Here is a 53,330-nt window from a genome sequence, read left to right as displayed (position 1 = left end):
CTTTGCCCAAGGAATTTTTTCAAACTGCAACCAACTGATACAAAGAAGTAAATGAGAAAATGACAGAAAAAAGCCAGACCTGCCATTTGATGCATGAATAGAGCAGATATGAACTAAACAGGAAATTCTGAAACAGAGACTCCAATTGTATTTTAAGCATCAACCAAGGCAGTTACATTTTCTATAATATTCAGCTTAAACCATATAATTTGCGACCATGGCCATAACAAATGAAATATCTTTGGCAGCAGGATAGATTTTCAAATCAAGTGAAACTTAAGATGAATAACACAAGAAAGAAGATTAGGTAATAAAAGACAGGGCCACAGAATAGAACACCAGGGATCTGTAACATTGAGGTCCTTTCCTAAAAATATACTCTTCAATTAGGCACAACCATAAGCATCAAGCACATACCAAAAAAAGAAAAATAAACATTATTCAGAACATAGTTGGGTCTCCTCTTCATCATCATTATCAGTCACTTCTCCATTTATTTCTTCCCCATTCATCACTTTATCTTTAGGAATCTCACCTAATTAAAAAAAAACTTGTAAAATAACAAAATAACAAATACTATCAAAATCAAATAAGTGCAGAAGTGAGCTGAATTTGATACCTTTTAATTGAGCCCATATCCAATTCTGAGTACACATTAATGCCTCTACTGTACTCGGATGAAGTCTACTACGATGTGGGCTTAAACATCGACCTCCCGCACTAAAAGCAGATTCGGAAGCAACTGTGGAGACCGGAACAGCCAGCAAATCTCTAGCAATCTCAGACAATATCAGATATCTACTTCTATTCACCTTCCACCACATTAAAATATCAAAGTCTGGAGTAGTCTTATCCTCTTCTTCCAAGTAAGTATCTAACTCCGACTTAACTAGTTTACGAATATGTTGGCTTTTGAATGCATTAAATTTTTGCACATCCCACATACCCATCACAACTGAACTAGAATTAGAATTACAAACAACACTAGACTCACCAAATCCTTCAGCCAAATTCGATCCAACCACACTCTTTTTTTTTTATATTCTGAATATAAGTCAGAACAGAGAGTACGGATTCTATCAATATGAGTTGATGCATCACTACCATAAATCTGAGGAAAGAAATAATCCACTAGAACCATTTTGTATCTAGGATCCAATACAACAGCAACAACCATTACACCATGGATTTCATCCCAATATTTTCCAAACTTTTCTAACATACTTTTCGCCATATTTTTTATCACATCACATGAAGAATTAAGCCAAGCATTCAATGATAATCTAATTTCACAAATTATTGGAAAAAATAAGTTAGCTGTTGGGTATTTAGTGCCAGAAAACATCTCAGTCATAGTATAGAAGGGTTTCAAACTGTTTAAGGAAGCTCATGCATGATTATCATTCTTGCTATTTTCTGTCTAGCAAGTGCTTTATCAAATGCATCTTTTTTCTTGTAGACCTTAGATGCTTGACTAGGGCTAGAAGCTGGAGCTGGAGCTGATTCTTGTATCTGTTTGGGACACCTATCAATATGGTTTAACAAATGTGAAGTTCCACTTGATTGCTGTCCAGTAAAACCTTTGCCACAATGATTACACACTGCCTTCATTTCTCCATTAATTGTTCTCCTTGTGAAATGGTCCCAAGCTCTAGATGTTTGTCTCAATGAGCTTCTAGGTTGTCCTTTCGAGTCTCGTTTTGTACCTCCACTAATTGAATGAGTTTGTGGATTTTCAGCATTAACATTACTTGAGGCTTGAGGGTTTAATTGAACAGCAGTATTAGAATCAAAATCAGACATAATTAACCTGAAAAAAAGACATTACAGAGCAATTATTAACAATCCCTAAACTTCCAGAACTAGCTAGCTCATTTGTTTGGAAGTAGTAGTAGTGCTTAACATGAACCATATAGAGATCAATTAGATGATAATCTAACTTCCAGCATCCATCAATATTTTATTTCACAATGGGAGGGCCACATTTCCACAAATGGCAACACCCAATAGCAAACGGCTTATATTTGCATAATTCATAAACTAAATTAAACCCCATCCAGCAATTAATCAAAATCTAGATTTGTGACTGACAAAAGGTGAAGAAAATATTTGCATAATTTTAGTAAAATTACCAAAAATACAGTGAAAATGCTGGGTACTGTGAAGACATGAATATTGTTTCTGGGCTAAATTTGGTAATAAGATCAATCAAAGCCAAATATATATTAAACGGCTTATAAGCTTCAACAATCAAAACTTACCTTGCGCGGGAGACAACGAACAGGCGGATGGACGACGGTGGTGGCAGCGACGACAGAGACGATGGCAGCTGGAACGAGGCAGAAAAGCGCTCAAGAACAGCTGGAAGCTGCAGTTACGGCTGATCAACCATTGGTACAGCGCCGGCGCACCTAAACGGAACCCCCGGAAAGCGGCGTCGGAGTCGGGGAAGAGCGTCGTTAAGCGAAGACCGGCCGGCGAGCGATGTGATAATCTTAGGTTTTGCTATCCAGACATTTGTTTTTGCTTATTTCATTTTAGTTTTACGATTTTAATTTTTTAATTTCAAATAAGATATTAATTGGATATTGGATATCCATACCCATCCAATTTTTATTTGGATATTTTTTTAAAATATCCATATCCATATCCAAAAAGATTTGGATGGATATTATTCAATCTAATTAGATTGGATACATGGATATCCAATTTAAATGGACTAAATTGTCATCCCTAATTGTAACATGTTAAATCTTATTCACCTGCAACGACCCAAAAAAGAAAAAAGAATAAAAAAAATTGACTTTTCAGTCCTTACTGCTCTCAAGCATTGGATTTGGGTGGTTAATCAGATAAAATCATTTTAAATTCTTGAACAAGGGCTCCTGAGGGCATGTTATTGCAACGACTTTCACGAATGGAGGTTGATATTTTAAATCATTTACGTTTATTTTCAATCAAATGGACTTGCATTCAGCTTCATATGCATTAAATACATGATGGATTTTTAAACTTGATGTCCTAGTGCTCTTGTGTATTGAAAAATCGGAGTAGAAATTATAATCACTTGGACTAGGAGTGAGCATTTGGTTTGATTTTTCCTTGAACCAAACTGAATTCTTGGTTTGGCTTATGTTTGGTCTTTATTTGGTTTAAATTACCAAACCAAATAGTTTACTGATTTGGTTCAGTATGGTTTCGTATGATTATTTTAATGTTTAAAATAGTTTATTAAAAAAACAAGAACAAAAACAATTGAAAGTAAAATCGTTCCCTAACTTATAGCAAAAAAAGTCCAAAAATCAAACTATGAGCAAGTTTGGAATTGTAGTGGTTAGTGAAATATTTGTTGCGTAAATGAAATAAGATAATTAAAAAAATAGTTTGATGATTGGTAAATTATGTTGTTGCGATTATTGTGAGTTTTAAAAATAGAATATAAACTTTTCGTAAATTTCATTACAAATGTGTTGTTCTACTGTCCTTTATTTGTATATTATGGTTTATAGAAAAGTAAGACATGAGGCCGGTTTGGGATTGTGGTGGCTCAAAAAATAAGATACTTCTATTATGCGAATGAAATAAACTGCTAATTAAAAAAATAATTTAGTGTTAAGTAAACTGTATGTTTGCGATTATTGTGAGTTTGAAAAAAGATAGTATATGCATTTGGTAAATTTTATTAATGACAAAAAATAGACAAGTTTAAATTGTCTTTTATTTTTTACAAGTTTAATTAAATTGTTTAGACATGCCCTTTTTTTCATTTTAAAACATGTAAAATTACGTGAAGTGAAAAAATTGAACTAATGCTGCATTTACTAAATTGGAATCAGAATGAGCTGGAATCAGAATGGGCTCAAATGAGAATAGAGAATGGGAATCAGAATAAGTTGTTTATTTGAACTTCAAAAATCAAAATCGGAATGAGTTGGATTGCAATTAATATGTTTACTTTGTCTTGAAATCGGAATCAGAATCGGAATGAGTTATATTATAACAAATTACTAAAAAGTACTTAATAAGCTAGTATCATAATTATTATTTTATTTTTTAATTATAGTGACTATTTATTCAAAAATTATTATTATTATTATTAATTATTTTCAATAATATATTGATATATTAATTAATTTTTAAAATTATTTATTTATTATAATATACTAATTAATTATAATAATTATTTAATAATTATTATAAAAATATATTAATTATTAAAAATAAAATTACTTATTTAATTATAATAATATATTAATTATTGTGATTATTTATTCAAAACTATAATTACTAATATATTGTTGTTAATAATGTACTAATATTTTAATTAATAGTAATAATTATATTAATTAATAATAATATATTAATTAATTATGATAATTATATTAATAATTATTATGATAGTATATTAATTAATTATAATAATAATAATATATTAATTATTGTGATTATTTATTCAAAAACTATAATTATTAATAATAATTATTAATTATAATAATATATTAATTAAGTATAAATGAGGACAAAGTGTGCATTTTTAATTTTAAGGAGAGGCAAAATGATCAATCCTGGGAATGAGAGACTCATTCTCACCCCCTCCCTTAGGAATAAGTCTCTCATTCCTCATTCTCAAATTCTGGTGGGCCCCCCCAATTTCAATTCTTATTCTCGACTCAATTTTGCAAAGTAAACTATGTCAATGATTCTAATTCTGGATTCTGATTCCCTAATCCTAAAAGTAAATGCAACATAAATGAAATCTAACGAACTTTATAATATATTACATAAAATACGATAAAAATTCATACTAATACATACATAAAAAAAAGTAACATATATTACATTCACATTAAACTTGTTGCAAATAATATTTCTCAAAATTTTCATTTCTTGTGTTTCCAGAGCCATAGTATTGTAATACTCTTCTTGAGTGTGGTTGTTTCTTTCTATTTCTTCAATAAATGTTGAATTAGGATCGTTTTCAATGTTATCAACATGAAGATCATATTGTGCATGCCTTTTTATATATTGTGCAATTCCATGGTTGCAATTAAAATTTAAGATATGCAAGTCTTATTGATTTTGATGATAGAAAATAAAAGTAAAATTCAAAAACTATGAACTTACTATATCAAAATCTTGGTACTAGATAAAATATATAATAGTTGTGGCAGTAATATAATTGTGACGGTATATTAGAGTTTATGAAATGAAATAAGATATAATTATCTTTTTGTTGAATAATAAGATTAAAATAAGAACATTAAAAAAGTATGGTAATTTATTTAATAAACTACTTATAAAAAGAAGCCCCTTATCTATTTTTAAAAGTTTCTATCAAAATAGAGATAATTATAAAGTAAACAGCTAATACAATTTTAATGTCAATCTCAAATGGGATAATAATTGCCTTTCATTAAAATATTAAAATTATAATAAAGTGACTTATTAAATAAGTTGCTTATAAAAAGAAATTACTTACCTATTTTAAAAAGTTGGTATCAAAATGGAGAACATATAAAATAGACAGCTTTTAAAAAATTTGTCACAAATACTATTTTTGTCAAAATTTATGAAATAAACTACTTATAATATTTCAACCGAAATCCTCAATGGAACCTAAATCAAGTTTAATATCAAACTGTTGTAGAATTAATTGGAAAGTATCCAAACATGCAGGTAAATCTTAAAAATAACAAAAAGTTAAAGACAAAAATAATATTAGCCAAGAAAATGGAGACAAATCTTTGCAAGAGCTTTAATTGCCATCACGTGCTTCCAAGTTTCATTACTCAATTTCTGAATATATTTAATTACAAAGGTGACAGCTATTTATAGTTAACAAAACATATCAATGGGTACTGCACTTAGCAATATATTTAGAGAATGTCAATTGATTGTGCTAGCATAAGAGCGTTCATGGGCCGGTACGACACTGTCCGCCATGTCAATGGGCCATAAAATGCCGTGCCTAAAATTTTTTACTTAGGACTAGCATGAACTCATGCCTAGTGAGGGAATGTCAATATCTAAAAGTGTAAATGTGTCATACTAAGTTACTACTTATTAACTAGTTAGTTTAATTAACTTAGAGCCTACGATATTAGTTAATACTTAATAATTATTATAATAATTTGAATAATAATCATTATTACATAATAATAGTTAATTTTTTTAAAGGTTAACATCTAATTATTAACTTGGACTAGCATAGAGATAGAGTCATGGTCTCAGACACCACTGTCCATAATAGCATTAATGGTTACAAGTTTCAAATTAAAGTAAAACAATTAACATTATATTAACAAAAGCATTACACTATATTATCTAATTTTGGAACAACCAATTAAAATACTACGATAAATAAATTTAATTCCACATAAGCACGGGCCATGGTAATCATTAACAAAAAATAAAAATTACTATCCCTGAATACCAATTACAACAATTCACAGCTACGAAATATCAATTGTAATAAATCATAACTCACAATTGCGAAGTATTGATTACTATAATTGGTTATTATAAAATCATGATATTTAAATTTTTATTTGTTAATCCTTATCCATTAGATAAATTATAAACTTAAATAAATTATATATATATTTTTAACTAAGACTTAAATGAATTTAAAAAACCTAACTTAATAAAATACATTAAAAGATTCAATTTTAAGTTATTTGTAAAATCATAAAATTTTAAATTTACATTTATTTGTAGTTTGTTGTGAAATAATGGCTCACCACTTTAGTAAACAATCCCATATTGAAAATATAGCACAACTCTCCTGGCTTTCATTGCATACATATAATGCATATGATTGTTTTGTATTTCAATAAAAGTTGGCTACCTTATAAGTTTAATAACAAGGTACCTGAAGTACTTGTTTTAGTCTAAATTTTTTCTTTATTTATAACACGTTATCAGCACAATAGCTCATTTGACGTGACCAATTTAATTTTTACTACTTTTATTTATTTATGCTTATAACTTTTATTTTTTAATATTATTATACTTTTATGTTGTTAGTTTATTATGTTGTTAATTTAATTATTTATAACAATTTTAGTATATATATTTGGCTCTATAATACCACCTATTTTGTTATTATTTTGTTAATATGTTATTATTCTGTTAATATAACTTGTTTAATTTATTTTCTTATTGTTGAGTGTTAGAAAGTATATATTTATAAAAGAGAAAATCGTCATTTTATACTTCAAATCTCATTAACATCCATACTTTTATGTATTTAAGTCTCTTATGATTTAATTATGTGTGTTGTATTATAATTAAGTATTTTATGTATTTTAGGGGTATCATAGTCATTTCACAATGAACGAGAGATCAGACAACAAAACGGACATCACTTTTGAACTCAGGACAGTCGAAAACCTTAGGAGGAGTATAAAAGGAAAAATGGCACTGTTCACATGTACGATACTATTCACATGTATGGTATTGTTCATGTTACTGTTCACATATACGGAACGATGATGTGGTATTGACTGATGAGGTGGCACGATTCTATTGGATTAAAATTCTTATGTACTGTTGATCGGTGACGTGGCAGCATGTTAGTGGGCCAAAAATCGTGCGTACGATACATGCATATGCACAGAAGTATTTACAACCAAACCGCGTGATCAAACCGTGTCACTATTCAAACTGCGTGATCAAACCGCGTACTGTTGACACGTGGCACAATCCTAAGCATCCAAATTATTTTTAACCCGATGGCCATAATTTACTCAGTGTATCTATAAAAAAAGGGCTCCCCCTAATTTGGCATCCCTTAATTCATTTTTTAGCTCCATTTTATGTATCTTGTATTTTCTACATATTTTAATAAATTTCTATTTTACCCCTAGTTCAATTATGAGTAGCTAATTTTCTTTCAAGCTTGGGTTGAAGGTGAAGTCTCAACATATGCCATGGGCTTTATTTGGTAAATTTACTTTCTCTTCCCCTCTAATTATTGTGGATGTTTTGACTTTTCGTTGACAAATAGTAATAATCTTGTCTAGATACCGCACTGGTTTAACCAGCTCCCTAGTACAAGGTTATTATTATTTGGCATGATAAACCCTAAGCACTATATTGATTAGAGTGTGGTTCATGAGGAGTAGAAACACCTCTCATGATTTAATTGGCAATAATAAGGAATATTTAGCTCATGGTGCATGTTGATGCAGATTCATATACCAAAGCGCTTCATTTCAATAGATTTCGCTGTAATTCATTCTCGCTATTCTAATTTAAATTTTAGGATAGTCCAAATCAATTTCACCACAAATCCAACCACTCACATAGAAAATTAATTCTACACAATTAAAATCCATCTCCTCGTGGGATCGACACTCGTCACCATTAATCTATTCTACAATAGATTCGTGCACTTGCGAGTTCAATAAAATTTGCACAACACTTATATAACTGGTTTAACTGCCTATCAAGTTATTTTAATAAATTAAGATTTGTTCTTACGTATATTTATCTTTGAATATTATTGTTGTAACCTAAAGTTTACAACACAAATGAGATGGTGAGAACCTGAAGTTCTAAGTTATGATTTTAAAAGTTAGATCCTGAAGTTCTAAATACGTGCATGAAGTTTCTACATATTTCATAATTTTTGTTTTATATTTAAATTGTGATACTTTTTTTTCTTCTAATTGTTAACACGAGGATTTTGAAAAATGACAAATGTCACGAATCTAGAATCCCCGCTCTTGAAGTTTTTAGAAGAAACAACCTTTCATGGGAATTGGTTGCAAAAATGCACTTACAACCTATAGGCTTGAAAGGCACTATAGTAAAAAGAAACAAAACATCGTTGCAGAGAAAAAAAAATCAAAAGCGATGATTTTCCTTCACCATCATTTATATAAGAGCCTAAAAACCTAATATCTAATGGTGAAGATTCATTAACTTTATGGAATAACCTCAAGGACATATTTGACCATCATAGGGATATTTTCCTTCCAAAAGCTAAACATGAGTGGCTAAACCGAGATTACAAGAGTACGCAAGAGTTTCTGATTATAACTCTACTCTGTTATGCATTACCTTAGAATTGATATTGAATGATGAAAAAATTGCTGATAAAAATATGCTTGAAAATACTCTCTTTACTTTTCATGCAAGATGTTGTCCTACAAAAACAATATCGAGAGTGTTGATACAGTAAATACTCTCAGCTGATAACATCTCTATTAATTGTTGAACAAAATAATGAGCTCATAATGAAAAATGATGAATTACATAACCAATAGTGGACATAATCAAAAAGGGAAGAGAGGTTATAGTTATTACCCTTATGGTGGTCACAAGCACTTAGGATAGTGGAACAACATAAATAGACGCCACAAAAAATGGAATGTCTATGATAGACATAATAAAGAAAATGCTAAAAAAGAAAAAATACTACCTATAATGATGAACAAATTTATTATCAATGCGGAGGAAAAAGGATATTAGTTGTGTGCTATAGTACGAAAAAACATTTAATAAATCTCTACCAAGCATCCAAGAAAGGGAAAAGAAAAATTTAAACTGATTTAGTTGATAATTCATATTCTATTGATTTGACTCATCTTGATATCTTGGATTTCTTCGAGAAGAAGGGAAAATTGATCACTTTTTTTAAAAAGGAATAATAAACTTTATTCATTCAAAGTTGAACAAATACACAACTTCTTATGGATATGAACCTACCCAAACAATAGTTTCACACTTTTCTAAAACTAATCTATCTAAAGAATAAGTAATGGCATTACAAGATCTTGGTGTATGTTGGACTTCAATAGCATTAAAATCCTTCATTTTACTTTGCACGTATGAAATAATCCAATAGATCTCAGTTCTGTTACTCTTTATGTTGTTAACAAAATCAATTGCATCTTGAAAATTTGATTCGATGATGGCAGTGGACAATCCTGCACAAGCTGCTATGTTCACTCCCTAATTCACAACTTCATCTTTTGCAAAAGCTACATCATTGTAGAGCTTGGTAACCTTCATTATAGCTGCTACGAAATTTTTATTGTTGTCCCCTATAACAGCCCCAACCCTGCATAATCTTCCTCTAAATTAATGGCAGCATCCACATTTACTTTAAACTAATTTGTTGGAGAAGGGCCCCAACCTCTTTATGTCTCTCATTCTGACAAGACTTGACGGTTAGGGTTGGTACTTGGATACATTTGAAAGATTCCACTACTGTTTTAGCTTTAGTAGCTATATACACAAATCTTCTTTCTTCCCTTTGAATATAAGATGGTGCCATGCACTCCAAGTTACCTAGAACAGAGCCATCACCTATTCAGTATCAACCTTACCCATTATTCTTACCAATTCATGCAATATGTTGAAAATGTCTTGACCTGTAATAATTCTAATCTCTGCTGCAAACTGAGTGTTTTTCTAAATTTTACGAGTTGACTTACAATCCATTAAAGCATGAAAGATAGTCTCTATATGACTCCCATAAATCTGACAAGAGGGTTGTGCTAATATTTTCCTCCTCCATAGGTCTAAGTAGTCACTCTTTGAAAGAGAACCTAAAATGAAAAGATAGTAGTCCACATGGATATGTGCCACTTATAAATTGGGTGTCTTTTTTTGATCAAGTTGCTTTAGTTGAGTTGGTGAGTTTTAATTACAGAGTGAGTGGTAGGTGATCGAAGAGTTATTACAGTAGATTTTAATACTAGTGACTCATGGACATAGAAGAACTAATTGTAAGTGTAAAGCAATCATACTAAAAGAAGAAAAGAAGAGTAAAGTGGTTATCGGGGACATCATGAAAGACAAAGAGAGAAAGCTAGTTGTTGAATGTCTTTTGGGCAAAGTTTTGCATTCAAGAGGGGTTAACAAAGAGGGTCTTAAATCAGCCTTGCAACAAGTATAGAGAACAGTAGAAGAGGTTAAAATTGAAAGCTTGGGGACTAAGATGTTCATGTTCAAATTTGCCTCTGAATCTGATAAGAGGAGAGTTCTATCAAGAGGATCGTGGCACTTTGAAAGAGCTTTGATAGTTCTCAAAGAACCAAGTGACATCAAAGAGATAACAAAGCAGTCATTCACCTATGCACCCAAGTATAGAATGAAAAAGGTAGCTGGATAAAATGCACAAGGATCTATGGGCATCTTAAAACAGGGCAAAAGAAGCAAACATGCACTTTGCAGAGGCAATTAACAGGTTTGTTTGATACCCCTTGGCTGTGCTTTGGTGACTTCAATGAAGTTTAACATTAAATGAGAGAATATATGGCAATGATAGAAATCTAAATATGATCTCTGAGTTTAGAGAGACTCTGCAAGATTGTAATTTGGTTGATTTGGGTTGCAAAGGCTTCAGGCCTTATTTTGTAGAAGAGAGATTAGATAGGTTTCTATGTAATTAAGATCAGAGAGATAAATATAATGATTATGTTGCCACAAATCTAGACATAGACCTCGGACTATTACCTTGTGTTGATGGAGGTGAAAGATTAAGGTAGGGGATTAAGTCATAGGAGAATAAGTGTTTTAGAGCTCATTATGAAGACATGTGGAGCACTTATGATGCTTACAAAGAAATAATTAGAAATGTGTGGAGACGACATGATAATTGGAAGAATGACAACCCTATTGAGCGAGGGTGGACACCCGCAAAAGGTAAGACAGTCTCGTAAAAAACAACATGACCGAGAGGTATAAACTCGGCAATAACTCAGTTGAAACTCTAGAGTAAAAAATGAGTTTAGAGGGAGACAAAAAGAAATTGGAAAAGCTAGTGGATAAGTTGAAAGAGCTAAAATACAGTGACATCCAATATACCAATGGTGAGGAGATTAAGAGTGTTAAAAGACAAATCACAATATTTTGATTGATGAATAAATCTACTAGAATCAAATATCTCGAGCAGATTGGTTGAAGGAAAGTGATAAAAGCACTAAGTATTTGAGCCTTGAACTCTCAATGAATGTAGCTAAAGACATGATTAGCCTTAATAAAAAAGAAAAATTCAAGCATAATTGACTTCTCTAGATAATTGTGAAGTTTTTGGATCTGTAGTCTAGATCCTTAAAGATGTCAAACCCGCAAGATACAAATGGGCATTTGTGAGAATGAAATCACTAGGTACAAAGTGCAACTAGCTACATAAGGTTTCTCACAAAGACCTAGTATTGATTTTGAGGAAACATATTCTCTACTATGGATACTATTACATTTTGATTTCTAATCAATTTAGCAATCTTTGAAAGACTTGACATGCATCTCATAGATGTAGTGACTGTGTATCTGTATGAATCACTTGACACTAATATTTACATGAAAATCCCTGAAAGATTCAAAATACTTTAAGCATATAAATCAAAGGATCATAATAAGTGTTCAAATTGAAAATTTCAGGAAACATATGGTACAATCATTTGAGTGAATATTTGATTAATGAATTATATAAAACCGATCCTATTTGCCCTTATGTATTCATTAGAAAATCTAAATCTGGATTTACAATTATAACAGTTTATGTTAGTGATATGAACTTAATTAGAACTCTTGAAAAGCTTCTAAAAGATGTTGAATATTTAAAGAGAGAATTTAAAATGAAAGATTTAGGAAGGCAAAATATTATCGTAGCCTGTAGATCGAGCATAAAACAAACAAAATGCTTATCCATCAATCTACTTATGTTGAAAAAATCTTAAAGTGTTCCAATATGGATGATGCTCATCTGTTAAGCACTCCTATGGTTGTTTAGTCTCTTGATCCTAAAAATAATCTATTCCATCACAAGAAGAATGATGAAGAGATATTTGATTCCAAAGTATCATATTTAAATGCAATCGGTGCTTTATTTTACCTAGCTCAATGCTCCAGACCCGATATTGCATTCCTACGAACTTGTTGGCGAGATTCAACTTAGCACCCAACATAACGATATTGGAATGGCATCAAATATATCTTCTGATCTCTTCGCAGAACAACGGATGTGAGGTTATTTTTTTAAGTGAGCCAATAGAAAATTCTTGTTTTTATTGGTTATACAGACGCAAGCTACCTCTCTGCTCCCTACAAACGTTGTCACAAATAGGACATATTTTCACTTACAATGGCATGGCAATTTTGTGGCTATCTACTAAGTAGACTTTCACCGTCACCTACTCTAATCATTTGGAGATCCTTGCGTTACATGAAGCAAGCAGAGAGTGTGTTTGGTTGCAATCTATTATGCATTATATTCAAATCACAAGCAATTTGGCTTCCGTAATAGATATTCCAACAATTATATATGAAAACAATATTGCATGTCTTGCTCAAATTAGAGGAGGATACAACAAAAGAGATAGAACTAAATATATTTCACCAAAGTTTTTTTGTACTCATGAGGTACAACAGGACAAAAAAATTATGTCAAGCAATTATGCTCCACTAATACTTTTACTAATCTTTTTGTTAAATCTTTGCTCACATCAGCATTTGAGAAGTTAGTCCAAAATATTGGCATGCATCGACTTAACAAATTATCAAATTTATATATGACCTTTGAGAATATATTTCATCAAGGAGAGCATATTTTGAAAATAAGAGTTTATGTAGCTATGTTAGAAAAATATGCATTATACTCTTTTTTCTTCTATTATGTTTTGTTCCATTAGGTTTTACTAGCAAGGTTTTAACGAGGCAATATTAAGCACTTTAGGAAATAAAGTTTAATAAAGTAGTAATTCAAGGGGAAGTGTTGTGAAATGATGGCTCACCACTTTGGTGAAGAATCGCACATTCAAAATGTAGCACCCCCCTGGCTTTCATTACCTATATATATGTGATGCATATGATTGTTTTGTGTGTCAATAAAAATTGGCTTCATATAAGTTTAATAATGAGGTACTTGAAGTACTTTGTTTTGACCTAAAATTTTTCTTTATTTATAACATGATTAACAAATTTTAATTTCATATATATTAGCCCACGCGTGCTACTGATGGCCCATTGGCCACATGCTAGCCCACTAATGAAGTGTGCTTATTGTGAGTTATCCTGTCTGCTTTGAGCCATCTCTAATCATGCTTACCTTTTAATGCCTACATGCCTAAAATTCTCAATCATGCTTAGCCTAAGTGTGTGCCATGTCGTGCCGCATGCCCTACCAAAGCATGCTCGTGCTATGTTGTTACATGCTCTACAAACGCATATTGTGCCACGTGTGGCCCAACCTATTGGCCATCTATAAACATACTCTTTGAATTTTAAAATGTTGTATACATAAAACCTTATAAATTAATTAGTATAATGCACAACTCATAATATGTTTCAAGAGGCACGATGCTTATATTATAAGTTATATGGCTATTTTTACAATTCACTTCATTAGTGTGAAATGCACATTACTTTTACCAAGGGTGGATAGACAATTTCAAAATGAAATTATTTTATATTGGTTCAATTTTGGTTTTTAAGTTGGATTGGATGTAGTATAAATCATATCCAATCAAAACTGAAGTGCCCACATGCAGTCCTGGACTACTTGGGAAACATGACTAGCAAGCCTCACGAACTAAAACATAACATTGTAATGTTTTCCAAATTATACTTTTTCTTCTCAATTAAAAGGAAAAACGACACATATACTCCCAAATTGTGGGAAAATAATCATATAAACTCTCAAATTTTCAATAAGGCACGCTAAAGTCCCCTTTTAACTATAATACCCTTTAGCTTTATTAACTTAAAAAAGCTTACTATAAATATTTTATAATAAATAGAAATATGATATTATATACATTTTAAAATAATTTTAATTTTTTTAAAAATATTTTAATACTTTACAATCTTATTTTATATTAAACTAAATTGTATAATAAATAGAAACATAATATTAAAATAATATATAAAAATTTAAAATTATTTTTAATATTAAATAAAATAATTTCAATATTATTAATTCATGAGATATACAATATCAATTGTAAAATCTATTTAAGATTTATTTTAAAATTTTTATAATAAATACAAATGTATTATTAAAATAAATATAATAATTTACATTTTAAAAATTATTATATATTTTTAATATTCTAATATTATTAATCTATTAGAAAAACTAAGCTATTTAAATTGTATTTGTATTTATTAAAAATTAAAATTAATTTTTGGTTACTATTTACTAAAGATATTATAGTTAAAAGGAAGTCTTAATTTCTCTTATTAAAAATTTATGATTTACCTGACTATTTTTTAAAAATTTTGGGGTACAGGTGCCTTTTTATGAATTAAAATGAAAAAGGAAAAAGGAAAATTATCAATGGTATATTATTATCTCACAACGAAACTGTCACAATTCAAATTGTATGTCGTTAAAATTCAATTTAATTTTAATTTTAATTTATAACAATTTATTGACTTAACTCTAAGCCTAACTATCCGTTTTTTATTTAATTATTTTACAAATCGTATCAGTTCCAATTTTCAGAGTAGTTACTACTAGTTAGCAGTTACCGTCGGTAAAAGTTTTTCACATCATGTCAAGGTCCAAAGGCAAAGGAGTTGCCAGCCACCAATTTGTCGCGCTTTAACAAAACTCTCACAATAACAGCTCAGTGAAAGAAAGAGAATGTCACAAACGCAAAGCACCAAAGAACAAACTTGGCGACTCCAGCGAACGGAGCTGGTGGAGCTTTAATAAGGTATAGAGAATAAAATTTAAAAAGATTTTTCGAAAAAAAGCATCATGGATGATTTCAGATCCAGATCATATGGAGGCGGAGGCGGTGATGGACGAATGCAGATTGAGAATTACAGCAACGGCCCAACAACAACGGGACCCTCCTCTTATGGAATCAACAGCATGCAAGATCTGAGGTGTTACAGTGCAAGCTATGCAGCAGCATCAGTGACCGTTCCTCCCCTCAACAATAGCAACGATTTTAAGTTGAAGAAAGGCAAGTCAACAAGTGGATCAACCTCAAAAAGTTGGAGCTTTAATGATCCTGAGCTGCAGAGGAAGAAGAGGGTCGCTAGCTATAAGGTTTACACTGTTGAAGGCAAGGTTAAAGGCTCGTTTAAGAAGAGCTTTAGGTGGATTAAGGACAGGTGTTCTAGAATGGTTCATGGTTGGTGGTGACCTTATTTGTTGCCCTCTTTTCTTCAATTTGTTACATCTTTCAGTATTGGGTGTTAGTTAGCTTAATTGGTAAACCTTTTGGCGGTGATACAAGAGATCTGGGGTTTGAATTTCGCTCACCCAAGTGGGAAGAGAATTGGATTGCTAGAGGGCCAATAACAAGAATATACGATTTATAAAGTTGTTTTGTGAATTGGCTTCTCTTGATCAATAAGAATGATCTTGCTTCTCTTTGTTATCTCTGATATGATTACATGTTGTGGTGGGCATTGTGGTTATGGCGTATGAGTTGGTTTCATTAGATCGTTTAATCTACCCAAACACGAAAACTTATATGTTGTGTGCTCTTTCTGGTTGTGGCATGTTAAGAGACTGTAATTTCCCTTTCTTTGCTCATTCTTTTGAGATTTATTAGTTTTCATTTGTTTTGACTTCAAGGTGTCATATTTCTTTCAGAATTTGGTGGAGATGAGTGCCTGTTAGTCTCGTATTAATTTTGTCTTGAATTTGAGGTAGGTTCTTCAGTTCCTGATTTCCCACAAGTAGTCAAACGCTTTCTTGGGAATGTAGAATAGACCTTGCTTGACCTACAAAATTCAAAAGCCATCCCTGTTGATCAACTTTTGTCTTCCAGGTGATTTTATTTTTATTTTTCTTTAATTCAAGCTTACTTTGGAAAGCATCACAACCCTAGAGCTTTATGTATGGTATTCACATTTCTGGATAAAGAAATATCACAAATCACAATGATCGTTATTGAAATGAAACTAAGCAATAGATGGTCTACCTTATTCAGGAAGTCACCATTGCAAATACTGCATTACATTTTTCTATGTCTTGCTGTTGTTCACTTGATATGAGGATCAATATAGATAATCCAGGTTCAATTGGACTTCCCCATATTTCTAGATGACATATGTTTTTGTTTTATTGATTTTGCAATTATATTTTCTCTGTTTTTCTTAACACCGGAAAGCTTCATTTCCTGTGAGGCTATCAGTTCACTTATGGTATAAGTTCAGGTGTGGGAGCTCTTAGTAACTGGGTCCAAAATGAGGAAATCCTGGGAGATTTGCTTGGTAATGATCACTACTCTTTCACTTAGATCTCTTGGGCTAGTTCTGTATTGTGAATAATCAAATTTGCAGAGGTGCATTTGTGGAGCTCCCCGTTTCAGTAGAGTCATCCTAGGGCCAGTTAGCTTGAGTAGATATGGCATGGTAACTGAATTTCCTTTTTCTTTTTATCTTGATACAGCCCAAGAAACATACTACTTTCTTGTCACATTTCTGGCAGTTCTTGTATACCTCCTCTGCTGCTTTATAGTTTATAGAGATACATTAAAACTTTCCATCGGTGTCTGCTTGAATCATGACATATTTTCCTTATGCTGTCCAAGGGTGCGGTTTCCATCTTGTCCTACATAATATTAGTTTTATGGTTTATCGGTACAGTGGAGATGATCACTGCTGTTTGCATACTAGAGTGAAAATGTTAAAGCCTGGGTGTAACAATTATCAACATAGATACTGGAGGACGGGCACCAAACGGAGCTGCTTGATATCTGTGCCTCATGTTTAGTATTCTTTCTACTCTTTTAATCCAGTCGCAGCATAATATTTGAACTTGACTTCTAGTAAATTAATCTTGTATTTTGTATTGCAATTATGCTTACTGACGATCAGAGAGCACAGGGATTGTCAACCGTGGACGTGGCTGCTCAAATAAGAGCATACGCATGGTATGTGAGTCAGTCACGCAGTGCCTTTTCAGGGAGAAGATTGAATGGGCTCCTTTTTGAATAAGCTTCTTACCTGAGGAAATTATATATTAGTTAATTATGCATCAGTAAGCCTAGATTGTCCTGTTGTTTCTGATCTTTTGCATTTTTGTTTTTCGGCCCATTTAATATTATGTGCAGTGTACTGTGATGAAATCATGAAATAAAATGTATTGATGCTTAAATTCTGGCTGTTTCACGTCCATAGATTGGTTACAAACGCCAACACAAAGTGAGATAAATAAATTGTATCCTAAATGATGTCGAATATGATTTTTCATTCATTAGTAAGTAGTGATAGATATCACAAAATATTATCTATCCCAAAATTATATTAATATACCATTTATTTGATTAATGTTATATCATTTGAGATAAAATTTTAGGACATTACTCTTCATTAAAAAAAGGTACAAATAATCATATTAATGATACACAGCAAAATTCTAATTGGTGATACATTACTTAATATAGAAGCTATGTATGCCAAATATGCCAGTATTATTGGGTTTTAGCACCTCTTGCAGAAAAAAATTGAAAACTCAAACCAAATTCCCATTCATTAGATTCAATCAATATAATGGCATAAACTCAAAGCCAAAAAGTAATATCTAATTCATCTCATTTACTATTAGCATTAAAGTCTGAATATGGTACTCCAAAGTTATTGTACTCCATAATTTGGACACCATTATGTATTTAGAAATAAAGGTGGCAATTTCAGTTGTCAAGTCGTGATCCTATCATATCGTGTAAATTTTGAGCTAACCCAAACTCACTACATTGATTAGTCTTGTCAAAATTCTCAAACCCTAACCTAACCAATTTATTTTCATAAAAGAAAATTTATATTTTAATTTTTTTATTATATTTTCTAGATATGTCGTAATAATACCTTCTTAAAGACTAATCCATTTTGTTTTGAATATAAATAAATGATTATTAGAATTTGGCAAATGTAACACACATCCATTACTTAATTTAAGTAAATATAATGTACTTAATTGAATAATTATTCATATCATAAATGAGCTATTGACCACTTAAATCTATTTATTCGTGTCATGTTCATATCAATTTATTAGATCTTGTCAAAATTTTCTAAATCCTAGAAAACAACAAAAATTAATGAAGTTTGATCATCTGAAGTTGCCTAAACTATGGGGTACAGTACCCTTGGAGTACTATATAGTTTGAGCCTCAAATTAAATAGCAATCCATGAAAGCTTTCATAAATTTTAAGTTGAAATTTTAAATTAAGAGACTCCCACAAGTAATAGCACGAGAATTGAAATCCTAATTAAAAGGTCTAACACAAGTTAGAAAAACTAGAAAAGATGTGAATAAAACGGTTTCTCTGCAGAGACTGATAATTTTTTATGCACTCATTTATTTATTTATTTTAATCAGCTTAATAATATGCGACTCGGGCAAACTTTTCTTCATAACGAACTGAACAATCTTACTTCTTGTGTCAAATGATTTCTTCTGAACTCTCTTCACACATAACATTGTGTAACGATTTGCACTGTTGATCCTAATGCTTGATGTTTTTCTTAGTTTTGCACCAAATTTGTTTTTCTTAGTTTCCCTCTGATCTTTTATCTCCTCAAGACTTGTCTACTCCCGCAAGTAATATTAGAACTTAAAAACTAAAGAGAAACATCAATACAGCGGCCGATTTGCGTGGCCAATAAGTTATAAACCTGCCTTATGTTCAATCATGAAAAATCAGAAGCTTAAAACGAACAGCTGACCACAGACAAAAGGGTTGACTGTTGAACCGACGCAATGAACAGTAGTAAAAATAGCAATGGCTGAAAGTTTTCAATTTAAGTTGAAATTTCAAAAAAATTAAAATGTTCTTTTTGCCAATAGGACGTGAATAAAACGTTCATTTTGCAGAAACTGATCACTCTATGCAATTATTCATTTTTTTTATTTTAACGAGCTGAACAGTATACGGGTCCTGCAAACTTTTCATCATAAACTCCATTCACTTGGTGAACGCTTCTGCACCGTCGATCCTAATGCTGATGCTTTTGTTAACTTAATTATTGATCTTTTAAATCACCATTTTTTCCCCCTCCTTACGAGTTTTCTATATCCGCCAGTAATATTAGAACTTAAAAACTAAATGAAGACATCAATACAGCGGCCGACTTACATGGCCAAGAAGTTATAAACCTGTTTTGAGTTCAAACATGAAAAATCAAAAGCTTAAAATGAACAGCTGACCACAGAAATACGGGTTGACTGTTGAATCGACGGAAAAGAATAGTAAAAAGACACCCAGCTGTACGGACAGAGCCTTGCCTTTGACTCAATTTGTGCACTTAAAAGTTCAGCTTTTCAAACTTGTTTTCCAAATGATCAACTGTGCAAAAGCCAAATATCCTGATTTGCCCGGGCTTCATGTCACAACTTTTCTTCACAACTCCAAGAGAACAACCTATTCTACTGCAAGTGTAACATCACACCAACCAGTTCATGACTTACAACAATGCACCAAGGATGGCAAGCCTCTAATAATGAACCCTCTCATCAGTGTCGAAATGCAGGCTTTCAATACCCTTAAGTGTAGTCTCATAGGTCTTGATGTGAGTGGTATTTCTCCCTGACGATGAGCGCTTGGGATCTGATGATCCTATCGGAGAACCTCTTGGCCCACTAGAAATTCTATGCATTGCTCCAGGACTAGCCTCAGTTGTGCGCGAGCGTTGGGGTTCAGTCTCACTACCAACAAATGCATCTCGGCTGCTAGAAACAGCAGCAGCTCGCCTTGAGGATCCACCACCTGAGCGCCCCAAGAAGTTGGAGCTAGATAACTGCATGCTCCAAGCATAATGCATGTTTAACACCCAAAAAAAAATTAACAGTTTTGGAATTTATGAAGCAATTTTATCAAGGACACGGGATAAAGAGATGATTTTGTGTTTTTTGGGGGTGGTGGGGACAGATACCATTCATTAAATCTGTAGAGCATCCACCAATCACATACTGATTTCAAATGAAAAGCATATATAAAGCAACAATTTATCATAAAATCAAGCCAAAAAAGCATTTGAAACATTCAGGAAAAGAATACTAGCGAAGAACTAAATAGCAAGGGCATGCATGCACACACACACACCGGAACGGGGGGAAAAAGGACAAAAAAGGTAGTACGAATTACTTACCATTGTGTCTTTAGTCATTGTAGGTTCATTTACAACTGGACTCTTTTGCTTCGAAAAACTTCCAGAGTTTATAACTGGTCCTGACATTCTCCTCCGAGAAGAATCCATTGAAGATAAACCAGCTGGTCGACCTTCTTCCCCACCTGCAACAAGGATACATATTAAAAGACCAAAAAGGCTACGGATTTAAAAATAAGTAAAGAAAACTAATTAAGGAGGAAAATATTTGGAAACAAAATTGTATAAAACATTAAAAACTAAAACAATAGAACAAAACAAAGGAGTTGATGACAACATCAAAGGAAGACAGAAAGCAATTGAACTCCTAGAGAAACAGTTGTTTACGAAAACAAATGAGTTGAGGACAACCATAAAGAGAAAGCAAGTGAAAAGTTACTCCAATAATACGTTCACTAGAAAACTAATGATGAAGATGGTAAAAAGAATGACAAAGATATTGTCTTCAATTGCCTAAGATAATAAAAACAATGACAAAGATATTTTTCATCAATTACCTCCTGTTTGTCTGTCTCCACTAGCTATAGCAGGAGGTGCACCACTAGTTCCAGCACCAGGGACCTAACGAAAACAAGCATTATACAAACATATCCAAAACAAAGCCAATCATACACGACAGGCTAAAAAGACTTACGAGGGCTCGGGCTGGAGGTGTAGCCAGCTGTGATTGCTGATACTTTAAAATGGTCCAGTCAAATACATAGTCAAACTGGAAGCCTGAAGCAATGATTAATGGATACAATGAAAAGATGAAACATCAATGAACACTATAAATCTAATATATATGCAAAGGCATGGCAATCATGAAGCCCAAAAGTGCCTAAAAGGATATTAATAACATAATATACAATTAACTCAAACCTTCTCGAATGAAGAGGTCACGGAAAATTCTTTTCAGATAGGCATAATCTGGCTTATCATCAAATCGAAGTGAACGACAGTAATGGAAGTACGATGCAAATTCTGTTGGATAACCCCGACATAAGGCCTGAAAAGCAAGAGATCTTTTATTACCCTTTCCATATAGGATGAGTATGCATGCAACAGCAGTTTCAGAAATAACTTACTTCAATTGAAGTAGAAACCTTCTTCTCACTAATTTTCTCATACTTCTGTTTCTTAGTTCCTGCTTTCAGTCCCTGCCATGGAAGACTACAAAGAAAAAGGAGGCATCACTAAGAACATCAATCAAGAAAGCATATAAAATAAGAAAGCTAGGGCAGGTCAAAACAATCACCTTCCTCTTAAAAAGTACATAAGGACATAACCAAGAGACTCTAGATCATCCCTCCGGCTTTGCTCTATACAATCCAAGGCACAGGAAACAAAAACTCAATATAATACAAGCAAGAGACAATATCTAAGGGGAAGATCCCACATATAGATAAGAACAAATGCAGGGAGAGAAAGCATACCAATCCCAAGATGAGTATTCATGCTTGCATATCTTGCAGTTCCAGTTAAATTCTTGTTTTCCCTGCAGTGTTCATGACCAATCATGATCAAGAATTGGCTTACCAAAGTAACAGCAAATCATCCACCGAATAAAACGGACAAACAAGACAAACAGCCTAAAGTGATAAAAAGCCAGGCTAGCAAAATGCGTCATTATTAGGAGTATTGACATCAACATCATAACAATAAAATTGATGTTAAGGGATGAGAATTTACCAGCAACTCAGCTGAAGCAGCTAAAAGTTTACAAATCCAGCTTCATCGACCATAACAATAAAATATAATATTCCTTCACAAAATATTTTAAAAACCACCCAATTTATGCACAATTGCTTAAAGCTTTGCTTCACATAACATTCAAGGGCACATTCATCAAAAAACAAACACATGCATCATCTCACCTGTACGGAATGTGCTGATGCGTTGACGTATCTCTATACTTCTTAGCCAGACCAAAGTCAATGATATAGACCTATATTCACAAGTGAATCAGAACCAACATATATTGTATATACTAATACTGAAAAATCAGAACTCAAATATTCATTTTAAATTAAAACCTGATTTGCACGCCTTCCTAAGCCCATTAGAAAATTATCTGGCTTAATATCTCGATGTAAAAATGATTTTGAATGAACAAACTCCACACGATTGATCTGAATTATCAACAGGATTACCATAAGTCATTGATTTTCAGAAAACCATTCATACTAGCTACTTATGTACATGTATTATAATCAAATGGAATCTACCATTTGATCTGCAAGCATAAGAACTGTCTTCAAAGAAAGTTTCCTGCTGCAGAAATTAAATAGATCTTCAAGACTAGGTCCAAGTAAATCCATCACCAGAACATTATAGTCTCCTTCCACTCCAAACCATCTCACATTTGGGATCCCAGCTACCAGAAATAGAGAAAAAGGAAAACGAGTAATCAGACAAATGAAAAAATATGTTAATATATCAAGCAACAATAGCTTTTAATCATATTTCAAACTCTATGAAATTAATATAGGCTTAAAATTCAGAATCTCATACTTCCTCCCTGTAGTATTCTGTATAATTTGGATTCATATAACAACTGCGGATGCTTTGTCTTGACATTTTCCTGAACACTGAAAACAGTTAGTATCTCATACATCCAAAAGAATTCATTATAGAAAAGCAATGATTAACAAATAAGGTCAACGCCAAAGTCCAACCAGACACAAACATGATATCACAAGGAAATCCAGTCATCATTGTAACAAAGATTATAATCAATCACACCAAACTTAACTAGGCTAAAAAGCTTCTGAGCTATAAGCAACATGATAGAATAAAAACCAACTCTAGCATTAAGAGTATTTGTCAAGTTGCTCCCCACATAATAAGAATCATGAACACAACAAAATATATCTAACATAAAGAGTATATGTCAAGTTGCTACGCACATAGTAAAGAACCATTACTGCACAAAATTACATAATAAAATATATGAATGCAGAAAATTTTACTTAATCATACATGCAGGAAAAATATGTGACCACAAGACACAAGGATCAAGGAATCCCTACTGTTGTCACCCAAATAATCAAATATAGCAAAAAAGTCGCTACAAAAAACACCAAAACAATTCACCAGCCATCCCATAACATTTTTTTCCCAGTAAATCCTTTACAAAATGGCATAACATGAGCAGATATTTTTACTCAATTTAAAAACGAAAGTATAACGACTCTCTAAGCACCCTTTCAATCTATATTGTGACATCAGAACATCTTTATTAACAAATTGATAATATACATCTTTTTGCACAATATTATATTCACCATTGGGTCAAGAAGACTCCCCAAGCATTTCAAGATAAACTTTGGACTTTTAGCACTCTTAACCAATTAATAGTTTTCTTTTTTCATTTGTTTCCCTTTCTTATTTTTTTATTCTTTTTTATAGGACCTTTCACCATTTAATTGTTTAAAAAACAAGAAACTTTATATTAACAACACAACTGATAAGTCCAACAAAAACAAAAAAGGAAAATCACTTGTTTGAATAATCAACTCCACATTCTGCATACAGACACCTCATGACTATTTCTTTCAGCAAGGCTTAAAGAGGAGGAGAAGAATTCAAGTGAGTGCCGAACTACCGAGGTTCCAATTCAAATATAGTCAATTTCAATAGAATATTACTCACCAAGTCAAATTAAAATTATCAAGTGCACCTGGAAATTCCTAACATTGGGGATGTGTTGAAAATAAAATAACATATTGTAAAAGACAATTGTGGAACGGACTCCATGCAAAAATTAGCCAAAATTTCCAAATTAGTTCCTGCTAGACCCAGCACATTTTCTTCCAAATTTGAAGCAGCCTTCAGTTTTTAAGATTGTAACCCACTTGCAAATCTCAAATTCAACAATGTGCAATAAGCCAACCCTCTGCATTGCCAATTAAAGGATATGTCTACAACCCCAACAGTTCTATAAACCCATTGATAAAATGAGGTTAAATGAGTGTTTCTAATCAAAACAGGCAATGCATTAGGGTGTTAGAAAATGACTAAAAATCATGAAGCACAAAACAACTTCATGAAATTGAAGATATTCATGAAATTGAAGATATTCATGAAATTGAAGATATTCATAAAATTGAAGATATTCATAAAATTGAAGATATTCATAAAATTGAAGATAGAAGATAGAAGATATTCATAAAATTGAAGATAGAAGATATTCATAAAATTGAAGATAGAAGATATTCATAAAATTGAAGATAGAAGATATTCATAAAATTGAAGATAGAAGATATTCATAAAATTGAAGCGAAGAAGACTCACAAGCTTAATGGCGACCTCTTCATTTGTCTGAATATTAGTGCCTAACACAAACAATTCAATCACCAATTACATTAAGCAACAACAACACACATCAAATCCATTAAAAAGAGCATACAGATAGAAAAAGCCAAATTACAACGACGAATTGAACAAACCAAGATAGATCTCTCCAAACGACCCGCTTCCGATCTTCCGACCCAACCGAAATTTGTTCCCGACACGTGGCTCCATCGATACAATTGCGTTTGAAACCCTAGCCCTATTGCAGAACCCTAACTAAAAACTGAAATTATCGAAAGATGAAAGTTTAAAAAGCTATAAAAAAAACACGACAGTCTGCAGCGAATCAACCGCACCGACAACCGATAAAAATTGCAAAGAAATTTCCTCGACAAAAAATGTGAGTAGGAAGATAAATTTGAAGATCTAGGGTTTCTTTTTCTTCAAGATTTTAAAAAGGAAAAACGAAAAAAAAGGAAAGAAATTATGGTCAGGACTCAGGGTTAGGTTAATGAAACGCTATCGTTTTGCTATCTTCATATGCATATCTAATTTTTCTGTCTGTGCGGCTCTCTCTCTCTATCTGCAAAGACTTTCGTTTTTTCTCGCATATTGGTGAAGAGGAAAGAGATTGATTGATCCAATCGATTACTTTGAACAACGGACAATATGTGTGGGTCTTCTTTTTCATTTTTTTCACTTTTTTATTTTATTTTTATGTCGTGGAGAGAGAAATGCTTGACCACGCGTGTTAGCTACGCGTGGCGAAACTTCTCATAAACAGAAACAAAGAGGAGCTTTAGTCCGGCTGTCTGGTTCGTGGGGTCCCACAGTCACGTGACTTTATCCGAGCGTATTCATCACGTTATTTATTTTGCGTGTGAATTAATGATGATTTTATTTACTCTTGTTTTGTTTCCCTTTTTCTTTTTAATTTTATTTTCAATTGTAATTTCGGACATATTTAAAACATACATTAATGCTAAGCTAAATTCTCTGTAATTTTTTTTAATTATCTCATGAAAATTGATTTGTTAGAAATATTGGCTGAACACAAAATAATTTGCATAAAAAAGCCTGTGGAATATTATCTTTAAGAGAGTCTGCTAGTGTAGGGACGAGAATGGCAAGTATGTAGAGAGAGAATGTAATCTTTATCCTATCTTAAACCTTGATTTGTTCCAATATTATACTAACGTTATGCCTTTTACTCTTGTAATTTTAGTAGTTTCACTGAAGTAATTATAAAAAATCATATTATATCCCAATTTACATAATTTTTGGAGAAAGAGTGTATTTTCATCTGTCAATTTCTGTTTTTATGTAACAAAAATGAGAATGAGATTATATATTTTAAAATTCAATAATACATTTTGTATCATTTCAGAACAACAATTTTGAGGGGGGAAAACAGTAAAATATGTTGAATAGAGATGCTTTCTAAGAATTATTGTTGGAACAATTTTTTCTTAAATGCTAGATTATAATTACTAATTTTTTAGCAATTAATTAGTTTCATTATTTTGATTTTTTAAAATGATTTTATACGGCCATTTAAATTTTCTTTATTTAAATGAATTTTGTTTTTTAAAACCTCCAGGACCAAAACCCATTGCCTTTTTTATATGTATAGTTTGACATTTAAAAAAAGGGGGAAATATTACAATGTACAAAAATTTTTTTAGAAATAAAATTAAAGGAAAGTCATTCGAGCTAAAAAAATCAAAGAGGTAGGATGAATTGAGGTTTTAAAACTTTTTTCCAACAACGATACAATCCCAACCAAAAAATACATAAATAAGGTGGACAAAATAAACATAATAAGTTTTGCATGAGTGGTGTTATTGGCACCTTTAACAATCCTTATCAAATCCCTCCTAGAGATGGCAGAAAAGCCCGCCCGGACCGGATCCGGACCAGACCCGGCACATGCGGTCCGGGTAAAACCCGGCCGGCATGCATGAAAAAAGCGGATCCGGGCATTGATTTTCAATGCTCGGCTGTTTCTGGGCACGGGTCTGGTCACAGCACCAAGAACCCGGAACCCGGACCCGTGCTCGCTTTCTTATTAAGTAAAAAAAAATATATAAAAACGAAAATTGCATTTTTCCTTTACCCAATTTCCCCCAAACCCAACCGGCCAACCAACCCTAAATCGCGAATTCGCGACAATTCTCAGAAATCAGAATCGGCACCTCCTCCCTCCGTCTCTCTACCATTACCAGCAGCCACCACCTATCTTTCACCGATGGCGATGCAGTATTGACAATTGATCGCGCCTCTCCCTCCACGAACCGCAAAGCACAGTCGTCACTCGTCAGTCCGTCAAAGAGCTCTTCAATGTTTGGTCAGCTTCTCAGCGGCAGCCACCGCAAAGCACAGTCGTCACTCCAGTACTCTCTAGGTCTACTCCAGAAGGTGCCCGAGATTATTTGGTACCCTCAAGAGTTCAGGTACTTCAGATTTCTCTAGGTGTCGTTCTCTTTTTTGCTTTTGAACATCTCTATGCAACTGTACTGAAATTAAAAGATATTACATCCTGACTTGCTGGGATGGACAGAAAGACACTCTATCTTGTTGAGAAATATCCATTGAATGAGTTTATGTTATTCAAGCAACATTAATCTTGTTGCATTAGTGATAATGGAAAGAATAAAACCAAAATTTCCATTTTAGTCTCAAATTTGAAGTAGAATTACTCTAATTACCTTTTTGTTTTGCATGGGAGTTATTTATGGTTGAACTTTGTACTTATTATTCAGAAAGATGCAGAAAGTTGATACTTTAGTGAAATTACAAGTGCTGTCTACATATGTCCATTACTCAGTTGTATGCAGACTGTAATTGTTGTTTTGTAAGATTTATATGCAAGTATTCAACAAAGAACATTGTTAATAGCTGCACAGAACGTTGTTAATGGCTGCACAGTTCACAATTTACAGCTGATCAAATGGTGTTGATTGTTTTTTTTTCTTTTTTCTTTTTTAATCCCTACCTTATATACCTTCACTAGTATAAATATATGGATTCACCACTCAACTACGGCCTAGTGGCGAAATAAGCATGATTGTTACCAAACTAACAAGTTTGCTTAGCTGAGAATGAGATAAGTTTGATATCTGTGCAGGTGTGTATATATGTTTTAAAACACAAATTTAAAACTATACAATATTTTCTAATTATAATCAGACAGTGACAAAATACTTGCTTCAGTCTATTAATTAATTAAACTTGTTTATTTTCTTTGTATTGTGGTCTTGTTCATGCAATTGCTCCAGAAATTTCTCAGTTGTTTATTTATTTATCTGTCTGGTCTTTCTTCTTTGCTTTATTAGGTTGCTTAGGTTGCTTGTAAGTTAATTTAGGTTGCTTGTAAGTTAATTTTGTTATATAATATTATAACTATGTAATTTGCATGATTATTTATAATTATTCATTATTTTTTTTATAATAAATAGTAGTGCGATGTCACAGTCACAGTCAGACAATATAGAAATTAATTCGTCAAATTCTCCAAATTTATCTCGGAATGTTGAAGATAGCAATGATAATGAGGTTGAGGAGATTTCACTGTCAACTCTTAAAGATAAAAAGGGATAGAAAGTCTCTACAGCTTGGGATCACTTTACAAAAGTAACTATTAATGGAGAAAAAAAATGTAAAGTGCATGCATTGTAATGCAATTTTAGAAGCCAAATACACATCAGGGACCACGAGCTTGAATAGACGCGTGAAATCTCGTTTTTTGAGGAGTCAACCAAAAATACAAGAAGCACTTCAAGGAAGTCTCAAAGTGCTCAAAAGAGAGGATGGGAGTTGTGACATTGGCTTTGATAGTTTCGATCCAAAAGTTTTGCGGAGTTTGATCGCAAGGATGGTGGTGATGCATGAGCTTCCACTTAAATTTGTGGAATATAAAGGCTTTAGAGAAATGATGGCACATGCCAACCCCGTGGTTAAGCCAATGAGTAGAAATACATTGAAGAGTGAGATTTCGAAACTTTATCATATTGAGAAGGTTAAGACTTTGCATATGTTGGAGAAAAATCAAGGTAGAGTGGCTATTACTACGGATTTATGGACAGCAAGTAACCAAAAAAAAGGATACATGGTTGTCACAACACATTTTATTGACAACTCTTGGAAATTGCATAGCCGAATTTTAAGGTAATTTCTAATTTGTCTATAACTTTTTATTTGCTTAATTTTTCTTTCAATTTTTTATTACTTATATTTGATTTCTTTTAAAGTTTAAATTGTTATAATATTTTAAGTTTGTGTATTTAATATTATCACTTGAATATTTGTTAGGTTTATTTATGTTCCGAGCCCTCATATTGTTGAGGCCCTTTCTAATGAGTTGGTGCAATGTCTGTTGGATTGGAACGTGGATAGATAGTTGTCTTCAATGACCTTGGATAATTGTAGCACTAATGATGCGATGGTGGAGAAATTGTTATTAAGGTTTGATCTCAGTACCTTAATTTCCAATGGTAATTTTTTTCATATGAGATGTAATGCTCATATATTGAATTTGGTTGTGCGGGATGGGTTGAAAGTTATAGAAAACAAGGTTGGAAAGATTAGGGAGAGTGTTAGTTATTGGACACAAACACCAAAACGATTTGAATCTTTTGAGCTAGCTGCTAGGCAACTGAAAATTAATTGTAAAAAAAGTTTGAAGTTAGATTTTCCAACTCGTTGGAATTCTACTTATGTCATGCTTGATGTAGCACTAATGTATAAAAGTGTTTTTTCTCGGCTACAACAGCGTGAGTCTCAATATAACAGCTTGCCTAGTGATAGTGAGTGGGATTTGGCGGCCACAATGGTGGAGCATGTCAATTAATGGGTGGCGCACTTCCGATAATCTTGCTATTAGAATTATGGCTGATAAAATGGTTGATAAATTTGAAAAATATTGGAATGAAATTCATCTGATGTTAGTTGTGGCTGTAGTTCTTGATCCGAGATATAAGATGTTGTTGATTGATTTTTATTTCCCAAAGATCTATGGTGATACAGCGGATGAGCATATTGAGCGTGCACATAAGCTTTGTCATGATTTAGTGAAAGAATATGAAATGAAAGCTATGGTTTTGAGTGATAGGCAGGATGTTGGGTTGGATGATGTTCCTTTGGAATCTTCTTCGAATCCGAATAAGTATTGGGATGTAGATGAGTTTGAAACATTTCGGAGTCGAAATAAGTGTGTTAAGGTGACTAAGTCAGAGTTGGATAGGTATTTAGATGATGAATTATTGGATATTATTCCGAACTTTGATATTTTAGCTTTTTGGAAGATGTACACAGGCCAATATCCTATTTTGGGCGAGTTGGCCAAGGATATCTTAGCCATTCCTGTATCCATTGTTGCATCTGAGTCCGCTTTTAGTACCGGGGGCAGATTTTTGAGTCCGCATCGTAGTAGACTTCATTCTAACACTTTGGAATCCTTAATGTGTGCTCAAAATTGGATTTGGGCTTCTTCTCGAGGTATAAAGTTATTTGAATTATGTTATCGTATTATTTGTTTGCTCAAAATGTTTTTAAATCTTAATCTGTTATTTTTGTTATTAGGTGAAGTTCCGGAAAATGAGATTTTTGCTGGGGAGGAGTTAATTTCAGATGATGATGATGATGATGGGGCACAATCGTCGAGCTGCTTGACATAATCTGTTATTTTAAACTCTTTTATGAATTATGTTTGTTTGATATTTTGGGATTTTTATTTGTTATGTTGGTTATTGATATTGGAGTTATTATGATATGTTTTATGTAATATGTTGGGTGTTAGTATGCTACATTTATTTAGATTTATTTGGTGATTATTGTGATGTTCAATTTAAATTTTTGATAGGGATTGAATGAATTTAGTTTAGAAATTGAATAAATTTAGGTAGTGGATAATAGATTGAAATGATTTTTATTTGTTATTTACTTAAATTTATAAAGTAGATTGAAATTGAAATAGTTAAGATGTTGTAATAATTTATTATAGAATTTTTTCCTTTTTTAATTTTGATAATTCCGTTAGATGTTTGCTTATAGTTAAGATGTTTTGATTTTGGACTGTTATGGTTTGTTAGAATTTAGAAGTAAACAATTGTTTTGACACCTTTTATTTATTCTTTTTTGGCGTGTGATTTGCCTTTTAATTTTTGTGTGTTGTGATAAATGATGGTTTTTGCAAGTGGGAAAAGGGCTTTTAATGAATCCTCATTTCAATATGTTTAATCAGTGAATTTCGAAGCTATATGTAATATGTGCGTTTCTGATTTTGTCCCATATATTATGACCACGCAAATTCATCACCACTCAAATTCGGGTAGAGAAAACCCGGAAAAAACCCATGCCCGGATAGTGCCGGGCATGTGCCCGGCCCACATAGAAAGATTTCGGGCACGGTGCGGGTCCGGGTAGCTACATTTGATATCCGGGTCGGTCCCGGGCAGCCCCAAACCTGGACCCGACCTGGACTTTTGCCATCTCTAATTCCTCCCTTATAATGATAGTTATATACCCCATTTATATTTACAATAATATACAAAAGACAAATTTGCAAAATTTCATCTTCTATCTAAAATGCTCAGTTTTAAAATCTAGGATGAGAATACCAACAGCATGAGATTAATGGTGATGAGTGAATGATCCTAATAGTAGATACATAAACTTCGAAAAGACATGTTACTTAAAAAATACAAAGAAAAAGAAAAGTGAACACGAATGTTCTTGAAATTAGCATATGAGGGCTTAAAGGTGGCAAATGGGTCCTGTTGTGTTGGCATAGCCCATCAAACCAAGGTTTGTGAGGGCCCACGGGCCGGCACGACCGGTGCCCTTTTTTTTTTTTATTAAGCCTAGCATAGCCCACGGCACGAGTCCACACATGTTCGGGTCGTGCCCAAAAAAGGCCCATCAAATTTTTTTTTCCTTCAAACCTATGTGCTATTTTAAGCTCACGTGTCTGGCGTGCTTTATTTAAGCCTACGTGCCTAACGTGCTTTTCCAAACCCATCTAATAATAATAATAATAATAATAATAATAGCAAAAACAATAATAATAATTTTTATTAACTATTAAGAGAACAACTATATATTTAAATATTTAATTTCATAATTACCAATTCAATCATAAAACAACAATATTATTTAAATTGCAGTGGAGTAAATTACACCTAATTTTATTTGAACTATTAATATTATAATTGGACTTGAACTCCATTGAATGAAAATGCAACTTTTAATTTATCATAAAAAAAAATCATTCATTATTTTTTTGTGTGTATAAATATGAAAAATATTTTATTCACAAATCACAAATGAAACATATCTCCGTTAACTAAGTTACGATTTCATAAATGAAATATCAATTGTCGTAAAATTTTGATATATCATTTATAAAATCGTGATATTTATAATTTTATTTATTAAAATTATGATATTTATTTAGTCATTTAATAAATTATAAACATAAACAATTAGAACTTTTTTAAAACTAAGACTTAAATTAATTTAATAAAATATATTAAAATTTTTATTTTAAAATATTTATAAAATCATAACATTTTATTTTTACCTTTTATTAAAAAAAATTACTTGGATATACTTTGGCCCACATACTATTGATGGCCCACGGGTTGCATGCTAGTCCACCAATAAAGCGTGCTTATTACGTGTTTTTTTACGTGCCGTGCTTTGGCCCGCTGCTAATCGTGCCGTACTTTTAAGGCCCACGTGCCTAAAAATCTGAGCCCGACTCGGCCCACGTGCTTATCGTGCCGTGTCACTTGACGCCTGGCCTGTTGGCCACCTCTATGTGGGCTTAGAAATAATAGTTTTATGAAATATTCAATGAGGTACTTCAAATAAAGGGTTTTATAAGTACTTTCTAAGGGTGTCAATAGCTCAACTCTTTTTACATGGTTCGACAACTTGCTTACATCTATGCCTCGTAACAATCTAAACTTATTAATTCCGCACGTTGAACCTTACATCCTCGAGGTTGAAAAATGAGTATAATTAATCCCAAGGTGTCAAAGATCATTTAGGTGTTAGAGGTGTAAATGGTGCAACTCTTCACCTAAGTGTTTCACACACTTATAATCACTCAACTAAATAGAAATAAGAGAAAATATCTATCGTCCACCTGTTTTTTTCAACTTTTTCAAAAATACACAATTCCTTTTTTTTTTTTTTTTCTGAAATCCACCTAAAGTTGCATTTTGTTTCATTTTTCCACTTCCGTTTAGAATCCGTTAAAAAAAGTAATGGAAACTTAAGCAAATGACCATTTTACCCCCCAAAACCAAAATTATAATTTCACCCAAAAAATGTCAAAAATAATAAGATTTAATCTTGTAGTCGTTAGCTCCCAACGACTACAATTTGGGGCATATAAAATGAAAATCAGCATGCATGAAGAAGTCATTCAACCATGCAAGCTGCTCCTAACCAGCCATATAAACATCCTCATAAAACCAGCCATATAAGCCTCCTCATACAACCAACCATATAAACCTCCTCATAATCTATAACACATCATTCAAACTCAAGACCTGCTCAACCATCATCCACACATTACCTGATTAACCATTCATTAAAACACATCATCTACACATTCAAAATGGCATCAAGTTATAGTTCAAGTTCTGCAGCTAGTGGACAACCACATAGAAAAATTAAATGCATTCCCAAGTATTGCTGGTGTGGCGTGCAGGCGTGTGCTATGGTTTCCACTACATCACAAAATCTTAATTCAATGCTTTGGTCATGCTAGTTGAATAAATGCAAGTTTTGACAATAGTTTACTAGTGAAGCTCTTATATACCCTAGTAGTAGTGATCAAATGGTAGATAATCAAAATTTGGAGCCAAATGCAGTAAAATTTGGAGCTGATGAGATGGTGAAGATAAAGAAAAGGCTTAGACTTATTAAAGGAAAGCTTAAATATGTAATAATACTGCTAGTTTGTCTCTGTGCAATTGTGTTTATTAAAATGTAATGTATTCTATAAAACATGCATTACTGAAATAAAAGCTTAATTATGACAATCCTAGTATCTATCTTTGCAATTGCATTTAAATACACCCTAAATAACATTTCGTTAACTACAATAATTGAAAAATATCGTATCATAGTTATCCAAAAATACAACCAAAATAACCATTCATCATATCATCAAAATACATCCTAAATGACCATTGACAGCCACATAATTATCCAAAATATCACCAAAATAACCAGTAATATGCCAAAATAGCAACCAAAATGGCTAGTTAACAAGTTTAGTTTGTTCCCATTACAAAGAACCTGTGATAATTGAAGCTTGAGATGGATTTTGGGATTGGTTCAGTCCTGGACTTGATTGTCTTTCCCTGGTTCCAGCACCTCGAAGAGCCCTTCTTTTCCTTGTTCCAGCATTGGAACTTTGACTTGGGCCATTAGGTATCTAAATTATATATTATGTTAGTTTAAGAACTTTAACAAAAAATTAAAAAAAAAACAAAAATATACAAATATTCAACCAAGATAACACCTTTCTTGTTGTTTTGGATGCAGTAGCTGCTGGCTAGCCTGAACCAATTGGCTTTGTTGCTGACGCCTATAAAATATGTTGATTTGTAAATGAATTTTATATTAAACATAAAACGAACTATGAAGACACAAAAAATGAAATATAAGTGCAAGCATCACCTGTTTTCTTCTCCTTATTGCCTGCTGTGAAGCATTTAATGGCTGACTTGATGTTGTTAATGCCTAGAAAACTTGATGATATTAAACATGACGACAGATGGTAAACATATAATAAAAATGTTAAACATAATAAATAATAATAATATATTAAATATACCTGAAAATAATTGCTCCTCGCTCTATTTTCCCTTGCAACAGATGGCCTCAACAGACAGGATCTCACGTTGTGATTACCACCACCACAAAATGAGCTAATGACAAAGAATTTTCTTTTCTCTTTCTGAGGCTCATTTGCTACTCTTATTCTAGTTTTTTTGGGCCTTCCAATCTTTTTTTCAACAGTTGATGGGTCAATCAACGATCTTCCTGTAGGCTCCCATGTACACTGATCTGGAAGGGGGCTGAACATCACTGAATATGTGCTAAGGTAAGCATGTCTGCTAAAGTAGGTTGGAACATACTCCTGAACATCATGTCTTGCATATCCCATGGCAGCCATAACATGTGGACATGGGAGGCCGGCAATTTTCCAATAAACATAGTCACATATTCTAGATTCTAGCTTCACAACAAACCTCTTAGGTGGATTATAGGCTCTATTCATGACTTGAAAATTAAGATCACTAGAAGATTGTACAATCATTTTCTGTGCAATCTTATTTTTTGTCCAACTCTTTTAAAACCTTAGGGGTCAGCTGTTTTTTCTAAGTGGCTGCCTCATATTTTCTTTTTGTAAACCGTTTCATAAGTCTACACCTTATTTCTTCAAGCATTGTCAAGTAAGGTCTGTCTCTGTAAGGTAATATCTAGCTATTGAAGCACTCCGAGGCATTGTTATCGGTACAATCTACCAAGCAATTTATGTCATATATGTGCATCGACCAATTATAACTATGTAGTTCTCGTTCCAACCACTCAAATGCAATTTCTTTTTCAGCCTTGATCTCTGCCATAGCCTCATCAAAATTATGCTTGTTACTGCTCTTGGCAGCTTTCCAAAACAATTATTTCAATTGTGCACCAGCAAACGACTTAGAAAAATTAGCATAAACATGCCTAGAACACTCCCTATGATAGGCAGTGGGCCATATGTTTGAAATTGTATGAATCAGCCCTTTTTGTCTATCACTAATGAAAGTGACATGCCTTCTATCATCCAAATAACTATTCAAGTTCTCCATAAACCATCCATATGTCTCTGCATTCTCAATCTCACAAACACATAGTACTAAGGGAATAATCCTATTATTACCATCCATGCCAACAACGGCTAACAACACTCCACTATACTTACCTTTCAAGTGACATTTATCTACTCCAATAAAAGGTCTACAACCATTAAGATATGCACTTTTTTGTGCTGGAAAAGCAACAAAAAACCTATGGAATAATACCTTATTAGGAATAGAAATAGCGTCACATAACACCTTGCATAGTGCTCCTGGATAAGTTTTATGAATGACAGCAGCGTAGTCAAATAATTTTTTATATCCTCTCGAATGATCCCTAAATACCTCAAGTTTTGCCTTTACTTTAGCCCTATACAATGTCATCTTCCCAATCTTTAAACCATAAGTCTCTTGCACATGATTCTTCAAAGTATAAATCTTGACATTAGGGTCAACAACAACCTGACCCTTTATTTTCGAAGCAACCCAAGCAGAGGTAACTTTCACTGTCTTGTTAGTAAGCCTACACTCGTGTTTTTTGTTGTATTCTCGTAATGTAAAACTAGTCCCATTATTCAGTTTTGCACCAGACACGTACCATGGACAATCAGCGTTTTTACAAGTACCTAGGAATCGTCTTGGCTCACTATATACTGTTTTAATGGCAAACCTTTTTCTAACCATCACCTCATGCAATATCTCCCTAAAATGACCAACATCTCTAAACACATGCCCTATTTTAAGCCCATTTTTCCCATCTGCACCTACTTTGTACTCATGTTGCTGTAATTAATTAGTTAATTGGACAGTGTCGAGCTCAACATCATCATCAAAAGAATCAACTAGCCTTGTTACCTCTTTATTAGCATCAGACATATTGTCATCTAAATCAGATTCCAAGTCGCTGCTTTGACCCCCCACTGTCATCACTACCCTCGTCAACAATAGTAGGTGTAGCAACACTATTAAATTCAGCTTCCACGAATTCCATATTAACATCATCTTCATTATTGTTAACCCTTCTGTCTTAATAGTCAGATGGCAGTGCATCATCATTAGATTCATCAACCTCAACAATAACTTGTTCCCCGACAGCAGCTTGTTCTCCAACAGTAGCTTGTCTCCCGACAACAGCTTGTCCCCAACAGAAGCATTTCCCTCAGCAGATTCATTCAACTGAGTAATCAATTCATCAGGCAACACAACTCCTAAGTTCGTTAATAATGCTTGCAGTAAGGAGGAATCTTGAAACTGAGGGTGAAGAACTGGTACAACTTCAACAGTTAAAGTATTGACACCTAAAATATGATGAATTTTACGCAAAAAGTCGAGCCTAAAATTTGAATCCAGTGCAACTTTCATCTTATTCTCTGGATTCGTAACATTCAACAAAATTTTTAAAGTGGAGTCTAATCCATATGGACTCGTAATGTTTACAATAGCCTTTTTTATCTTCGCAACAGTACAGTCAGGTTAAAGCAACCCTAAATTATGCTTCATGCCTCGATAGGATATCACTAACTCTAGATGTGGCATCCTGAATGTCCAATACAAATGAACAGATTCACCAAAACATACTTAAATACATTGATGAGGCGTAAATGCAAGTATATGAAGGAAATAAAACCAAACAATTAAGTTATCTTCTTATTATATTCCAACAATCATTATTCCTTCAATTAATAATGTATTATTAATATATTTTAGGCAAGAAACTTAGAGGGAAGGCATGGAAACAAACATCCTGGAGGACTTATCTTTGAGAGATTCAAATTTCGCATGCATATACCAAACCTTCACCAGGGGGGCTGGAGATATGGATACATATTGATAAAAATTTTCAAAAAATCACGACCCATAATGTAGTAACTAAAAATTTTAAAAACCCCAAATTTTGTAAACCATAGGCACAAATACATGAGTACGTAGGGGATAAATATGCATTCAACCATGCTAGCAACAATCTTTCATGCATGTGCTTCTCACTACCCTTAAAACAACATATTACTTCTCAATTTATCATTACCAAAAAAATCTACTATAAATCAACTTAATATGTATTCTAGGGTTTCAAGAAACAACGATTAACAATGTTCTCGATACAAATCTTAAATAACATTATTTCATGTGAAAAATAAATGAAAATTAATAAATAAAACGAAACTTACTTGATGCTAGCTTCAAACCCAGAAAACCTAAGTGTCGAGATTTCTAAACGACTCACAGCTTTCCTCAAAACCTCTAAATTTTTTATTTAACAAAAGTTTTGATACTCAAGCGTAGTTTGTTGACGAAAATGGATGGAAATTGTAGAAAGAATGACGGGAATTTGTTGGTTCTTCATGCAGGGTGGTGGTGGGTCACTCGTGAATAAATAATGGTTGTTCTCGTTTGCTCGTCTCTTGACCACTTTGCCTTTTTCTTTTTTTTTCTCCAATTAAAGTTGTAAACAACGTCGTTTTGGGTTGCTCTACTGAAATGACCGATTTGCTCCTGCGACATTAGTAATTTTTTTAACAGGATTCCACACGCGAAGTGTAAAAATGAAACCAAAATGCACCTTTTACCTGAATTCCCACCAAAAAAAAAGGAATTGTGTATTTTTGAAAAAGTTGAAAAAAACCGGTGGACAGTGGATATTTTCCCTAGAAATAAATAAAATCCACAAACAACAAACTCCTCACTAGAGTGTGTATAAGCAAAGGACAACTCAATAATGTATGTAAGCAAGTAAAATTTTAAGAATTATTTTGAGCATACAAGTTCTAGCTCAAAATTTCAAAAATTGCCACACAAATTAGTTTTTGAATATTTTATCTTTTAACTCTTCTGACAAAAAAAAATTATTCTATTTTTTTAATTATAAATACCCAAACCAGGGAGGTTCGAATGGTCAAAAAAAAAAAAACCTAAACATGATTTGCCAGACTAGATTTTAGCCCAACTTTTAGACCTAAGCTTCGTGCTTAGGCTTAATCTTTGCAAGCTTGGATTGGATCATGCTCAAGGTTAGGCTTTGCCTAAGAGTCAAGCTGCTAACATCCTTTTAAAACTCTTAAAAAATATCACATTTTATATTTTTTTTTTATGAAATTAACAAAAAAGTATATAAAGTTACAACGAAATTCTAATTAAATTTTACTATCATTTGCGTAAATAATTAAATTATAACATACTTTCTCGTAGTAAAATTATTATTATTAGGCAATTTATTTATATATTGTTTCAAAATTATTTTGATTTTATCTACCAAATTAATTATATCACATATGACGATTAAAAAATAGCTACGGTTCACAATTTGTAAAAATATTTTAGTTTAACTAAATTCATATTTATTCTTTGGGTTAATTTTAGCTTACCTCCTTGTAAAGTAACAATTTTTAAATTGCCCTTACTATTGAAAACATCAAGACACCCCCAAAACTCACTATCTCTCCACTAATTTAAGTAACAAAAAGGGTAAGAAGGTACTTGTATAAATCTATAAAGATCGTTAAGCGTAGAGTCACGTGCATGACAGTAGCATGTGCTGACAACATGAAATCACTTAGGACTTTATCAAACCCCCATTTTCTTATCCAAGAAAATATGTGATGTAGATTTTAAAAAAAAATTATGATGTGATATGAAAAAAAAAAACTTTGTTTTCACGCCAAACTAAAGTTAAATCTGGAGGCTTTTGTTTGTAGTAATAAACATAAGAAATTCTTGCTTGTTTTTGCACATTTTTGCTCTTGGAATATTGAAAACGACAAGAGTAAACCAAGAATTCTAATCTTTGTGTGGTTTTATGTGAGCATCACAAGTTATCATTGTTGGTTATGGTTGTAAGGCTCAGCATAGGTGATGATTATGAAATTTGAGTGGGTGGGGTTGTTGGTTAACATTCTTTCTGTTTCATTGTGCTTACTGTTTAATTACCGTAACACTTGTAATGGATGATTTTTACCTAATGAGGTTGTATATGCTTGTTCTGCGGACATAATTTTACATATACATGTATAACTTAGGAAATTTATCGTTTGCTTTTCTTGTGTTTTACAATTATTAATTTGTTGTGAATTATTTGACTAATACTAGTATATGTGTGGAACATGGATTTTGAAGTTTGTTTATGTGTTGTGATACATAGGAAACAAAATTTATGATGTCAGCTTTTGTCAAATTTTCTAAATAGAGTGATCTTGATCAATGATGCAATGAGATAAGATTTTAGGAAAAACAGTTGGCCTCTTAAGAGATTTGTCATTGAGGTTACATTGCCCTAAAATAGAAAAAATGGGCAATAGAAAATGACATTGAAGTATATTAGGTGTGGTAGTTATTTAATGATAAGAAATAAACAGAGATTGACTTTCATATAGAGGTGCTACCATTAAATTTGATGAATATGGACAAGAAGAGATTATTTGATGATGACATACATTCAGATTATTATCGCAAAGGCACCACAACCCTCTGAACTAGTACCTACTAAGAAGAGTGGTAGAAATATTAAAGGTGTTCCAAAGAAAAGAAGAAAGGGTAGGACACCTACCCGTACCTTTGAACCTGATCTTATTGTTCTATCACTTCCTGCACTTGAACTTGTCGTTCTATCACCCTTGAACATTAAGCCTATATATGAAACTAAGAATGAACCTCAACATAAAACTTAACAAGTCATAGTTGATCGTAAACTATTAACCATACATGATCCTGAACCACCTACGACAACAACAATCAATATATTAACTACAAAAGAACTTCTTGAAAAAATTAGGCCGCAAAAGGAAGCTAATTTGCAACAAATCAGCCTCTAACACCTACAAAAGACTTTGGTAGTTACTTTAATGACACACACCCAGCTTATGACCAAACTCCATTACTTACTCCAACAATTAACCCAAAAATTGGCCGAACACCAATTCATGCAACTAATTATGCAGATCAACCCAAATAAAGACAATAATAATGGTGCTTTTAAATATATACACCTTTATGATTTTAGTGACTATTTTGGTGCCTTAATGCTATTGATGATTTCCATGATTTTGTAATAGAAGATGGAAACGATGATTATGACATTAGATTGGATGCTGATTACATAGATTTACCTTTGTCCTAATTGTATAAAGACAATACTTCACGGAGGAGTTGATCCATCCCAAATCCCGTCACAGTACCAGTGCCTCCTATAACATCAACACCTCTTTAGCCAATCTCTGAAGTTGTATAGTCAATAGCAGCTTCAAAACAATCACCAAGTCTTGATTATAAACTTACATTGCCTTCTGAATTTTCATCTCATGTTGACCAAGCTAAACCATCTTAGACAATTATAAGGAAGTCAAATAAGGAACGAGAGAAGTAGTAAAGTGGAGTCATCTCATATGCTTGCCAATAAAAGAAAAGCTACTTCTGTCAGGGTAAAGGCTTTTCAAAAGATTGAACAGAAGAGGTAGAAGATACATATGTTCTTATTAAGCCTTCAAAGACTAGTGGAAAGAAAAGAAAAATAAATTCTGTAGATTGTGAAAATGTTCAAAGCACATCTAAGTTAACAAAAATAAGGGCAAGTCGAAATTCCTTAACTATTGGCTCTTTAAAAGCATATGTGTTTATTTAATTGTAATAAATAATTTTGCTCAAGATGAGTTTTTCTTAATAGTATGATTCAAAAAATGATGGCAATGATAAAGAAGCAAGACATGAAGACAGTGATAAATGATGACAGTGATAGAGATAATGGCTTGTTAGAGGGTTATAAAAATGACAATACTAATTTTGGTCCAATGTTGTCATCATATGATGAACATCCGTTTAGTACAATGTCTTGCATATTGAGGGGTTAAATGTTTGTTGATTGCATTCATATATACATACATACATATATATATTTTTTAAGGATGATGTTCTACAGTGTATAGGGTCCATGGGTAAAAACCTATGGTCTATCTATGGTTTTGTCAGAATGGCTACAGGTATGGTTTTACAGCCCTAAACGGATGACCTTATCCTATGGCGGGACTTACTACCAGTAAGGATTCACCACACAAACAAAACTTCAAAATAAAACACAAGTCTTTAAACACAGAACTATAAACTGCTTTACACTATCCTCCCCTTGGCTCTGATACCAGAAGGAAATAGGATCGAAGGATGGATGCAATTAACGGATCGGCTTTTCCAAATTTTAAAATAATAAATAAATTACCAGCTTTGATTATGGAGTTCTTTGTATCATACAGTGATCACACAAATTTGAACACGGTTGGTCAAATTTTTAATAACTAATTGGTACGTGGCGTTGTTCTACCGGAACGATGCGACCGAAGTCAAGCCTTTGGATCCAGATCTGACTTAGAACAGATCAATAATCCGCACGTTCTGATTTCCAGCCGATATACCAACTCAGTTTTATTTTACCAAATAAAGTTAAGTTGCTTTAAACGTGGTTGATTCTTTTTATTGGGCTATTGTCAGATTTAGATTAGGTTCTGTTAAAGGTTTGGGTACATACACAGTACCAGATCCGGATCCCGGATATGGTGCTCTGAAGGAATGGAGGAAGAAAAGAAGATTTACAACTGAGGATCGAGATCCGGTCTCTTTGCCTCAGAGGAATGTAGAATTTATATGGCAGATCTGATACAGATCAGTCTGCAAGCATGCTTTGAAAAGAAAAATGCTTTAAAAATAAATTGCTCGAATTTAAATGTGCATAAAATTAAATTGCAGAAAAGTAAATGCTTTAAAGTAAATTGCGAAAATTTAAATTACATTGAACTTTAAAAATTTAAAGAACTGAAATTTAAACATACATCTTTGCTTTGGTTGGCTTTCAACTCTTTGGAAATTTAAATCCTTTTGTAAACAAAATAAATCATCTTGTTTGGATTTAAGAATGGCATTGATTTTGTTTTGCTAAACAGAACAAGCTTTGACAATGTTTAGATTCCTAGTTTTTGGCCTTTCAATAAACGAGAAAACAAGGTCTTTGGATTTTGTTTTGAAATATATACCATCATAATTGACAGCATAAGGGGTTATAAGATTTATAAAAGGGGTTCCTAAAATGATAGCATGGTGTATATCATTTATAAGAACAAAAGAAGTTTTAAATTCAATTTTATTATTATAAACCGAGGCTTCAACTTTGGAACTAACATTCAATTTTGAATTGTTAGCGGCAGAAAGTCTTTCTTTTGTTTTTTCATGAAATCTTTTGGGGACGATCTCTTCTCTGATGCAATTTAAATCGGCGCCAGTATCAAAAAGGGCAATGGCGTCCATTGCAAAATCATCAGAAAAGATTAAAGTGACTTTAATCAAATACTTTCTTGTGGTGATTTGTTTTAAAACAAATAAGAAATCATTGGGTACAGACTCAATGTTTTCCACTTTAATTTCATCACCCTCATCAGGATTAGATTCATTATCTGAATTATCCTGCAATTGTTTTTGTAAAAGAAGTTGGATAGTCTCAGAATCACTTTTTTGTTTTTCCTTTAAATCACGGATTTCACATTTGATTTCTTTTATCTCTTTCTGAAGATCTTGGATATTAGGAACCATCTTTTTTGTTTTCTTTTTATCCAAAATTTGAGTAAGATCATAAGAATTCTTTTTGATAATTGGAACCTTAGAAATCTCAGCTGAGGTTCCGGCTTTGTCTGAATCCATAGTTTTCAAAAGTTTATCAAGATAATCCTTTTGAAGATTTGGATCCGAAATATGCTTTACAAGTTCAAGAAAAATCTCTTGGTCTTTAGTCAAAACATTGATTTTCTTTAAATAGGAGTCTGAATCAGAATCGCTGCTGCTAGATGCAGAGGTGTCTGAATCTAATAACTCATCTACTTGGAGGGGGTCACTATCTCCCGACATGGAAGACTCAGAGTCTGAAGACTCTATAAGGAGGGGGGCTATTTTGGAAAGGATGTCCTCATTGAGGTCAAGCTCTTGGAGTCTTTTGTTCATTCTGCAAAACTTTGCAGTATGACCTTTCATGCCACATTTGAAACATGTAGCATCTTTGAAATTGAATGGGGTTTTAGGTTTGGCTTTAAACTCTTTCTTTTTAGAGAAACTGTGTTTCTTATAAGGCCTTGAAGGTTTCTTATAAGGGAGTTTCTTAAAATCATGAAAGGGTTTCCTATGGCTCTTAGACTTGTAATGTTTCTTGTAAGATTTCGAAGAACACTTACCATTACAGTCTTTGGAAGTAGAAGCTTTAAAGGGGTCATAGTTGAATTGCTTACAGAAACTGCCTAATTCTTGCTTAGATCTCCTAAGCTCCTGCTTCAGACGTTTCTGTAATTTCAAATCTTGACAGATCTTTAAACCTTCTTTATTGACAAAACTGACTAGTTCACCATAATTGAGCTCGTCATAAGGAATACGATTGTCATAAAGAGCTTTGATGGAGTTTCTAACCTTTTCTCCCAAAAGGGTAGGTAAACCTGCAAGGAATTTTTCCTTCCAAGTTACATGATTTGCATCATCCCTGAGGAAGAGTCTAGTAAAGAAAGTGGTTTTATACTCTTGGAAATCACTGAGTTTTCTACACCTTAAGTTGTGTAATAACTCGGCGTTTTTGTCCCTAAGGTGAGAAGGGTCACCTATGAAGTGAAGGGAAATGGTCAAAATCAGGGTGGCAACAGCATCCTGAATTGGGTTATTGAATTCGTCAAGAATGGGAGCGCCATTCTCATCAGTTTGGATGGCATTAAAGATGTCTAATTGCTGCAATTTAGTGAGAAGATGATCCCACCATCCTTTAAGTTGACTAGTAAAACCCGCAATTAGGATTTCTGCAATGGCCTTGTCAGAAGTTCCTGATTGGGTTTTATAGGCATTGGCTGCCATGGTCATTTGCTGCAATACACCTAGGATGTTGTATTAAGACATTCCATTTATATTCCACTCATAGACAGAGGATGCATTATAACGAGCTTGATTTAATGCACTAGGCCTGTTGTCTATAGTCAAATCAGGTGGAGATTTGGAAGTAGGGATAGCAAGTTCCCAATGGATTTTATTGGCTTTAGAAACAGGTTCTTCGGTAAAGGCTTCTAAGTCAGAAGAGGCAATAGAAGTTTGGTCATCTTTTTCTAATACTCCAATCTTGCTAGATTGAGGAGTATCAGGGGCTATCTGAACTTTGCTAGATGAGGAAGAAGCAGCTTCTATCCTATCTAATTGTTCTCTAATGGCTTTGGCACAATCCGATTTTGATTTATGGACAAGCTTTTGGCTAGTTTTCGAAACCTGAAAGGGTTTGAAAATAGGTTCCTTAAGCTTTTTATCAGAATCTGACTTTGAAAGAATAGGCTTTTGACTAGGAGAAACAGATATGGTTGACTGTTGAAATTGGTTTTCTATTCTAGTCAACTGTTTTCCTATAGTATTTAAGTTAGTATTACAGAAATTATTCTGTTGAATAATACTACTTAAATTACTATCAGTATCATTTGGTTTGGGGATTTTGTAAGGTGAAGCTCTGATTTCTATAGGAGGTTCGCCGTGGTCAACGGTTACGCTCCGGAGGGGTGGATGCTCGGAATCGACAGTTCTATTACTTTCGGAGAGTTTCCATTCAGTGGTTTTCTTCCTAATAGTAATAGGGTTTGACTCTTTAAAGGGGTAAGAGATATTGTTATTAGAAGAATATATCTCGAACCAATCAAAAAACAATATATGAACTTGATGGAGATTCACAAATTCATAATAAGTTTGTTGGATTTCTTTTCTTTGATTTAAAAAATGTTTGAAAAACCAAGATCTTTTTTCTTTGTTTAAATCAGAATAAAAGTCTTTATGTAGAAAAGCTTTATCTAATTCAAATTTCTTTTCAATGACATTAATAACATTTTCTGTAACAGCAGAAAACGTAGGGGAAGTTGGAGGAGAAGGTTCCTTCTCTTCCTGTCTTTGTTCATGTTGATTACTAGTGTAGATCGGATGGGGAACACTAGTGGTGTAATCAACTGATCGAATGGAGGTACTAGGTATATCTGAAGTTGAAAACCTAGGTTGACTTTGAAAAGGGAGATTTATTACAGAAGGAACTTTTGTGAATTTCCTTTCTAATGAAGGAATGCTTGAGCACGAAGCTTTATCAGAAAATCTGGATGAGTTAGATCTTCTGAATGATAGTTTGACTTTACCATCGGAATACTGAGTCACACTTTGCAACTCTGTATTGGGCTCAAGTTGTTTCGGAATCGCTGGTGGAGCGGCTCCTTCAAGAATCCATTCTTCTGGAAGATGGACATCTTTCCATTGAATAGGTTTTGGAATGACAGTGTTGGCTCTAGACAAATCAGTCTGTAAGAGAAGAGTCTCATCTCTTTTTGACTGGAATTTATGTTGCGTACTGAATGCAGTGATCATTGCCTTATATGAGATTTTAAAAATTAAGGCAACTGGGATGGATCCCTCAATCATATTATAATTATGGGTTTTGATTTGTAAAATCATGCTTTTCAAAATATTTTTGTCTTTAAGTGAAATTGTTATGTTTGGATAACAATCAAATGAAATTGGACCTTTACAAAGACTGGATTCGATGCTACTTAGCAAAGAATCATCAAAAGAGATGAATCGTCCATCTCTTAGGACAGCAAGGATGGAAGTATCCAAGCCTTCTTTGGTTAAGGGTTTTATTCCGACTTGAATAAGACCGATGTGAACATAATTGAAATTCTTTTCTCTTAATTTCTTTAAAGAATGCTCAGAAAACAAGTGAATTGTTTCAAAAGGATTTGAAAGAGTTATATCACGTTCTTCAGTTTTTATGATATAATCATTCTTTAAAAAATCAAGCTTTTTTGTTTTGTAAATCTTTTCTTTAGAAATTTTTGGAAGTTCCCAACAATCAATTGCTTTATCAAAGTTCTCAATAAAGAATTCTTCTGAACTCACAACATGCTTTAAATCACTAGTCTTCCCGGAAGAAGAGCTAGAAAAGGATGATGTTCTACAGTGTATAGGGTCCATGGGTAAAAACCTATGGTCTATCTATGGTTTTGTCAGAATGGCTACAGGTATGGTTTTACAGCCCTAAACGGATGACCTTATCCTATGGCGGGACTTACTACCAGTAAGGATTCACCACACAAACAAAACTTCAAAATAAAACACAAGTCTTTAAACACAGAACTATAAACTGCTTTACACTATCCTCCCCTTGGCTCTGATACCTAGATGAGGAAGAAGCAGCTTCTATCCTATCTAATTGTTCTCTAATGGCTTTGGCAAAATCCGATTTTGATTCATGGACAAGCTTTTGGCTAGTTTTCGAAACCTGAAAGGGTTTGAAAATAGGTTCCTTAAGCTTTTTATCAGAATCTGACTTTGAAAGAATAGGCTTTTGACTAGGAGAAACAGATATGGTTGACTGTTGAAATTGGTTTTCTATTCTAGTCAACTGTTTTCCTATAGTATTTAAGTTAGTATTACAGAAATTATTCTATTGAATAATACTACTTAAATTACTATCAGTATCATTTGGTTTGGGGATTTTGTAAGGTGAAGCTCTGATTTCTATAGGAGGTTCGCCGTGGTCAACGGTTACGCTCCGGAGGGGTGGATGCTCAGAATCGACAGTTATATACATATATATATATATATATATATATATACATACATACATACATATATATATATACATATATATATATATATACATACATATATATATATATATATCTATATATATATACACATATATATATATATACATACATATATATATATACATACATATATATATATATATATATATATATATCTATATATATATACACATATATATATATATACACACACATATATATATATATATATATATATATATATATATATATATATCTATATATATATATATATATATCCAATACTGTAGTAGATTTCCTTTCCAAACCAATCACCATGATTAGAAGAAGAAACCTCGCCTCCATCATTTCAGCAACTGGGCCTGGCATGTTCAGCACGAATGTTCTGTGGATGGTATCAGATTGTTTGTCAAAGATGTAGTACAACCTTTCTTGCTCTAGGTAGTACTCTTCCATCTTTCGGACATCACAGCACTTGTTTTGGAGTCTTCTTTAATTCCAATTTGCCAAAAGCCTGACTTCATGTCAAACTTTTAATAGTAGTTTCCTTGTGCCTATAAAAGGGAACCATTGGTTTGAGTCTGGGCATCGAGTCTTGGAGTGTAATCTTGTATTTTAAATCTCTCATTCCTTTTAATGAAGTAACCTTCCTCTATTTTCAACAAATATAAATTTTGGTATCAGAGCCTCATTTCCCAAAAGGAAACCCCTAGGTGAGCAACAATATTATGCTCTGTGGTTGCCGAAATACTTCGGATCCTCCACATTAGAAAATTGTTGGATACTGATCTATCTGTCCAAAATTTTCATTCCTAAAACACTACAAAGTGTATTCTGTAAGGTGTGGCGCCCTCTTAAAAAGGTTAGGATTGCCGAGTGTTTAGGGTTTATCACCCCAAAGAAAACCCTTTGATTTCTTTTAGTCATGGAAAACCAAAACAGCAATAGATCTAAAAACCAACCAATTTCTGACCACCCATCCACCTCAGCCATCAGAGTTTCAACTGAATGTTCACCCTCCATAAACTTTCATTATGAAACCCAAGAGGATGAAAACAGTGAAAGAGCGGTCTAGTCCTTCAGACTTGATCTGTTAGATCCTTATAAATACTACCATATTAGCCCTACTTTAAATTCTCTTAGAGCCATAATTCCCATCAGACAACCTAAACTAAAAACCATCTATAAATCCTCTGAAGTCACGGTCCAATCTATCTCTTCTAGTTCAAAAGAAACGTACCTTCCCATAATCTCTACCAATGAGATCACAAGGTACAAATTGCAGGGATACAAGGGTCTACAGCTTGGAGCCATCCAGATAGGAATACAACCATTGTTCCTAGTTGGAAAAGATGTCACATGTTTCATTGCCATTCTAGATACTAGATGGCAAACCTTTGAAAAAGCCTTGATTACTGCTGTCGAAGCAGGACTCAACGAAGGCCATGTTGTTCTCCAAGTCGAACCAAACTTTACCCTTGACATACATAAACCATCCCTCACAGATGCCATTAAAGTATTGATTCAGTTCAATGGTTTAACCATGAAACCTGATGAGTCTGCTTTGGCAATTCACCACTCCATGACCTATAAAGTCCAAACACACATGTTCTCTATGGGCAACACGGGAAGGCCTATTACCAGATTTCTTGTTGGTGATGGCAGAGTCTTCCAACCAAGGACTTATAGGCAAAATCAGCTCATTTTTCCACCACAATGGATTAATGAGTATGAAAGAAACAACAGGCCTCAACAGATACATGAGGTTCCTAAGATAAGCAGGTTGCAAGAAGGAAGGGTATCAGTCTGTTTTCCTACTGAGACTAAAGCCCTCTATCCATGTGAAAAGTGTCAGCTTGAAGGAAAGCATCCCTCTTTGTGCACACATATGCCAAGAAGAACCACCTCCTGCAGAATCATGGGTCCAGTCAACATGATCACCACTCCAGACCTTGATAATGAATTAATCAAGGATATTCCTAGAGAAATGTATGCTGCCAAATGGGTAATACAAAAGACCAGCCCAACTGAATTCGACCCAATTGAGAAGGCAGTCAACTAGTCAAACATTAATGCTGTAGAACAGAACCAGGCATTAGGAGACATCATGGTCACCCAACAGCAAATCCTTGCTGACTTAGCTGTCATCAGAAAATAGCTGAAGAAGACCAGAAAACAGCATAAAATGACTACCCAGCAATTTTCTCAACTGTATGATAATGCCTCCAGATTCATCAACATGATTGTTATGACTGGAGCTGCAGATGAGGACGAAATGAAGAGAACAATGGAAAGCTACCAAAAGAAGGTGTCCAGACACTGGAAAAGCAAACCTACAAAACCATGGCATATTTGGGAGGAAAATGCATATGGCAATTGTCAGAAGGCATTCTGGAGAAGCTATGCTCCTCCTCCTCAATATCCATGGCCTCAGAAGGCCACATGGTGGAACAAGGAATCTAATACTGAAGAAGAATCAAGTATCTCCTCTAATGATATTACAGGGATCCTCTCAATTCCCATTCTTATACAAAGAGCAAATCCTCCAAATCCATTCTATGTGGATACTCGAACTAGATTTGCAGCCTCAACACCAACACAGGGTTAAACTTCTGATCCTACAAGACAAGAACAAACTCAGAACCCGTCAGGCACAACACAATTCACTGCCCCAGAATTCACTAATCAACCAGCAGCATCTGCAGAAGCATCCTCCAATCCAGCCGATCAAACTGCTGAACGTGCCCCACATATAGATGAAGTATCCCAAGGAGAAGAATGGGAAACCAGGGTACAACTAGGGCACTCCACAACCGAAAAAATGTTCTGGAACATCGATGAAATGAAAACAAAAGAAAGGTTGGCTTATTTTGAAAAAAATGCTAGTTTGGTACGAAGGAGAATGCCAACGAGCCCCCTAGTTGAGCAGAAGATCAACCGCACTAAGGCTGATAGCAGGGTTCGTCGGTTCGCTGAGACGATGGTGGGGAAGAAAACTCACCAGAGACCAAAGACAGTTTATTCTCAGCAGGGAAGATCCTTGTGGAAGCTTAGTAGAGAATCTATCATTGGATTTTCTAGGCCAATACACAAGAGAAGAAGAGGTTGCTGAAAAGTAATTTCTCCAAAACAAGTGCTGTGATGTCCAAAAGATGGAAGCGTACTACCTAGATCAAGAAAGGTTGTACTACATCTTTGACAAACAATCTGATACCATCCACAGAACATTCGTGCTGAACATGCTAGACCCAATTGCTGAAATGATAGAGGCTAAATTCAAAGCTGATGCAATTGTTGATTTAGCATAGCTTAGCCTAGCTCAGCTCTATCAGATGTCTATGGAACTAATTCAAAGTCATTGCCGATCTTAAGACTTACGAAAGCACATGAAGCAGATTGAGAAATCCTCTCTGCAAAAATTTTGTAATGAGGAACCCAACAAATTTAGTTGCCAGCATACAGACAAAAGGTGCTCATACAATACTGGTAGAAGGAAGAATAACAAACGGCCTTGGAAACCTTACAAAGGGAAGAAATACCATTTTATTAAGAAACGGAAACAAAAGAAAGGCTCAGGAAGATGTTTCATTTGTGGAAAGAAAGGTCATTATGCCAAACAGTGCAAATCCAAGAAGAAACTTCCAGCAAAACTCCTCTAAATGATCCAGCAGGAAGATTTTGATGATGACATCTATACCTGGTCGGATAGCCCCATTGGCGCTGTCTACACATTAGATGAATATCCTCTTTCTGATACTAAGGATAATGACTCTACTACTTGCACTGACAACGATTCTACTGACGAAGACCTTGTTATGGCTGTCCACGATCCCCTTCAGGCTAAATTGGCAATGCAACCATCCTCTCTCTTCCGGCCTCATATCAAAATTATCCTCAATCCATCCGAGGATACTCAAGTAGCATTTACTGCTCTCATTGATACAGGAGCAATGTGCTCTTTCATCCGAGAAGCTTGTGTTCCTAAAAGCTTTTATGTTCCTGCGAAGGTTTCATTCGAATCAGCCAGCGGTTGAGACTTCTACAGCAAAAAGATTACTCGACCAATAGAAATCCAACCCTTCTTGCTCAGGCATGGCTTCTTTGCTTTTGATTACTCAGGCGAAGATATCTTATTGGGTACCGACTTTCTAAGTCTGGTTGCCCTTTTTGCCTTTTTTCCCGAAGTCTTTTCTATCTAGATGGCTCCAAGGTGTAGACCCTTGTATCCCTGCAATTTGTACCTTGTGATCTCATTGGTAGAGAATATGGAAAGGTACGTTTCTTTTTAACTAGAAGAGATAGATTAGACCGTGATTTCAAAGGATTTATAAATGGTTTTTAGTTTAGGTTGTCTGATGGGAATTATGGCTCTAAGAGAATTTAGAGTATGGCTAATATGGTCGTATCTATGAGGATCTAACGGATCAAGTCTGAAGGACTGGACCGCTTTTTCACTGTTTTCATCCTCTTGGGTTTCATAATGAAAGTTTATGGAGGGTGAACATTCAGTTGAAACTCTGATGGCTGAGGTGGATGGGTGGAAAACTAGCAAACTACCCTATCCATAAATATGAACCCCAGATCAAGGAACTCTTAGAGTGCTGTTCAGAAGTGCCAAACCAGTTTTGGGCTAGAGAACAACATTTTATGTCTTTACCATACAAAGATGGAATGGACTATGCCTCACCAAACAGCCTCTTATCCAGGCATGCCCCACGACGAGGAACTATGCAAAACAGAGATCCAAGCACTTATGGATCTAAAGCTCATTGGGCCAGCCCAGCATTTTATGTCAATAAGCATTCAGAACAGATACGTGGAAAGAAGCGATTGGTGATAGACTACAGAAAGCTGAATGACTGCTTGCAAGACATAAGATACCCCATTCCACGGAGGACACACTTTTTGAAACGCATTGCTAGAGCATAAGTATTCTCAAAGTTTGACATGAAGTTAGGCTTTCGGCAAATTGGAATTAAAGAAGAAGACAGACACAAGACAACATTTGTGGTCCCCCATGGGCATTATGAATAGAACGTGATGCCTTTCGGCCTAAAGAATGCACCGTCAGAATTCCAAAATAGAATGGATGAGGTGTACAAATCCATCTCAAGATTCTGCCTTATCTGCATCGACGATGTTCTTATCTTCAGCAACAGTGAAGAAGAACATGTTGAACACCTGTCTCAATTCAAGGCACTAACCTATAAATATGGGTTAGCCCTGTCAGAACCAAAGATGAAGATAGACCTTGATGAGGTAGACTTTTTGGGACTACACATCAAACAATGATTCATTATTCCTCAGCCACATTGCTGAAAAATATCCCAATTTCCAGACCAGCTGTCAACTAGAAAACAAATCTAGCAATTCCTCGGGATAATCAACTATGCAGCAGACCATGTTCAGATCTGTCAAGATGACAGTCATATATCTAGCACTTAAAGAAGGTGCCCCACAATGTTCGAGATGCTACAAAGCGTGAAAGACTTAAGCAAA

The 53,330-nt window shown here is 33.6% G+C and overlaps 2 protein-coding genes across 2 annotated transcripts; one reads left to right on the top strand and one right to left on the bottom strand.

The window, feature by feature from the left end:
• Positions 1 to 15,561: 15,561 nt before the first annotated feature.
• On the top strand, positions 15,562 to 16,459 carry LOC18054499. Its single transcript, XM_006451443.2, has one exon. The coding sequence runs from the start codon at positions 15,719 to 15,721 to the stop codon at positions 16,109 to 16,111; it is 393 nt and encodes a 130-aa protein (XP_006451506.1). The 5' UTR covers positions 15,562 to 15,718; the 3' UTR covers positions 16,112 to 16,459.
• Positions 16,460 to 20,010: 3,551 nt separating this feature from the next.
• On the bottom strand, positions 20,011 to 26,051 carry LOC18054498 (casein kinase 1-like protein 1). Its single transcript, XM_006451442.2, has 14 exons — positions 25,519 to 26,051; positions 25,364 to 25,404; positions 23,582 to 23,651; positions 23,296 to 23,444; positions 23,104 to 23,199; positions 22,945 to 23,015; positions 22,504 to 22,565; positions 22,326 to 22,389; positions 22,156 to 22,240; positions 21,950 to 22,076; positions 21,723 to 21,805; positions 21,586 to 21,649; positions 21,071 to 21,213; positions 20,011 to 20,719 (listed from the first exon to the last, which is right to left on the bottom strand). The coding sequence occupies exons 1-14, from the start codon at positions 25,592 to 25,594 to the stop codon at positions 20,417 to 20,419; spliced, it is 1,434 nt and encodes a 477-aa protein (XP_006451505.1). The 5' UTR covers positions 25,595 to 26,051; the 3' UTR covers positions 20,011 to 20,416.
• Between the last annotated feature and the right edge of the window lie 27,279 nt (positions 26,052 to 53,330).

Source organism: Citrus clementina, unplaced genomic scaffold, assembly GCF_000493195.1.
Source record: "Citrus clementina cultivar Clemenules unplaced genomic scaffold, Citrus_clementina_v1.0 scaffold_1, whole genome shotgun sequence".
Taxonomy (NCBI): domain Eukaryota; kingdom Viridiplantae; phylum Streptophyta; class Magnoliopsida; order Sapindales; family Rutaceae; genus Citrus; species Citrus x clementina.
Note: the sequence above shows the minus strand (reverse complement) of the source record. Positions and strands in the feature narration are given on the sequence as shown.

Bases quoted from the DNA above. Each gene is read 5' to 3' on its own strand.
- LOC18054499 (XM_006451443.2), top strand. From the start codon at position 15,719: ATGGATGATTTCAGATCCAGATCATATGGAGGCGGAGGCGGTGATGGA.
- LOC18054498 (XM_006451442.2), bottom strand. From the start codon at position 25,594: ATGGAGCCACGTGTCGGGAACAAATTTCGGTTGGGTCGGAAGATCGGA. The intron at 22,077-22,155 runs GTAAGTTATTTC...CTTGCTTTTCAG, and splicing joins AGGTTTCTACTTCAATTGAA to GCCTTATGTCGGGGTTATCC. The intron at 21,650-21,722 runs GTAAGTCTTTTT...TGTTTTCGTTAG, and splicing joins CACCTCCAGCCCGAGCCCTC to GTCCCTGGTGCTGGAACTAG.